Source organism: Micrasema longulum, unplaced genomic scaffold (assembly GCF_059751315.1).
Source record: "Micrasema longulum isolate JH-2025_06_02 unplaced genomic scaffold, ASM5975131v1 h1tg000097l, whole genome shotgun sequence".
Lineage (NCBI taxonomy): Eukaryota > Metazoa > Arthropoda > Insecta > Trichoptera > Brachycentridae > Micrasema > Micrasema longulum.
In genome coordinates, this window is record NW_028277303.1 from 333,331 (window position 1) to 405,419 (window position 72,089).

Consider the following 72,089-nt stretch of genomic DNA (forward strand, 5'->3'; position numbering starts at 1 on the left):
TATAGAGGCTTAGTGGGTTATTCCTTTAAAAAAAAATGTTTGATCCATTTAAGAGGAAGAATTCTAGGACAAGCGTTTTACAAAATTATAAGTACACCATAAATCCAAATCAATGACAAAAAATACAAAGAATGCTTGTTTTTTAAATGCATTTACAGATAATGTACACTATAATACATTGCCGGTTATTAAATTTAGTAAATCGGATACCACACGATTTTCATAATATTAACTTAATTACTGTTTTTAATCAGTAGTACCCTGTTTTAAAATAATTGATATATTCGATTCTCCCAACCGGTTCGGCAGTTCGCATAACTAAATCGTTTTAACGGTACCCTTGCTGACGACAGGTGCAGAAGTTGACAGCAGGAGAGAGCTGACGATAACTAGACACGACGATAGAGCCAAGTTCCCACACGAAGAAGTTGATTGGCGAATACCGTGGGAGAGAATCCAAAAACACACTAATACATAACCCATCCCGCCCCTGTAGATAGGTACCTACTCTAATCTAAAAGGTCCTATTTGATTTTAATGCACACCCTAATGTTTTAGCCACCCAAACATTCATTAGCTTTTTGCTGATAGTTAAATGGCTGTGGAAGATTTAGTGAGCAGCTACCCAAAATCAAATCTTAAAAAAAAAGATCCAGCTTGGAAATATAATGGCTTCTATTGATACTTATTAATCAAAGTTGTCATCGCTTCATTCTTAGCTTAATTTATTTTTATAGTAGAAAATTTTCTATACATAAGCTGCTTAAATATAATTACACGCATAGGCGTGAAATACCTACTCAAATTAATTTAGCTGTGATGACAGCTTGCCCAAATGCCCACTTGGTTTACAGATGGTCCCTTCTGCCATCTGACTACCGAAATGTTTCAGCTCTTTAACTTCACAAACATCAACAGATGAAAGAATTGAAGGAATATAGATGTTCAAATATGGGCAGAATGGTGAATGTTACACAGTGTGTAAAGTGGCTACTTAAACCAGCAAATGACAGATCATACGCCCTGTAGGTGCCTAGACTTATATATTACCTTCTCTAAAATGTTCTTCATCTCTGTTGTAATGTGTTAATGTTAACAGCTCCCCAGGGAGTTAAATCCAGTCCTTGTGTACAAAAATTTGGACAAACTCAAAGTGTTGTACATAAATATCAATTGGAGAAAAAATAAAAACTGACATCACAAATTAACAGGTTAATTTTGTTGCAAAAAAAAATGGATTGATACAGTTTTTCATCCATCTACTTGCCTATGTATTTGGAAGCTGATCGAGACCCTAGCAAAAACGAGGAGATAATTAATTTATGCAGTTTGCTAATGGATCGCCGTCAGTCAAGATGGCAACCACGTTCTAATTCCACTGCTGAAGTCAAGTCAATCTTGTTTGTTGTGGAAGTAGGGAACAATAAGTAGCTACTCGTACCGCCGTACCTCGCTTGGTGGGTACCAATCCCCCTTCGCCGAACTCACCTGCAACCATTTAGTGTAATAATTCGCTTTCCCCAAGGCTTAGCCTTATCATCCCTTGGTATCGATCATTCTTCCCCTAAATATCTTGCCCACCCTTCAGAGGGTTTACCTATTTCGCCACCGAAAACAAAGGTAAATGCGGTTTGCATTATTTTAATGAAAAGGTGCAGCAGAAATAGTGCAAGTCCGCTCGTCCACCATTACAAGCATCCCGGGGAGTGTGTCATTAATGGGTGTTGGCTTTTCACGTACCATTAATGGGATTATTGATTGCCGTGTCTGCTAAATATAATACATAATGCATGAACAAGGCGCCATTTGCATCTTAATTGATTGTCGTTAGTGTCAGATACATACTAATTATTCAGATCCCGTAAAGATAGTAGAACCTTATACCTACGTAAAATTTATATTAAGACCTATTTCAATGAATGTATTGTCTCACATGGCAGCAAAAACGTAATCGGTCCATATTTTAAATAAAAAACAGGTTAAAATATTTTATTGTAATGATTACTTAGATAAATTTAAGATTAAGGAAACTGCATTAGCTGGTTTTATTTTTCGTAAATCATTAATGACAAAATAAGCTATTTTAACATTTTGAAAATCTAAAGAAATAATTACCTGTTTTTTAACGAATGAAATAAAATGTAAAATTTGTAAATAATTATAAAAAGTTTGGTAAAAACACAATAAAAAATTTATTCGCTACAAATTTGTATTCAATATATTTACCAAGTATTTATTTAATTGAAATTGTAAATACAGTTTCTTATAATAAATACAGGTACTAATAAAATAAAATACAACTATATAAAATTAAAGATAGGACAAAAAAATATATACTACCTCAAGACAAGATCCGGTCTATCTTAGTGATTTTTTAAATCTATAAAGACTTACACCAAAAAAGTCCAGATCTTATCTCGAGTTTACAATACGACACAATCGGAACATTGGTGCATGCAATCCATAGTTTGTGCTGTGTTGATTAAGGAACAACCCATTATTATTTCGCAACCGGCGGATTGGAAGATTGAATGACACTTGTTCCAGTAATGATGGTACATCAATTAAGCCATTCAGTAAATTAAACATTAATATGGAGTCAATGTTATTTATACAATGGTATTATGTATATGAAAACTGGGTCTTCATTATAATTTATGCTCAATTTGTCTAATATATATTAGAATAAATATTCATCGTTTTCTCATTTTTTTGTCATACACACCAATATTACACCATTTTTAATATTATTGTAAATGTTTTAATTGTGTCTAGTGCATATTCTTTTATTTAAAAAAATCTGTCTAAATTATTATTTTAAAAACCCTAAATTATATTACCTCCGAATATTAAATTTTATCTAACAGGTCTGTATTATTTTGAATATTTAAGTGACTAACAATCACGAAAATTCTTAGCTTTATCGTAAAAATATCTTCGTAATCTAGTGTGAAATTCACGATCGGCCCAAAATTTCACCTGCAAGTCGCTCCCGCTACCCACTAACCCACGCCTCGAAAAGAAACCTCACAATTTATAATAATTGGACACCCTTATAAAAGAACTGACTGCATACCCCCGATAGCTCGACTTTAGTACCTACTTTTTACACAGCGCTGAAAGTTACAATACGCACGTAAGAAAAACATTGTGAAAGCGGGCTGAAAAAAGCTCGAGCTGTTTGTCAAAAGGCAAAAGGATCTCTTTGAAAAAACAAACCTGTCTTTTGTTAATATCCGACGTTTTAACTAACTTGCATCCAGTTTTCAAAAAAGGTTTCACACTGTGTTTGGTCTTATAAAAAAGGTTTGCGTGTGTTTGTGTATACGTTTTTGGTAGTTTCGTGCGACAGGGTTGGCGGTTAGGATGGATGGGGAAAAGGAAGGACAAAGAGAAGGGGGAGGAATAGTGCAGTAAGGTTGTTAACCCCCATAAATCTCCAAGGCCAATTGCAGCCGCAAGAAAAATCACCATTTTCGTCTGTAGGTGGCGGATTGCATTCTTAAAAACAATTATCATATTATTTTAAAACAAATACTGGTAGATACGTTAATACTGGGTACCTACTTGTATCGCTAAGTTTCATCAAAATTTGATCACTACATATTAAATAAAAGTTATAGCTTTTTACTGAAGATAATAAATAATACATAATGATAATAAATTTGTACTATTATTATTTCATTACTCGTAATTTGCCTTTTACGTTAAAATAATGCAGGTACCAATATTAAAAAAATAAAAAAATTTCAAACAAATATTGGAGCTATAAACACCCTGACACATTTATTAATTCAGTTATTTATTCATTTATGTAATCATAACATTATACTAAAATGACGCATGACACAATGCGGAAGTTCGGTTGCTTTTTTTATTTGTTTATTATCAAACTACTTTAATATTTTACTTATTATCAAACTAAGCTAAATTAAAAAATAAATACTTTATGTATTGATTATCATAGCTTTGATTTTTATAGTTTCGAAATTTTGAAATTACTCCGCGTGTGACGTCACAAGTTCTCTTTGATGACTTCTGCTAATCAGTAAATTGACTATCGCAACACTTTATCATCGATTGATTCGGGACGTCGCTCAAAGTAGTTCGTTTTTATTGAAATACATGTTTTTTTCATACATTTTAAAGAAATTTCGGCGTACAATTTACAATGTATGTAAGAAAACATTATTTATTTCAAATTTTCCGTAGCGCTGAACTTCCTCATCAAGCATTGCATCATGGAATAATAAATTTTAGAAATTAATGCAACGGAATGAGGAATTCCACTGTTTTCTAAATTTTTTTTTTTATTAGCTTACTATTTTACTAAGCAATAATATTTAATTTTTTTGTGCGTTATTTACAAAGATATGATTTTTAAAGTTACATTTATCAAATACCGCGCCAAATGACTGTAATCAGTATGTCACTTTTCAGTAGTGACGTCATGAAACGGTTGGCGTTTTTACTTTCACTGACCGCGGTAAGTTGTATTTCTCCAGCCAATAACTTCTAAGAATCTAAGGAATATTGCTTTGAATACTTCATTTAGTTGATCGATTTTTGCTCATTTCTATGTTATGGTTGTTTTTACGAACGTTTCGATTTGGAAAAACCTAAAAAGTTGACATAATCTCTGGTTGAAATGTCAAATTATACAAATTATACTATTTTTTCTATGGTGAAAACGTTCCTTACAAGGTGCGGGGGCTTTAAAGCGGAAACCGGAAATACTACACGTAGATATAAGGAGTGACGTCATTATTTACGATTTTAAAATGAATACCATTTTTAACATTTTTTATTTATTTTTGCGTGCGTTTTTGAGATATTTTATCCTACTCCAAAATTTTTAAATATTCACATGTACACGAAAACATTTTTAAAATTTAATTCCGGGTTGGGCTGGAATTCCTCATTACTTTATTTTTTATATTTTCTCCAAGTCTGATCAACTTAAGAAAGTAAATGCTACCTAATTGAACCTAGAACTTCTATTTCCAGGGAATTTGCCGCTTTAGACTTCAGACAGACAGACAGACAGACCAATTCCTGCTTTATATTTGAGACTCCTGTGGCATAAAAGCAAAAAATGTTGCTAGATCATCGTCCTAACTGGTTACAGTCGCGGTCGGCCGCTTGTGTGCGTATCATAATGCGATTTGTCAATACAAAAAACGGATAAAATGTTTGGATACACAATGGCAGGTAGAAACATTTTGATATGCAGAAGTCTACTCAAATATAACCTGCAACAGTGTGAGAATTACAAAATTAAGGAATTTGTCGATGAAATTCTATTTTAAACCAATTCTGCATCGAAATAAATAACCTGCAACCACAAAAAAAAAAAAAATGGGTTTTTTAAATTTAAAAAAAATATATTTACTAAAAAAAATTATTGACAAAATAAGTATAAAATTACTATATTGTTGGTACATACACAATGTTCATACTTCATAATGTACATACTTAATGTTCTTAAAATAAATATTTTAAAAATCTTTGATTATTGAGTACATGAAAATATCATTTTTATATGTATAAATTGTATGTATTTATTTGATATGTAATATATTTTCTTTACTAACTTTGCATACTATGTGGAAATTTGTTATTAGTTCTGAGTTTATACACTATATCTGTTTGTTTACTAAAAATATGTATGTAGAACTGTTGATTTCCCAAACAAAATAAAATAATTAATAATAACGTTTCCACCTATCAATTTATTTTTTTTAAGCCAATCAACAGGCTTAAGTAAGCCCTAATAGATTGGCATTAATAAGTAATACTTAATCTAAACATTCTTAAAATCTACTTAAATTAACAAAACAATGAATGTTCAAACATAGGCAAAATGGTGAATGTAACACAGTGTGTAAAGTGGCCATTTAAACCAGCTAATGACAGGTCATAAGCCCTGTAAATGCCTAGACTTCCATATTCCCTTATTGAAGGTATTCTCCATCCCTGTTGTAATTTGTTAATCTTAATGACTCCCGAGGGGGTGAAATCCAGTCTTTTGTCCACGAACATTTGGACAAACTCAAATATTGTAATGAAACCAACTGGTCCAAGAAGAAGTTTAAAAAATTAAAAATTGTTTTCAGGCGTTGCCTAGTATGTAAAATAATTCAGTCAGATGAATCTCTTTACAACAATAAAGGTTTCAGCTCTTTAACTTCACTAAAATTAACAAATGGAAGAATTGAAGAAACATGGATGTTCAAACATAGGCAAAATGGTAAATGTTACACAGTGTGTAAAGTGGCCACTTAAACCAGCTAATGACAGGTCATAAGCCCTGCAAATGCCTAGACTTCCATATTCCCTTATTTAAGGTATTCTCTATCCCTGTTGTAATTTGTTAATTTAAATTAACAAAGTGTATAATTAACAAAAGGTATGTATATAGCATAATCTAGGCGGAAATGGCAAGTGTGACATCGTGAGTCAGAAGAGACAACACTGCTTGCTTCTTAAATGCCTGCCCTTGCTGTAGGAACACATTGACAGTACCGTTTAGTGATATTTCGTTCACTGTTCTGAGGCTCCTTGGCAGATGGAAAAGAATCCGATGCACAGCAAAGACAGGATTTGTACACAAGTTACGGCGAGGTGCATTAAGTTTTATCTGAGCAAGGATATCATGGGCTACAGAAATTTATACAGTTAGATATTAATTTGTGCAAGAATATAAAACCAGCCAAAATCCTTAAGAATTCTTAACTGAAGATATGAAAGTACTCTAGACGATCATCATAGTTAATTATGAAAGTATTTGATCTGATTCTAAATATTAAAGATTTTTAAAATTTACGTTGCACCGATTCAATCTGCGTTTTATAAATATTATAATTAGACCATATTATAGAATTAAATTCAAGCAAACTACGAGCAAATTATTTATACTGTGTAATTGCAATTTTCGGGCTTTTGAATGGCTTAGATATTCGCAAAATAAATCCACAGATTTTAGACGCTTTCTTTGAAATGTGGTCAATGCGATGGTTGAACTTAAGTTTGTTATCAAAAAGTATCCCAAGATCTCCATATAAATTTCAATCCTAATAACTCTCTAGGGATTGAAATCCAGCCTTGTCTACAAACATTTGGACTAATTAAATAACATTTTGTTATCCTAAAAACTTACGGAGGCACTGCAACCCGAAAATGACAAATATCAGCCGAAATATTTCAATACATTTCATGGGTTTTTTATTGTTACAAACGTCAAATGGCCGAGGCGGGGTTGGACGAGGACCCTATAAAACTACCCCTAAAATATCCTTTGTAAAACAAAATTTTTACTTGGTCTCATAAATTCGCTGGACATTCTTTACCTTGCGACCTAACGAGTTTGATAGACATTAAAAATAATTGGCTTACACTTTGATAATAATAAACTAATTTTGACGGAAAAACTTGTGTTATATAAAAGTAAACTTGTGGACAAAGTAGTTATATAAAAGACCATATATAATTTATTGTATAAAATACATAAGTAGGTACTTTCCATCATTTTATTCTCATCCATAAATAGCCTCGTGGTGGAATGATCAGCGCGTTTGCCTACCATGCAAGAGGTCTCGGGTTCGATTCCCGATATGGTTAATATGGAAAAAAAAATGAAAGGGTGTTTTCACACCAGAATATTTCATAGTCCCTGGACTGGTATCAGAAGCGTAAAACTGATCATCTTACCTTCATGTAACAAAAATGATCACGATACGCTGCGATTGGTGTACCAATGCAACGCCCTATGTACCATCAGGTGCGGAAAGGGAATTGATGAGGAGTGAACGAGGTGTAAAGAATACCTCGTCCTAGGAGGAGGAAAATTTAAAGTGGACAGTATTTGTTAGGAAGGAAGGTTGCGCAAATCCACTAACCTGCTGATGGATGAAGCGTGACGAATGCTGGAACCCTGGTGAAGCTGGCGGTCGGAAGACGCTAGTACAGCTTGTCTGGATGGATCTAAAATGACGCAGGCACAGCTCGCTTGTGGAAATATTAGTAAATCACTTCACTCGTTAATGTTAGATTTTGTACTGATTTTTAATGTTGTTACCGGCACTCACACGTAGTATTATTGTTACACGGAGTGCGCTAGGAAATGGGAAGGACGGGTAGGTAGGTATAGATTTGATCCGAACAGGAATAATGATGATAAATAGAGCAGTCAATACTTATATAGATACCTACTGTTTTTTAGCAAGAGTTCTAAGATCTTGGGTTCAATTTCCAGTTTTTTATTTGTTTTTGATAAGAAAATTAGAGAAAGTTGCACCTATACAATTTCATCTGAATTTTTTTTTCTATGTTAAAATCCTAATACTTTTACGCATTTGTAACGCGATTTCTTCTTCTTCTTTAAGTGCTGTCTTTTCTGCGGGGTCGGCGATCATCATCGCTATCTCCACCTTGCTTACTGCAGCCCTAAACACTGGTGTGGTACTCTTTCCAAACCACTGCCTCAGATTCCGGAGCCAGGACACCCTTCGACAACCACTGCTTCTCTGCCTTGCATTCTTCCCTGTAAGGAGCTAGTATTTTTTTCTTCTCATTATATGGCCAAAGTACTGTAACTTTGTAACGCGGTTTGCAGATCGAAAATACTCGTATTTCAATAATTATCTGCTGAATGTTGTGAGTAATCTGTTGCGTTCTTGGCGAAATACAAAAATGTACGGATTGACTGTCAAAGCTTAACACGATAAACATGTTTAACTAAATACGATTTATACCATTTTGTTATTAAAATAAAAACTCTTCGGTTTCAGGAGACTCGTGAAAAGTGGTATAATGTGTCTGTAAATTCGAAATTAATCGTTTTTTGGTACCTACCTGCCTTAGAATTTAATGAGAAAGTTCAGTGGTTTAAAAAAATAATTTGTTAGTAATAGACTATCAAGTTTGATAGTTAAGCCAATTTTTTTTTTAAATATTTTTATGTATCGTATTTATTTATTTATATATTAACGGTTCAAAGAACCTTTTACAATAAAAAGTTTTACAGAAATAATCACAGCAGTGAACAATTTATTATGTAATATATAATGTGAAATAAAACTATATAACTCAACTAAATAATTAAAACTAAACAAATTAGTAAATTTTTTTTTTTTTAAACTGCAAAAAAGTTTTAAAAAAACATACAAAACATATAAGATGACAAATAAAAGATTGATAGATTGAACAAATTGAAGTGAGAAAACCTTATGTTCTAAATATAAATATAGCAAATTAAAATTGAGAATAATTTAACAAAGCATAAAGTGACTAGTATTTAGCTAGGTAATAATGAAAAAGAAAAATAATGCTACAATAAGATTTTATAATTAATACGTTTTTTGGATCAACGTGAAAGCTGAAATAATCTTAATAACACCTTTATTTTATCAGTTGGTTGGAAGAAATAGGAATTTAGCAATAAATCCGGAAATGTATAATTTATATTTAAGGAAATAAACAAAAATACGTATCCAAAAAAAACCCATTTAAATTTAATAATTTATTTTTTAATAAATTCATTCCTTTTCTAAAAAATAACGAGTGAGATTACATTTTAATGCATTTACAGGGTTTGTATTAAAAATATTTTTTTTCGTATTATCAGAGCTATGATTTTTTTTTAAGGTTTGTGATTCTTAAAATACTGTGTCACAAGTTCTGTGCGGTGAGTTGTGCTAATTTGTGGTTGACTTCCCGGTGACCGAAAATGTATCACAACACTCTGTCATTGGTTGATTTCAGAAAAATAGCGACGTCGTTCAAAGCAGTTCGTTTCTATCAAAATTATTTTTATTAATTTTTTCATAGATTTTCGAGAAAGTTCGCCGTACAATTAACTGATCTTATTTTTACCGCGCGTAAAAAAATATTTTTTATTTCCAATTTTCCGTAGCACTGAACTTCCTCATTTAACTAATAATTTAAATAACTTACCTATTTGATACGAGAAAATTACCTCAAAATTATTTAAATGATACTTACCTTAGTACCTACATACATATTATGTATGTTAAATAATTAGCATCTATGCCATCTATTACAATATTTTTAGTTTGTCTAATAGTTGGTAAACAAAAGTCTGGATTTAACCCCCTAGGGAGTCTTTAAAATTGACAAATTACAACAGAGAAAACTCGGATATTGAAAATGATCTAACTGGTCCAAAAAAAAAAATAGTTATCAGGCTTTGCCTAGTAGGTATGTGAAATAATTCAATCTGATAAATATCTTCTCAAAAATAAAATTTTCAGCTCTTTAACCTTACCAAAATCAACCGATGGAAGAATTAAAGAAATATGGATGTTCGAACATAGGCAAAATGGTGAATGTTATACAGTAGGTAAAGTGGCCACGTAAACCCTTATTAAACAGTTATTTATGTTTATGTTTATGTATTTTTATTTGTAGTATTTTTTAATAATATGCACGCTTCCATTTTCTATTACAAATGTTGTATCCCAACTCAACACAGTCATAGCTCTTGGCCTCATAGAGTTAGGGATACGTTATTATTTTTTTGTAATATGTGTATTATAGAATAAATAAAATTAAAAACCAGCCAATGACAGGTCACAAGTTTGTGTCTAGAGTAAATGTCTAGACTTCCATATTTTAGATTTATCAAGACTGAACTATTATCCATTTCCGATGTGATTTGTTAAAGCATCTATTATTTACATTTATTGAAAATAATATTTTATATATTTGTTAAATAAATTAAAAATTAAATATTTACTTACAAAACATTATTTGTATGACACAAACATTATTATGTCAAAACCGTTTGCATCTGATTGCATGTTTCTTTTATCAATTTACATATTATTAAAAGAAACTGAAATTCGTCCAGTGAAGGTGTGCACAAAGTTTTACTTTTCGTAGCTTTTGTCATGTAAATGTGAGGGTTGATTTCAACAAAAAATGGGGTTGGAGGGAAAGAATTAAGGGGTTCTAAACACCTTGGCCCGTTCATTATTTACTTTTTTTAAAATAGGTATTGTGAGTAAACTAAAGAAAGTAACTACTTAAGACAAGTATTTGCCATCAACTTAATATTTATAAAATTACTTAGACTTAGACTTATTCATGAGGAATTTTAATTAGGTTCCTCGGTGAATCCTGGAGCGTGGATTGGGTTTCAAACTACTTAAAACTATTAAGATTTACCAAAACAGCATCTCAAATATATTTTCCAACATACCTAGATGTTGTACTAGGTATATTTTAAACTATTAATAAATTTCAGTTGGTACTTTTCTCTTAATATAATAACATATTAAAAAATTACAACAGGGATGATAACATTTTAGAGTAGGGAATCTCAAACTCAAAATATTGTACTTGCATAAATCATTTATATAAAAATACGTAGATATTTATTTATTATGAAGGTGCCACATTTGTTGTCGTTTACCTACAGTCATTACACAACATATACTTATATATAACATTACTAAAATAAAATAATTGATTGTTACAATGTTACTGATGTAGGATCAACAGATTTTATTTGTTATTTTTATTTATTTATTCCACAGTTTCAAAATGTAAAGAGGTTCATTGTTTCAGGTCCCGACTAGCTTAGAAATTCCTGTGTTTAGGCAGGACCTTCTTTTGAACTTATATTTTCTTTCATTAAATGATACTTAAAAATTCAAATAATAACAATATCAAAAAATAAATATAAATTAGAACATATACCGATTTTTTTATATTATTTATCAAGGAAAAACAACAGTTGTTATATAAGAATACAAAATATAATAAATAGTACATACATCCAGTTAAAGTTTTTCACAAATATAATGAGAGCAGTAAAGAGAAAAATAATATATTATTTATTTATTTATACACGGCACTTTTGCCATTTATATATATGTGGTATAAAGAGTGCTTAAAAATAAAAATATTTTAAAAATCGAGTATGAAATATTAATATACTCGTACTGTACACATTATTAATTACTATTATGTAAGACATGAGAAAAAAAAGAGATCGTAAGAAGGTTAAGGAATGAGGAAATAGAGGGGAGGAGTCAAGGAGAGGGATTTTCATGATATAGTTGACCAATTCAAAGAACGCCGTCGATGACGATCTTTCGGCGGAACTAACGGACGCTCTTGGAGGCGTCTGATAATGTCCACGTCTGGAGAGGATGTGGAAAAGAAGAAGAAACGTGTCCAGCAAAGTCAATTGCTTTGACGTAGAAATGCGCAGGCCGCCAGCGCCCTTTTTTATTTGTTATTATTTATTTTACATAAACGGCATAAATTGCCTTTAACATATATTGAACATAAATATGAAAAAAAATACGTATATAAAAACATAACAAAAAATTATAAAATTGCATAACTATAACAATAGTAACAAGTAGGTAAATACACATAAGCAACCAAAAATATTAACGAAATAAATACATAAATATGAAAAAACAAAAATAGGAAAAACATTTTTAAATATAAAGAAAAGTTTAAGAATAATATTGCGAGAGAAAAAAAGAAATCTGACTCGTTTTATAACTATCAAGTCCAGAACCAAATATATCAGCCTTGTCCTCATACTGATTGCCATATCTATGGAGCCTAGGGATAGGCGATATTATAACGTATCTTTTAATTTTTATTTCCTGATAACGATCTGCATATTTGGCAATCCGACTGGTAGAAGTTCGGATACAAGGAGTTCTACTGTATTTCAAAATAATGTCTCAATTAACTGATAAAACTGTTTTTTTCCTCAATTTATAAAAGAATTCATTATAACCGAATAGGTACTTTGTAGATCTTTGTTTTAAAAAAACAAGTTTACAAGTTTACTTTATTGGGTTTTTTTCGAAATATCCCTATCTCCTAATACTAACCTCTCTTCCTATACGAAATTTGTAGATAGTACCTACTCGAAACGGTATATTCCAATGAATAATTAAATTATACTAGATTGAGTTTTTGTACTGACATTAATTTCTTGGTGGAACTACATTTTAATTATAATAATAAAAGTACGTATATAGTTTTATTCCACTTTTCAGATTGTCAGACTGTCGATGTCGGTCACGACGAAACCCGGTCACAGGTAAAAATTTCTCAATAAAAGTGGAATAAAACTATATACGTTTTTTATTATTGTAATAAATTATACACTAAGTTATATTACATGCATACCTAGAAAGTAAATAAAAATTAAGTATATTGATTATTTACATTAAAAATATAAAAGATTTGTTTATTTTTACGTAGAAAAGAAATTTCGGCGTTTAAGTTTCGTAAATATAACTACTAGCGACATCTTTCGCGTGTGCATCTAAGCTATCATAAAAATACATATTATTATAATATTATTTTGTCACGAAAGTCTACTTACATAAAATATTTATGCTGAAATATAATAAATACTACCTATCTAATTATATTTACCACGTAAATGAAATTAACTTATTTATATTACAATAATTCTAAGTGAGGAAAAATTAAATATCGGACTCCATAATGTACTTGCTTAAATGACCTTTAATTATTCATAATCTGGTCAATTTTGGCAACAAAAGCTTTTTAAAAAGCATGCATAAAATCAGTAATTGTTGAAATATTTTAATAATCGACATAGGCACTTAAAGGTTTGTACAACGCTTTCCCAAAATATTAATTAGGTATCTAATACCCAAAACCCGCTTGACTTTTGTTCAGAGGCACGGCACCTCTTCTTTATGTCACTGAGAGTGTTTAATATTTTTATGTCACTGAGAGTGTTTATTACTCAAGGACTAAATCTATTTATACGGGAGGTGTTTAGGACAGGATTTTCCTTGATGGTAGGGATTTGATAATTTTTCAATTATTAAATTTGGATGTTTCATGTAAATAAAATGTTAGTCTTCGTCTTTTTATTTTGACGTGATTCTTGTTTGTTATTATTATGTTATTGTTATGGCTACCGACTCTTATATTATTGTTGTATGTAGGCAGGTACTAGATGTACATTATTCGTCCCATACAGTTGAAACTTTTGTGTAAATTAATATAAATAAAATTTGTGAATGAATAAATGAAGTAATTATTTTATCCTAATGTGAAATTAAACTCGAGAGTTCAAATATTTCATTTAATGGGGAAATATCATATTCTACGAATACCGATAAAAATACATGAAATGGATTTAGAATAATTAATTGTATTTTCAAAATCAACACGTATTATGCGGAAAAATGTTTTCATACGTAACTTTAACAAATTTTTTTTAATATGTCCCTAGAAAAACCCAACATTTTTGGCATTGAGAATTGTGACGGCAAGATTCGTGACGGTGTTCTAAAAACAAATTTAAAAAATTCTAACAAAGTTTTAATAAAACTTGAATCGCGACGTATTAGGGGCGTGGCCAATGCAATGACCATTTTCGTGGTGATTTAATTTAAGGCCATAAATTTGAAAATATTTTTTATGCTAAGTAGAAATGCCAAAATCACTCGCAAACGAGTGGAGGCGTATAAAAAAAAAAAAAAAAAAAAAAGTAGAAAAAGTTTTTTTTCTCAATAGTATTTTATAAACCCTTATTACTTTAAACTTGTAAAAAAATGTGATATTTCGATATATTCGTTTTTTTCTGTATTGTATTTTCAAGTAATTTGAGTTCTGTCTATTTTTATTTCATTATTATTATTTTATTAACCTAGGTATATAGTAAAATTGATTAAATTAATGATTTTTTTCGTGGTTTAAGCTATCAATTTATTGGTAATAGGCCTTAAAATCTATTTTAAAATACCGCTATATGCTAGGTATATTGTGTTATAAGTTATAACCTTATTTTAATTGGAAGCAAAAAAAACCGTTTCCATTCCCCAAAAATAACAAATAATTTGTTCTTACTTTAAAATTATATACCTGAGAAAGGACTTCTTAATTACGTTTTATTGCACGCCAAAACAGATTATCTGAGAGATTATAATCTCTCTCTGTTTTGAAAATAATCAACCCAAAAAAGTTTTACTCACGAGTGTCTCGACTTTTGATCCTCCCACGTATTAAACATCTCTTCCTTCATCTAGTATCCTTTTTTTATACTACCTCAACTCCTAACGGTATCTGCGTGAATTATTGCAGTGCGATCACGTCAAAGTTTTGCCAGGTACCATTAATTTCCCTTTGTTGGTGCCCAAAAAGGTCTGTCCGTGAGCCCATTTAGACCAATGGAATCGTAAACAATTTGGCTATAAATATCGGCCATCCAAGCACAGGTGTTTAAGATATTATACTCTTTAATGCCCATTCTGGTAGGAGAAAGATATCCCACGAGTATAACGTAAGAACGAAAAGCCAATGACTGGACCAATTATAGAAAGATACATTGTCTCGTAGAGACGAAACGGAGCCATGTTTTTTTGTTGGGATCTTAATTTTTATGCTAATAAGAATATACGAGTTATTTTATATCCCTTTTTATTAATTAGTAGGTAATCTATTAAAATTATATTGACGATTGACGATTTATTCATTATAATTGACGATTCAGTCAGGGGTCTTCAGGCCACTGTAGATGGCCTAAATAGGTACTCCGCATGCATGGGTTTAAAAATTAATATTGCAAAACCCATGTACTGTGTAACACTTCCTGCCTTGATACCCAAAATCCCCCCACTCTGTCAAACCAAGTCGTCGAGAGTTTCAAATACCTGGAAGTATATGTTACGGAAAATGGCAGCTTTCAAAAAGAATTGTGAGTGCGGCTAGGAATAGCAGGCGCCACATTCAATATTATGAAGGCTGTCTGGAGATCGGATAAATACTCAGTGAAAACCAAATGCCGCCTATATAACGCCTGCATAACACCTATTCTCCTCTACGGATGCGAATCGTGGCACCTCACTTAGGGCTCAAAGCAGCAAAATTCTGAGTTTTGAGAATAGGTGTCTCAGAAGAATCTTGGGTGTGCGGTGGTTTGACTTTGTAAGGAATGAAGTAATAAGAGAACGGACGCAGCAAACTCCGGTGACAACTGTCATCAAGCGGAGGCGATACGGTTGGCTTGGCCATATGCTGCGGATGCCTCCTTAAAGCGTTAACCGCGCTTGCCTACTTTACAAGGCATCAGGTTTTCGACGTCTTGGACGTCCACTGCTGACTGTTCGTCGACAGTTCGCGTCAGACCTACGGGACGCGAACCTGACTTGGGGGGATGCACAGGAGCTGGCAGCCGACAGAGATGCTTGGAGGATCTTTGTGGACACCATATGCTCCAACTAGAGAGCGGACATGGAATAATGTAATTCATAAAAAATAATTGATAATATATACGAGGTGATATACGTGGGCTGCGAATTTCATTTATCTTTCTGATCGTGGTCTTTCGCTTCGATCTTCTCTTCTGAGAACACTTTTCATTTCTTAACATAGCTCATCATTTTTTAGCAATTCCTTTTTCTGTTTAAGATGCTAGACTTTAGAATGAGCTACCTCTTCATATTAAAATGTACTTTATCTGTCCACTTTCAAGAAACACCTGAAACATTATTATATAACCCTAACCTGCCCATCATTTCAATGTTCTTTTTTTTTAAATATTTTTTATTCCTTTTCTTTCCTGGTTCCTCTTCCTATCTTCTTCCAAACTCATTACATGATTCCACATTCTTCGTCGTTTAATACTATGTGTACAACTTAATGTACTTTTTTTTAACCATATATTTAAGCATATAGCAAGCCCTGTCTCCCCATTAAAAAACCGCTGTTATTTTTAAATTAATTAGGTTTTTTCATGTATGTATCTTTTGATTCATGTTTTGTTTTTTAACGAGTTTTTGGCCAACTCTTCTTTTGACCAGTCTGTTTTTTGGTTTGGCTGGAAGATATTGCTTTTAGCAATAAATCCGTCAAAGTACTTATTCTTTGTACTTGAAGATTTAAATATATAAATAAATATCTGATATATGAATTATGAAAAGATTCAAATAGGTACTCATTCAAAAATCGTTGTATGGATCAGCTATAAAAGGAGTAATATTTCTATGAAAAAAAATTTACTTCAAAACGCTATTTTTTTTCCTTTATTTTTGCCTTCAACCAAAACATAATAACATCGGCCAAAAACAAGCTACATGGATTTACTAATTATAATAAACATTAAAACAACACAAACAGAAAGGAATAACAAAATAGACACAAATGATAGACAACAAAAATAAATGTACAAGAATAACATAAAATTATAATTTTAATAATAATCATAATATAACTTGCTAAACTAACAAAATTTCGACATATTTGAGTTGTAAATAATTCATTAATTTAAATGTTTCCCGGTTTAAACGTTTTGTCGATATTATCGCAGACTGTAAAATTCTATTGAGATTCTTATTTGATTGGTGTTACACCTAATACGTGATTGGTCGATTTTTTTACAACAGCGGAACTGGCGCATGCGTACGTGTAGATAATATTAAAATATGCCGAAAACTGTCAAAAGTCGAAACTATCTGTCAAGTCTCAAAAAATTGATCAATGTGTCATAAAAATTCAAAGTAGCTGAAGTAACCTTTCATTGTCATCTTACCTTCGTAATGTCGACGAATAACAAGGTAAAATGTTGTTTGCATATTAGTATATTTCTACGCTGTTTAATTATTTGGTCAAGACTATTTTAACCTATAATTTTGTTTTAGGCATTCCCTGATTTGAAAAATGATCGACTTTTACGAGCTGCTAAGGGCGAAGAAGTAGATAAAGTACCAGTTTGGGTAATGCGGCAAGCTGGAAGATATTTGCCGGAATTTCAAGCTGTTAGAGCTAAACATGACTTCTTTGAAGTTTGTAGAACACCGGAGTTAGCATGTGAAGTAACTTTGCAACCGCTAAGGCGTTTTGAACATTTAGATGCATCCATTATATTCAGCGATATACTGGTCATCCCACAAGCCTTAGGAATGACTGTAGAAATGCATCCTGGAAAAGTAAGCAAGATTTTAAATCTTCCTATTTCCTCTACTATATCATAAAGAGGTATTTTCACAAAAAAAACTGCTTTCATCTGTTCCAAAATATTATGCAATGTTTCCAGCAAATATTTAACGATCTTTTTTTGATAACCGTAATTAACTTAGATTTATGTAATTATTTTTATCACCATATTTTGACCTATCAAGACAGGTCAACTATTATCATCACCATTTATTGATAGAATTCATACACATTGTTATTTAATACTTTTGTAACAACTGCTTATTATTTTTAGCGCTAAGGTTTTCTAATATTGATAGACAGATACTGTCTTATTGTTTTTTTCTTAAACTTGGTATACAGTAAAACCTCTGTCGTTTTTAAAGGGACCAATTGAAATTAACACTTGAATACTCACGTGGACTACTACAGTAATCCAGGGTGACACTTTTATTGATATTTTTTTGCCTGTAGGCATTTGGGAGTTAAGAGTCCCTGTATTCTTCGAAGAAAAATATACCTTGAGACCCAGTGCCATGCAGAAGCTAAGTGTGAGCGTACTACTATGAAATTTGGCGTTAAATCGTAAGGACTACCATAGTAGTCCACATTGGAGCGGATTTGTAAATGAAGAAGAAGAAACTGCTCGAATAAAAAGTTCATTTTTCAGTTTCCAAAAGAAGAGGTTACAATCTAAATTGCACAGATCATCCATATTAGATGGGGTTGCATAATAGGGAATAAAAAAGAGCATCTTTACTCATAAGATACCTTTTTACTCTTTTACGTCACAAAAGTCAACAGATGGAAGAGTTGAGGAAATGTAGATGTTTGATTCACCCAAACCAATATTGAATCAACTGATCCGCAAATGTATAGTTTATGATATGTTTTTGTTCTTTTGTTGTTCATTTTTTAATATAAATAATACAGGTATTTATAAATAAAATATAAACATAAATACGTAGTGTATAAATCTATCTGAACGTTTTGTTAATTATCTCTGTATATTAAGTATTCTTTTTATATTCTCACATGCAAAAATATTTTTCCACGGCACAAGCAGTGAAGTCACATTATTTTTGTTATTAATCTCTGTTTATTATGTGGAAAAAAATGAATAAATAAAATATAAGGTCCATACAGTGTATAGATAGAGTCGCCACTTAAATTAGCCAGTGACATGTCATAAACCCTGTAGATGCCTAGACTTCCATTTTCCCTTCTCAGAAATATTTTCCTTTGTTGCAATACATTTCATAAGATACCTTCCTAAAAATAATTTTGAAAAATTCTTCAGTCTATACATATTATTATGTCCGTATATTTTGAGGAAACTTTGCAGTAAAAATACTACTGAAATTCTGCAACCGTCATCCAAAAATCAACAAATCGAAAATATTCGATCATTTATTCCATATGTGTACACCTTGATCAATAAAATAATTGTTTTCAAAATACACTGTCAAAAATAGTCTTTTTTTTTAAGGGTCCAGTGTTTCCAGATCCATTGAATATTCCGGAAGATCTTAAAAAACTTACTATTGAAGGTGCAGTCTCTCGACTGACATATGTTGGAGATGCCATCACTCTCACTAGGCACAAAATAGAAGGAAAAGTTCCCCTCATTGGATTTACTGGAGCACCGGTAATGATATTTTGATTATTTTTTAAAAGTCGGAATAATCGGCGCACATGCATGATAAGATGTATGAATGTAGAGGAAGCGAGATCTGTGTGCAAAGATATAGTGTTGTGGCGTTCTATCCTCTCTACCTACCCTTACGGGGAAACGGCGTGATGGTTTGTCGTTATTGTTTTTTAGAACCATTTTTTAACCAATCACTAACTTAAATTTGAGAATTCTACTATTATAGTCTTTGGTCATGGCATTTTCATATTGCTATCTACTGAACCACATTCTCTGCCTAAAATACAACTCATTCTCATTTCCCCATCCGGACACAGTGGTGCAACTGCAGCAAATCTGAATCATTTTTGTTACTCGGAAGGTAAGCTGATCAGTCTTACGTTTCAGGAGCCAATCCAAGAGCTCCGTAATATTGTGGTGGAGGCCACCTTTAAAACCTATATATTTCACATCCACTCTGCTAGGAATCAAACCTTAAGAATTAGGTTGCGGTAGATAGTGTCGCAGACTCACGGGTCAGAGGTCCGAGGTTCGAACCCCACTCTACCACAACTTGATTCCCATTTTCTAATATTGAGTTATTTACAACACATTGAGAATGCCCCCCAAAATTGAAATATTGTAAATTATAAAACTCAAATAATTATTTTTAATTTTAAAAAGTATGGTATGCGAACGCCCCAACCACTACACTGCAAGGCAGACTTGTATTTGTGCAATTTCTTTTTTCAAGATTTTTACCTGAGAGTAGCCGTTGAATCAAAAAACATTCTTCCATGGTTCTGGCTCTTTTTTACACACACAATTCTATTCTTCTTTCGTCTAAACACAGAATAAAACTAAACTGCTACTTATTTACTACTAATAAAACTAGAAATGTTTTACAAAGATTTGTAGTATTGATTACTTAACCAAATAATAAAAGTTTTTCTTAAGTTTAAATAATACAAAGATGCTTTATTTATAAATTACTGCATATTAATAAAAACAGTTATGTTTAATCAAACACAGTTGCAACATTAATATGCTGACATTATTATTTTTCTCTTCTTATCAGAATTACGTAACATTATCTAGCATTTAGCGTAATTTGTTTGCTTTTCCATATTATAATATTATGATTAGTATTTGAAAGCACTTAAACTATGCAACAAAGATTGTGAAACAGATTTTATTAAAGAAATGCTCTTGTAAATCAATAAATTCACGCAATACATATTAAATTTTTCAGTGGACACTAATGGGATACATGATAGAAGGAGGTGGTAGCAAAGATATGGAAAAATCAAAAGGATGGCTCAAAAATCATCTTCCTGAATCTCACAAACTTCTGAAAATTCTTACAACTGTGATTATAGATTATTTACTTATGCAGGTAATGTATAAAATATAATTTATTGTAAACTGTATGTTGGTATAACAAAAGAATATTTTTTACGCAATGTAATTTTTTTGTTGTTTTAGGCTGAAGCAGGAGCTCAACTTTTGCAAGTTTTTGAATCTAGTGCTGAACATTTATCCGTCGAACAATTTGCTTCGATAGCTGCCCCATATTTAAAAGAAATATCCGCTGGTGTTAAAAATGGTTTAAAAAGCAGACGACTTCCTGAGTTGCCAATGGTCTGTTTTGTTAAATTTTTCAATTCTTAAATATTTGGTTTCTTGTTACCTTTGAGATTGAAATACAGAGGAATAATGCTTAAACATTATTAATCTTTAATCTGAATATGCCCAATATGGCATAAACTAAATAACTTTCATGTATTTGATTTTAATATTATATTTAAAAAATGTTTTCTTACATGCGGTAAAAATTAGAGCATTTAATTGCTAGGTGAAATTTCTCAAAAATGTATGAAAAAATTAATATTTATTAATTTAGAATCAAGAAAATAAATTGTGTGTCATTTTCCAAATCAAGACCATAAATTTTTATTGGATTTCTTCGAAGATTGGTGTCAAAAAACTTCCAATGAAATAAAAGAGGCAAAACAAAATTACAGCAAAGAAAAAACATGTATATCAAAAAGAAAATTGTAATATTGAAACATCTATATGTGAAGTAAATAATAGAGAAAATCGTTTTGTGATGAAAGTAATAGACAATGGCAAGCCTACTAAAAAATATATATTTAAGAAAACTAACAAATAATGGTATACACAACCCTTGTGTGAACTTCAGAAACAGAGAGATGACTCTCACAAAGTTGCTCAAATAATTCAATCAGATGAAGAATGGAAAATACAAAAAAATTAGGAAACATAATGCGTCTGATTTTAATTACTTATAATAAAGTAACTGAAATTATTTTTGTTTATGCATATTGTAAGTTATAACTAGTTGTTTAATTTTTTTTATAACTATTTAAATACATTACATAAAATAACCACTGAACTTCCTCATTAATTGAGTTCTGACAAATTGAAAAAATAATATTTTCAGGCGTTGCCTAGTATGTAGGTGAAATAATTCAACTAGATGAATCTCCCCCGCATAAATAAAGGTTTCAGCTCTTTAACTTCACAAACATCATCAGATGAAAGAATTGAAGGAATATAGATGTTCAAATATAGGCAGAATGGTGAATGTTACACAGTGTGTAAAGTGGCCACTTAAACCAGCCATTTACAGGTCATAAGCCCTGTAGATGCCTGGACTTCTATATTACCTTCTCTTAAATGTTCTTCATCTCTGTTGTAATATGTTAATAATTCATATGTATTTAAAATATTAATAAAATAATATAACTACAAAATATATTAATATCCATACTATCATTGCAGTTTTACATAATATCAGATATTCACTACATCTTTGCCATACTGATAAAACCCTCTAAATGCATTATTGCCTATTTTAAGGAAAATCTATCTAAATGTTTGACTCAACATAAGCCTTTTTATGCTTATTATAATTCGTGTTCGTAGAATAATGACGCATATGATTTTCTTCAACTTTACATGAGTGTGATTTAAACATTTTTTGACACTGTATGCCTCAACTTGATAAGTACAAAAGCATATAATTTGATACTTAGATTAGCTATACATGTTTTTTTCTGTATAAAATGTTTTTAGAACATTCCTCGTGGTAAATTATAAAAAAAAATCTTAATAATTTTTTTTCAGAAACTCATTTTTTAATTAATAAAATTAATTTGAAAATCGAGACAATCCTTTATATCTCAGACTAGGTATCCCTTGAACATACCTCTACCCCTCCCTTACCCAGCCGCTTCCCTAATCTGCGTCCGGTATGCATTGCTTTGTTGGTCAAATAGGTTTTTAATCTCATTTTTTTTATTTTTGTATTTGAAAATTGCGATTTTCCAAAAAATTCATAAGGATGTTTTTTAATGTTCCTCTTAAGTTTCGCGGTATGGCCCTTAAAAACCGTGTATATATATTTTTTTTAAACCTGGAATATAAAGCCTTTATTTAACCCTCTAACGATTAAATATAAAAGAAAGTCAATGTTGCCTTTTTCGCACATCAGTCGTTTGTTTTCAGCCGATGTTATCATGTTTTTGTAAAAGGCCCCAATAAAGAGCATAAAAATAGTATTTTGTTTCAATAGTTGAGATCTTAGAAAAAAATATCTGATTTATGGAATTAATAGTTTACACCTGAATACATTTTTTAAAAGATACTTGTAGTTAGTTTTTATATTTGATAATTTTGAAACTAAACTTCAGAGAATTTAGTGGGTTTTATCAGTTGACAAAGGGTTTTATAAGTACCTGTACCAACAACATATTATTATATGTTTAGACAATTTTCGCCAAAGGAGCCGGACATTCTCTGAAATTGCAATCAGACTTTGGATATGATGTCATTGGAATTGACTGGACTGTTGATCCTGAGAAAGCTAGATCAGAAGTTGGACAAAATATTACACTTCAAGGAAATTTGGATCCACAAGATTTATATAAACCCCAAGTAAGTAAAGATGCCTGTGTCCAGGCAGATAAAGAATACAGTTCTGTGTGTGAAATAGTACCAGAACCCTGGATGAGAGATTTGATGATTGAAAAAAAGTATTGATTTGGTGTTTAAATACAGTGCCCTATACAACATCGGATGCAGATTATGATCAAGGGTCTGGCCTAAGCTCATTAAATTTTATCATCATCATCATTAACTTTTCTGCACCCAGTGCTGAGTAGGGCACTGCATTGGTAAACCAAATGCAGCATATTTCATCACCTGTTCCATAAAAGTTAAGTGATTAGTCTTGCGCTTCAGGTCAGTCCAGGGCCCGTATTACAATGGGAAGTTAACAGTTATCTTTAATTTTATCTATAAAGTCAAATTAAGTTTTTTATATGAAAAATAGAATATGCATACAATTTTATTTTTTAAACATTTTTAATTACTTTTACCACGAAGATGCTTTAAATTTTCATACAAATTTTCGTGCATAAATTTTGAATTTACTTTATAAACGGTTGAAGATAAATCTGTTAATTTTCTAATATAATTGGGGCCAAGTGACAATAAAATATTGCAGTTTTGACAACTTTTAAAATCAGTATTTCATTGTCAGGAATAAATATAATAATAATAAATCATGTTTTATTAACAAAAATTACAATTTCTGTATAGGTAAATAGTATAAATACTACATACATATTTAGGTAAATAGATTTCTCTGTATTATGTCTAGTCTGCCTAACTAGGTACAACCTGTTTTAAGGCAGACATTTTTATGCAAAAATAAACAATAACATGACTACCTACTAGTTTTCCGATCTGTTTGTCACAAGAGGCAAAATTAGCAGTTCACAACGGAGTCCTGGTGTGTGGACCTGGAAAAAAAAGGGATTAAAATAGGCTAAACATTATGTAAGGCTGAGACAAGCATTATCGACAAAATCAAGAAAGGAGCTCTGCGCTGGTTTAGACATGTAGAACGAATGAACAGCGAAAGAACGCCTAAGAATATTTACAATGCAAATGTTGATGGATGCAGAAATAGAGGAAGACCGAGAAAGACATGGCATGACCAAATCTAACAAATACTTGAAGATGGACATGTCAAAGTCGGATTAATCGGCGCGCGTGCATGAGAAGATGTATGAATGTAAAGGAAGCGAGATCGGTATGCAAAGATAGAGTGTTGTGGCATTCTATCCTCTCTGCCTACCCTTTTGGGGAAACGGCGTGATGGTTTGTTGTTGTTGTAGAATGTTTTTTAGTAAGTTTTCCGATCTTTCTCTAAATCCGAATTTCTCCGAATAAAACCCAGGACCTCAAAAATGGTTGGGGAATGCACCAACCAATTCACAACGAGATGGATCTTTCTCATTCGGTTTCCTTATTCAGGATTTTTACATGGAAGCAATTTCTTTGGTTTTTTTTCACATTTTTATGATGGCAAATTGCCTTATAACTTTTTGCTTTATTTTTAGGATGAAATACGAGAACTTACAACTACAATGGTAAAGAAATTTGGAAAGCATCGTTACATAGCCAATCTTGGTCATGGGATAACTCCTGCCACTCCTATTGAGAGCATGCACACCTTTACCAAAACTATTCATGATGCTATTTGAATGATTCAATCAAAATCCTTTTTTTAAAGCGGTGACTGGAATTAATAAATATAAACATGTAATTTTTATAATATGTTTATATTTGTATGCTTGCAAATGTTACTCAAACTTATTTCTAAATAACTCATCTTTTCAAAGGTTATTTTTATGTTGTTCTTTTATAAATAAATAAACATGTTTTTATGTATGGCAAATAAATGTTTTATCATTTTTAAACTATCGTTGTTTATTTTATTTACCTTTCACTGATGATTCTTCTGTGTATCTTCTGGAACTCAAAAAGTTTTTTTTTAAATTTTTTTAGCCTTTACCATATTGTGTCTTTTTTTATTTTATTTAGTCTTAAAATAGTACTTTCATTATAATATATGAATGGCTCAATATTAACTTACATCTTATTTTAATTGAACTATATACATACTAATTATTAACATTTCTAAAGTATATATGTACACTTGAAACTTACATTTCATTACAACACTAAGGTTATAGCAAAAAAAAATTACAGAAAACAAAACATTTTCAATTTTGGGAAGAACCAGAAGATTTGTTGATAAGGGTTCATGCAAAATCACCTACATCACAATCAGTAAACCACACACCGACCACTGCAGCAGCACATTATCCTATCAAACTATGACAAATTTGAAACAAATTCAACATATTACAAAACAAAGCTCCGAGAAATAAAACAGGTTCACAAGGGTAAAGTCGATGTTGAACAGTACTTACTCATTGTAAATAAAGAAAACCCTTCAATTCAATGATATGCGTTCACAAAACCATTAACTCTAACAAAAACACATAATTTTTGGGAAACAACATCAGTCAGAAACGAAGCTAATAATGTTTACAAATATGAAATAATGTTACAGAAAACAAAACAAATAATATAGAGAAATCCGATATGACCTCATACAAAATTTAAATACACCATCAAACCTTAGTCCACTCCTGGTGGTGCACGAACCAAGCGTTGTAGGCGAACACGCCACTACTTTTGAATGAACCACTTTCCTATGAGGGAAACTTTTCTCCATATTTTCTTTTCAGGATTTTTACCTGAGAGTAGTCATCAAGTCGAAAACACTCCTGTGGCTCATAATATATATATATTTTTTTTAAAGTAACGTAATTTAGAAATAAATAAAAAATCACCTGAATATGTAGAGTTAAAAATTAAAGTAGCTTCAAAATGAAAAGGTCACAATTTTAAATATTATATACTATTGAATCATTTTTTTTTAATGTTTATGGTAGATACATTCCTACTTATTGGATTACATGACAATAAATTAACATTCTTACTATTAAAGCAATCAAGAACTGTACCAAATAATTATTTTCAATTTATATATACTTTATGAAAATTATTTGGATAATTCACAACTAATTATAGGATTTATGAAAACAATAGATAAGCAAAAAAATATAGATTATAATATGTACCCATATTAAATGTGTTTTATTTTATAATAAAAAAACAACTTTCTTTTGGATCATCTCCATCTTAGAACAGGCTGAGCCATGTTAGATGGAGACTATCATAAACAGAGAACACTCCATTTTCATTTTATATTTTTTTGGTTTTATATAGATTTCCTGTTATTAAATATGTGTACTAATTTTATGCAATAAATTTACAAAATAAAAAAATAAAATAAAAAAACTTTTTTGTGTCAAATAGGAATTTTAATAAATCGTGAAAACATAATTTAATAAATTGTAACCATATGAGATTTTTTTAATAATACACAATCTATTTCTCCCTATATTCCCTACACTCCCTACATTCTACTTCGGAATCCATCACACTGTGAATCAGAGGATTATGTAGAACAAGTTAAATGTGAATGTGAAGACCTTACTAGTTTTTAATCTATTTAATATTTGCGCTTTAAAATATAACATTTGTTTTTCTGAATAATTTTTCAAATAGTTACCAAACCCCGCATGTAGAAAATATTTTGGGTTTTATATTTATGTAGGTGCCCATATATTGGAAATAATTTGAACTCTGAAAATAATTTCAAAAAAAAATTCATAATATTGCTTATTGAATTAGGTATAGTTTCAAATTCAAACAAACAAAAACCACCGGTACGTTTCCCTGTAAAAGTGGGCGGAGGATAAAACTTTGTATTTGCATTCAGACCTTGCTTCATGTGCATTCGTGCATATTCTCATGCTAGCACGATGATTATTATGACTTTTGACATGTCCATCTTTAAGTTAAAAAAAATATTAGTCAGGCAACGTCTCTTAGTCTTTCTGATTATCTGAATCCATCAACATTTGCATCATAAACTTTTTTATGTACCTATTTACTTTTGTTTATTATTTTGATATTATTTGGGTTATTTTTCCTTTTTACTTTTTATTGTCAATGAGGAAGTTCAGTGTTTTTATTTTATTTTTTGTTTGTTAAACTAAATATAAAGTATTATCAGCGCTGCGATTTTGTAAAGTATTGTATATCTGAAAGAACTCCGCGTTTGACGTCAAATGTTCTTCTCTGTCAGTTCTCCCGATTGGTTTGTTTACGGTAAGAAAATCAGATATCTTTCACAGCTCTCATCATATCAGTGCGTTTTTATTATCTTTTTCGTACATTTTCAAGAAACCTTGCTGTAATGCTCTAATTTTTACCGCGCACAAGAAAACATTTTTTGTATCCAATTTCCCGTAGGGTTAAGTTCCTCATTTTAGGCAAGTAGGACCTAAAATCGATCAAATCGTTTTCCATCGATCAATCGATTACTATTTAGTAATGTGGACAGCCCTATAGGGCTGTATTTATATTATATTTATATTTCGCAATTAGCCGCTAGATGGCAGTATTGTAACGAAATGTCATGTTGAGACTTGTGACCGTTATCAGCTGTTTACTTTTTGTCACTCGCGATTGATAGTGGGCCGTAGCGTATTTATAATAATTCGTCGACGTTTACTCGAATATAGTTATCAAAATACATCGGTTCAGTGCGGAGTGATTGTGTTTTTGTTACAAATAAGAGAATATTATGAATCTATCATTCGCAGGATGTGGTTTTCTAGGAATTTATCATGTCGGGGTGGCTGTATGTTTCAGAAAATATGCGCCGCATTTGTTATTAGATAAAATATCGGGAGCTTCAGCTGGAGCCATATCAGCATGTTGCTTGCTTTGTGATCTTCCTTTAGGTAAGATTTTGATTCATTCTGTGACTATCAATAACGTCACGCTACGAAATCCGCTTTGTTTTGTAACCTTCACAAGCGCGTAAACAAGAGTCATGTCATTTCTTATCAGTGACGTAAACTTAGTTTTACGATTATCTGATTTATAATTTTAATTTCATCTCTTTCGATGTATCTTCTCGTTGTCCCGAGTAATTTTTATTGCCACCGTACCTTTCTCCGCGCATTTCATTAACTTTTACTTTCACATTTAATAGATTCAACTTTCTATACAATATTGATAGTACCTGTTTAAACCTGCATGAAACTCGCCTTTAATTCGATTAATGCTAATTTTTTCTCAATTACTTTCACCTGCGTGAACTTTTTTTAGAAAATTATCACCAATAAATAAATCCAAAATATATCGATGGTACTTACTTACTGTTTTTTTCCATTATTTTATGCTTAATATTGCTCCGGAGTTGTACTTGATTGATTATGTTACCTTACTTTGTTAATTACGTATTTTGCAAAACCTGAAAAACGTATACTAGCTTTGTTTTTGTTCTCCTGTAAACCTCGCAAAACGCAGATTCCGTAGTATATGTAATGTACGGACCGTGGATATTTCATGTCAAACTTATCGGTAATCGAATACAGAACTCCAGGCATAGTTGTTAAATGCGCTAACTACTAGACAATGTAATAGACCTCGGAACATAATGTACCTGCAAGTATTTACAACTCTACTTTTCATTAGTTCAATAATTCCTAATTCATTAGTAGATATTTGATGTACCTACTCGTGATATGATAAAATCGTCCTATTTTCTTACCTTTCTGTGCGTTTTACTAGACTACAGCCTTAATTTACAGTTTTGTCAATTTATTTATTTAATATTAATATTCAATATTTATTTTTGCACCACAACAGGCCAGGACGCCCAATTACAGTGGTGAATTACATCACAGAATACCCAGGCTTGAGAAAAATCACATTCAATTTTTGTGTTCTCACCGGGAATCGAACCCGGAACCTTCCGTTTGTGAGTCAAGCGTCTTGACCACTACACCACGGAGGCCGCCAAATTTAGCTATAAATTATATTGATTTAATAATTTAAAAAAATATTATACTGTCTCTTAGGCAACTCACTATTTCCAATATGATGCAACTTTTACAAGCTACAATAAATAAACATTTTTACCCAACACTTTGAAATATGTTACAACATGTATCGCATGTTTACCTATTTATTTTGCAAGTTATCATTTTATAGGAATTTTAGTTCACATTCTTAATTAATCCATTTTTAAGAAAAAATAAATTGTCGTCTCCCCGGAAATCGATCTTGAAACCCCAGGCAAACATCTAAGCCATTACACCACGGAAGTCATTATAAGGTCTTAAAACTGTTTGTGAAAATCTTTAACTGAATGCATGCATATTATACAATATTTTATACATCTTTATTTATGTCATTTATGCTGTTTTTCCTGATGAAATTCAACATAATATAAATGATCCTGTCAGGCGTCGTGGCTTAGTTGGTTATACGGCCAACTGTGAAACTGGCATCGCGGGTTCGATTCCCGCCAGTTGCAAGAAAAAAATCAAACAAAAATTTTATCTCAATTGGTCAGGGTGTTGTGGTGTATAATTCATAACTTCCTTCCGTATCTTTTCTTCCCTACCTGCTGACAAGTCTCTAAAATAGAGACTTTGCGGGTTATTCCTTTAAATAAAATGCTGTCCACAAGCCAATAAATAAATACAAATATTATACTAAAAACATATAAATTTTCATGTCTCAAATAATTACCTCATGGTGAGATTTCTTTATTTGATAAACCCATTCTCTTTGTCTCTAATTTTAAAAATATGTATGTATTTAACCCTCCCTCCCCGGTGATGTGTAGCTAGTAAACATTGCGTCTAATAAGTTTAATATCTTTATAAATCTAATAAATATTGGGTTTAGATTTTCAGTATTCCTCCATTACACATTTACGTATCGACTGAAATAATTTGTTATTAAATAATAAGTACTTATTACTTATTAGGCACAAAAAAGCATTTTATCGGAAATCGGGGATAAATTACAAATATCATCAAAAGTATACTCACAGTATATCAATAACACTTGGCATTACATGTCCACTACATGTCCAGTCACGTAATCCAGTACTAGCTACTTAGTAGCTTTCGGGAAGTTGGCGCGGGTGCACGTTTCGCCCGAGTCGTTAGCAATACCCAATGGTTTTTTCATGTTTTCAACACTTCGATTTAAAATATTATCATCTTTGAATTAAATTATGCTTAATTAAAGCCATTTTCTATGAATATTCCATTTTTCCCTTTTTAAATCTCTTATTTTTTAATGTGTAGTTACTACACAGCACCGTAATGCGCGAGTGTTTTTAGGACAGTAAGGGAAAGGTTAAAAAAGAAATAAAATACTATTTGTGTAATATTAATTATATTTTCTGATTCACAAACATGTAGTACTTAATTAATACATTAGACTATTGTGCATAATGCCCCGGGTTTGATTCCAACAAAATTGAATTGAAATATTTTTAAGGGTGCTTTTTTACTGCCATATTTCATTATTTCCTTGGACTGGTGAAGAACAAGACTGTTTTTCTTATTATGTAACAAATAATTTAGATACTTGGCAATCGATGTACCAATGCTGTATGAAGCTATCCCTATAAATGAATTATGGATTAGGCATTATTGATGTGTACAAACATGGACACTGGGAAAAAAATTAAAGACATAAGCTCGGTGTCTAAAATTTGGTGCTAGATGCTATGCCATATGTGAAATGCAAGAAGCACAAACGTCTCTCCTCCAGAAACCACTAATAAACTAATGACTCCACAACATGCAAAAATAGGATAAAATCTTATTTCAGTCATAATATAGCGATAAAGAATAAAAGTATCAGAAAGCTGGTAGTAACAGAGAGTTTTTATTATTCATTTAACGTTTTGTACATACATATTAGTAATAATACGAGAAAAAATTAAATAAAATAAGTACAAAAATAGGACTAGATTATTAGAGATTAAGAAAACAATGTACCCTGTAATGTTTTTTTTTCATATTTTTTTATTGACAACAAAACGAGGAAAATAGGTATGTCATTTTGTTTTGAAAAAATATTTATGTATGTTTTATTGTAACAAAGTTGTATAATCTGAGATTCAATCAAGAGAAATAAAAAATACTTTTGAAAAAGAAAAATCATTTCACAGATATTGCCGGCGTACTGACGATGTGTTAATAAATAAATATTGATCCTAGTCTTTAATGCGAAAAGGGAATAAAGAGATAAGAAAAAAGGAAAGATTAAAGAAGAAAAAGAAGATGTTTTTTCAGGCGTGATTTAAAGAGCACAGAGTTTGAGAGTAGATTTAAAGAGTAGAGGGTAAGCAAGCAAAAGGATCTGATTCCTCGTTAATCCCTGCTGTCAGCTTAGTTTATGAGCAGGAGAAATGGAGACGTACCATATATATGTCTAGTGCTTGATGTCCCCGGAGACCGTGACGCTCATAATTTAAAACAATGAAGAAGAAGGTTTTGTTTTTCAAATCAGCCAAAAATACTGCTTTATATTCTTATTCATAATCTCATTCAAATTATATAAATGCTCTCTGTATTGTGAATACCTGCATATTAATCAGTCAACATTGTAAAGGTGATTGATCTAAACGGGGTTGAAGTTTGAATACCAAAATACTTACTTCGCATTATCTGACGATAAACGTCACAAAGTGAGATAAAATTGATTACAATGATTATTGCTTATTTTTAATTAAACAAATGTTATCTTCTCATAAAGCTTATTGGGTTGATATCAGTGACCTTTAAACAAACTTGATAAAAAGTTTTTCGCACACTTTTATTATTACATCATATCAAATTTTGATGAGCCACTATCATTCAATTTCACCTATTTCTTAATCTAGGCTTATTCTAATTTTTAAGCTTCTGCGCCTTTCTCTTTGACCGATTAACATTATTTTATAACTTGTACCTAAACATGTAATTTTTACTATGACATTTTAAACCAATTACATGGGAATCTTAAGTAACGAAAAAGCTGATGAATTGGCAAGGCTGGGAGCTGAGACAGCCCAAATAGGCCCTGAGCCCTACTGTGCGTTGCCCAAATGTGCTCCTCGTAACGAGCTTAGTTCATGGGCCAGGAAGCAGAGCGTAATGCTTTGGCAAAAGTACCTGGTCAGCACCATGCGAAGGAACTGATAAAAGGGTACTCGCAAAGGTTTGCCTTCGACCTAATAAAGCTCAACTGAAATCAAGTGAGGGTTATCACTAGAACCCTTACAAGGCAATGCAGATTGAACAAACACCTTGCCACCTGGGCTTGGAGGGGGATATTTAGCAAAATGAGAACCCTCGCCTTCCACACAGCAGCCAGGCTCTTTATAGACCTGGGATTGGAGGGCGAGAACTATTCACGGGGGCCCTTTACAATAGAACTTCACAGGTCGCTGTGACATCAGAATCTTAAAGCATAGCACTGAACCCCACCTCTAAGAATAAGAATAATAAGGATCTTAAGACTAATTATCTTAGTTTTTGTAATGAACAATAATAATTTATTAACACTACAATCGAAAACTCAATAATTATTGGGTAGTAAAGATGAGTAATGAAATGAATATGTAATATTTACTTAGTATAGTTTTTGTTAGAAAATCACAGTATGTCAATTGTTTCTAAGCATAAAACCTGTTTGTGTCATATCTACACTGTGTTTTTGCATCTCTAGATACTGTGCTTAAAAAAACATTGTATTGTTTTTCGTACTGAAATATTTTTTTTACTGCTTGTTGCTTTATTTATTTATTTATATATACGCCCAATGGCATATTTATGCATAGAAAATTATTATAAAGAAAAGTAGAAAGACACAATGGTATATGGTAGACTTTGTGGGAGTGGAAGCGGAAGCGGGAGAGAGGTGTTTATAATTGAATTTGATTCAGTGATCGTTTGAAAGAAGACAACTTGTTATCAAAGAAATCAAAACTGGTATGTTTGTTGGCAGACCTAAGAATTCTAGGCATATTTATTTATTTAATGCACAAAATACACAATTTTATCATAGAGCACAATTATATTTTTTATGTCCCGACTTGTTAGAAAATTCCGTGTTAAGTCGGGACTCTTCTATATATAAATCAAAAACATTTATTAACATATTAAACAACATACAAAATAATCAAAACAATATACAAAATAATAATCGAAAAATATAAATAATAAAAATTTATTCATGTCGTAAAATGGAATGTAGAAAAGTTATATAATAATACATGGCAATATGTTATTAATAATTTATAGTAATTTTATAATTCAATTCGGTAATTAATTGATAGTAAAAATAAATACAAAATAATACAATAAAGTAATAATAGTAACACATCTGCATATATGGTAGAATATGTAATTTAATAAACATAATAATAAAGTTAAAATATATGTTTACAAATAATAATGAAGACAGCATCGATATTATATATTTATTCCCGAAGCAATCTTATACAGTGGTCTCTACCCCTCGATAAAATCCAATTGTGGATCTTCATCTTAAATATAGACGTGTTTTTGGAGAACTTAATATGTTCATCCAAGACGTTGAACACTCTTGGAGCTATATATGGAAAGTTTTTCCGAGAAAACATCGTACTTGTTCTCGGTATTAAGTAGTTTAGGTGACGCGAAAACCTCGTACAGGCATTCCGTTGGGACCTCCTTCCGTAGTCGCCTGGCCAAAAAATTGTCAATACTTTCTTAATATAAATTTTTCGGATATCAAGTACCTTTAACAATTGAAATAATGGTTCAGATGGATAAGTCGGAGGACACCGAAGCATAACTCTAAGGATTAGTTTTTGCGTGTTGATTAGGGAGGGGGTCCATGACAATTGTCGAGCGACCTCCCCAGCCAATTATGCCATAGGCAGCCACCAATTGGAAAAGCGAAAAGTAGACATTTTTGAGATTGCTATCATGACATGACACGAGGGTAATGAAAACCATAGTTAGTTCTATGGTTATTGGTATGAAAGAGTAAGTTTTGTCTGAGGTTTCTAGTAGGGATATTTAACTTTATTGAGCTCAGTAGTTCAGGTTATATACATTATACCAAATGGTTCGAAATTTCTTATGGAAAATTACCTCATATTTATTTATTTATGTCAAAAACATACTAAACCAAAAAGCTTATGAGAGCAGTATACAGTAAACACTATAAGGCAGACTTATCTCCACTCGATTTCTTTTTACAGGATTTTTACCTGAAAACAGCTATTGAGTCAAAAACACCTGTCCAAAATTCATTCACAGAACTGAATTCTTTTCCGCCTGAACATGGAGAAATAAATCAATATTTTTTTATTTTGTTGTTATTTTGAACTAAATGATGTACACTCATAAGCTAATAATTAATCATTATTACAAATAAACAAAATTAATATATATATTGTAATAATATTAGTATGTATACTTGCAGTCATTAAATATTATTTTATCTTTTCAACTCTCACATCCACTCCTCAAAATTGTTCTTTATATCTATTTTAATTTTATATTATATATAAGTGTTATATTTTTGTTCTTTAAAGGGGAGATTACGAGCGATATGCTGCGTGTTATTAGCGAGGCACGGTCAGGTTCCCTGGGTCCTTTTAGTCCCTCCTTCAACGTGCAGAGTGTCCTTCTGGAAGGTTTGGCTAAGTTCTTGCCTAATGATGCTCACATCAAAGTTAGCGGTAAACTACACATCTCCCTGACCAGAGTTTATGATGGAAAAAACGTCATTGTCTCACAATTCAACAGCAAACAAGATCTTCTACAGGTTACATATTAAATTTATTATCTTAGTTTTTTTTTTTTTTTCAAAGTTAAAAGTTAATTATTTTTGTTTTTAAATGTTTTTCATTCCTTCCTCCATACAATCTTACCTAATGAGACAGATAATTACAAAACCAATCAACTGTCAAAAATATGTATAATATAAATAAGAAATGAGGGATTTCAGTGGATTTTTTACATTTTATTATTTGTTTATAGACTATCAAACTAAACCAATAAAAACTTGAAATATTTTTGTGTATCGTATTATCAGCACTATGATTTTTAAAATTTAAAAATTACTCCGTATGTGACGTCACAAGTTCTCTTTGGTATGTTCTGCTGATTAGTAAATTTACTTCCCGTAAACCGGAAATCTATCACAACACTCGATCATTGGTTGATTCGGAAAAACTAGTAACGTCGTTCAAAGTATTTTGTTTTTATTATTTTTTTCATACATTTCAAGCTTCGCCGTATAATTGAATGCTCTAATTTTTAACGTGCGTAAAAAAGCATTTTTTATATCCAATTTCTCGTAGCAATGAACTTCCTCATTGTAGTGATTTCGCATTTATATATTACGCAGACATGGTATAGTCTAAGATTATAACCAAGTTGCACAGCATCCCGCACTGTGCCAACAGGTGTCCTGCAAGACATCTGACCCTCTGATATTTAGTATTTTGAAAAATGTTCTGACAAAATATTGTAAACAAAAAACAACATTTTAATCCGATTTGTATATAACTAGCAAACATTTTAATGGAATAAATATTTAAAATATTCCTCTTTTTTATTATATTACAATTTTCTTATTGTATAAATGTAGATACCATTCAAAACATCAATCAATGTATACAAAAGCATCAGTATCCATTATCATACAATACATGCCTAGTCAGATTAAAATGTATTTGGATCAATAAATTATTAACTCTTAATCCGAATTATATCATAATAACCCTTTAATCCCAGCCTTAATTGCATAAATAATCTCTAGCAATTTTTTAACAAGAATCGGTAGTTTGTATTTAATTTTTTTATCTCTGTTAATAGCTATTGAGTTATATCAGCAAGTTTATAAAATATCACTGAAGATTATTTATAAATAGTTGGAAATAGTCTTTCTAGCTTTGTTTAGAAATATGCATATCCGCATTTCAAGTAAGGTAAATCGATTTATCAAAACAAAAATACATGAAATTATTTTTTATTTATTTTTTAAAAATATGTTTAAAAATTACGTTCTTTTTATTTACCCAATCAATTTTGGATCTGTTTTCAACAAGTTGTAAATAACTCACTATTATAAAATGGAAATCATGTTGGGGTAGAGTGGGGTTCGAACCTCAGACCTCTGATCCTTGAGTTTGCAACCCGATTCATTCAGCTCAGTAAAATGTACATTAAAAATATACAGGTTCTATGTAAAACATTAACAGTGACCTTTTAGGTAAAAAGAAGTGTAAAAATTATATGAATTGAAAATTTATGATATTACAAATTATAAATATTTTATTTATTTATTTGATTTATATATATTGATCTCTTTCAATGCTAAAGCGACTGACGGGATTTATTAAACTATCAATTCTTAAAGTTACAAAAATATATTACATTTTACATAAAAACTTATATGATCGGCCCTGTGGAATTAAAAGTGATAAGATTTAAAACTGTTGTGCATTATTATTTATCATTTAAATTATTTTTTGTTATTACATTTTCTCAATGTATTACTTTTATTTTAGGCTTTACTGGCATCATGCTTTATCCCAGTTTTCTCAGGCTTACTTCCACCCAGATTCCACGGCATTCGATATATGGATGGTGGCTTCAGTGACAACTTACCTATTCTCGATGAGAACACCATCACCGTGAGTCCTTTCTGCGGAGAAAGTGACATATGTCCAAGGGATCTGAGCTCTCAACTTTTTCACGTGAGATTATTTTTACAATATAAATAATACAATCTGTTATCTTTGTTTTATTAGAATTATCTCAAAACTCCAAAACATATTTTTTCATGCATTACAAGGTGAAGGACATTATTAAACGTTTGCGTCATATTTTACGACTTACGTCTTGAGTTATGTAATTATTCATAAACGTGCTGTGCCATTTTCCTCTATTATCCAATAATATTTGCATTTTTTTATGTTAATGTTAACTGACTGACATTGGGGACATATTAAAGATTCACTTCACCGGCACTTGCATACAAAATGCAATGTTTTGAGAAATTCAATTTAACTGTGTATGCTGAAAAATAGCAGTTTTAACATTTATTCAAGCATTTCACCATCGCTCAAATAATTTCATTTGAGTTGCTCTACTTTTTACTAATTAGTAATAATTACTACATCTGGGTCACCAGCACCTTGAAATCTTTCATTACTCATTATTCAACTAAAATTGATGCCAATTAAACAAAGAAATTTAGTTTGCATTTTCACTTAATATAGCTCGTCCATGAAAATGCTGGTATTATTTTGATTTGATTTGTTGAGGTTTTTTTTTGCTCCCATGTATGTTCTATTTCCACTTAACCCTTAATTGCACGGTGTATCTAATTTGCTACATACCACAAAAATGACCATAAAATTACCTAATGCAAATGATTTTGTGATGTTGTCAATTACATACTGAGCCGAGGCTCAGGTTCTTCCATCTGAACTTCGCAAAGATAAAACAAATCATTGGATGGTACATGAATCAAGACAACGCTGTAAATCGCCTAAATTAAAATGTCAATGTGCTGTACAATTATGTATTACAAAATATAAAAATTGATATCTCTCTTCCATCAATAAATACATATATTTAAGATTAACACATTTTTTCATACCTAATGTTTCCAAGTATAACCATAGCATAGTGTAGCAAATTTGACACGTACCTGTTTTTCCTAATATTTTCTTTCAAGGATTTTTAAAACTATTTTTCCATCCATTTTTAACATATTTTTTTTATTTTTAAGTCAAAAATATTTTTTTAAAAAACACAATGAAGGGTTCCAATAAAAATAAATTGCTAAAACTATTGTTAATATGAACTCAATAAAATATTATTTTAGGTAAATGTGGCAAATACAAGTATCGAACTCTCAAAGCAGAACATTAACAGATTCACTCGAATTCTGTTCCCCCCGAAACCAGAAGTATTAAGCAACATGTGTAAGCAAGGATTTGATGATGCACTCCGATTCTTGCATAGAAACAATCTTATCTCATGCACACGCTGTCTCGCTGTTCAGTCGACCTTCCAAATTCAGGAATCTCTCGATGACTCAGTAGACTATGATCCCGAGTGCCTTGAGTGCAAACATCACAGACAGGTATGTTTCTTAACGTTTTGTCTTATTTTTAAGAAATATTGATTCCATCGTACTATTTAACGTATTTTGTCAGTGTCAAGTTGTTAAAATAGTGTGTTTTCTCTAAAAAGCGGGAAAGAGGACGTACATGAATTTGGTAGATAATGAAAACATATTAAACGTTTGAAGATCGCAAGTTTAGGAGAATATGGTATTTTCTTGTTTTTTATAATTTTTGTTTTTAAATAAGATAAAAATTACTATGAAAACGGTATTAATATTTTAATATGCAAATTTTGAAATACCTGAAAACGAGACGTTTCACACCCTGTAGGACAAACGGCACATATGACGTTTTGGCGTCAAAACGTTTATTAGAAGCGCAGTTGGTATTCATAACGCGTGATGTCAAATGACGTGATGCCAACTGCCGGCCATTTTATATGTGCTCATTTTTAAACCAGAAAATTATAAATGAAAACTTATTTTGATGACATTGATAATTATATCATTAGAATCGTAAAAATCCATTCTAAATATATATTATATCTTTAACATTATTTCCGACTTGTGAAATTACCCTATTGAGAAGGATTAGCTTTCATATTAGTAGGTTAAGGGTGTGTTAAAAAAAAAAGTCAGGAAGAAAATAATCTATATTGATAAGGTGATAGAATATTACGTAGTTTTTGTTTTGTCATGATACATTAAGCTTCTGTATTTTTCATTATTTATAATTATGCTCTTCCTCTTACGTCGGTACACCGATTGAACTGGAGGCTGAATAATCAGTTTTACACTTCAGGCGTCAGTTTAGAGACTATTGCAGAGAGAAAACATCTTTCAAAATAAATATTTAATATTGACCACATCGGGAATGAAACCCGAAATCACATGCATAGTAACAAAAGGTGGTAACCATTACACCAGGAGGCAGAAAAATGTATATATACTACCTATTTGTTATTTTAGTTCGCACATTTATAATAAATATAATTAATAAATTGTATTATCTGCTTCTTGTTTTGTAATGTTTTTAACTTAGTGTTTGTAGCTGACTCAGTGTCAGTGCGCAGTGTCATAAAAAGTAGATTTGATTTCCGTTTCGCAATCAACTGAATGTTTTCTGGGATGATACATCTAAAAATAAATTTCTCGCCATTAATATAAACACTACTATTTGCTGTAAGTAAAATATAATTAATAAATAATTTTATTAATTAATGATATCAAAATGGTACAAACAAATAGAATTGTATAGAAAATAATAAACTAGAAAATGTTTAAAAATGTGAAATTTTTATTTCAACATTTTTCGTGTCATAATAAAATTTGACTATCAACAGTCTTCCTGAGGCAGTGATAAAAAATAAATCATCTTGTCCATATCCACATCTGACGGTGAATAGGGCACTGCATTGGTAAAAAGATAAAATCACACATGCCCCTTTATAGTCGAAGGAAAAACACTTAGAATGTTTATAACCTTCAAAGGATGTTTTTATTATAAGATTTTCACTATAATACTATACATAAGGACCGTATTATATTGTTATAATCCTGAGAATGCATTTAGTTCAAGAACGTTTAAAAATTATATCTCATTTTCAATAAGATTGTGTATTTGTTTATTGATATGCCTCTTTTCCAAACAAGCCTTGTGTATTGTTTCATTTGGAATATTATCAGAATAAATATTTACTTAGCCACATTCCCTGTTTACTAATTTCAACACAACAGATCAGATAGGCTACATTCAAAAATACTGATACTTTTTAATGAATAAACTATGCATGTACATACATATATTAAATTACCCCTAGTTGATATTATGCGAGTTTAAGTAATTAGTATCATGAAATACTTATTTAATAATAAAAAAATCATTGCAATATTTTACTATTTACCAATACTCGCATATCACAGGTAAGAAATATCATCTTATCTTCAGGCAATCAATTATCAAGATAACACTGCACTTTATACACATGCAGTACCCTATCCAATACTAGATGCAAATAAATTAAGAATAGCAAATATTTTGGATTTCTACATGAGTAGTTAATTTTTTCAATCTTTTTCGTAGGAAGCCTTAGTTGCGAATTTACCTGATACCGTAGTTACTGTGTTCCAAAATGCCATAGACTCGGCAAATCAAGGCTTGATGAATTGGGTGTTTAAGCATCGCAGCATGAAACTTCTCTCCCTCCTTACGCTCCCCTGTACACTGCCCGTGGATATAGTTTACGCCACATTCACTAAGTAAGTAACTCCATCGCTCCCGTATCCTCACTCGAGGTCGCTGAACCAATTAACATACACTCATTGTTCTAGTTTGAGCACAATGTATTGTCCCAAATACCTGACTCACTGAATAATTCTTATCATTTGTAAATATTTGAATAAATATTAACCAATATTGTGAAATTATCTCAATTGACTTAATATTTTTCTCTTGTTCGTTGGTCAACACATTCTTAATTTTGCGAAAATTTCTTTTGCTAAGCATATCAAGTGTATTAAGACATTTTGATAAAAAATAAAAAAAATTAAACAAAAAATTACCAACAAAATTTAAAAATACAGATTTAAAAAAAAACAACAGCTGTATCAATAATTATAAAAAATTGTACTTTTGATACCTTTTCTCCAAGAATGAATTTACTTAATTATAAACTGATTGAACACAAGAAATATTTTTGTCTCTTTTACGAAAAAATGTATGGAATCAACCAGTCTTTCTATTTTTAAAATAAAAAACAGTTTTGAATTAGTGGGTACTTAAGTATCTTTTTTTTAGCATTGCACATTTTAATTAAACCGTAAATAAATGTGTTGATTTTCAGCAAACTTGTTATGAAGTAAAATCCTCGACTTGTAATAGGTTTTCTAAATGAGAGTTCATAATATGATTGTATGTTTAGTTTTATTGGTGGTTCTATTGAGACTCATACTCTTCAATACAGGGTCATAGGCAACGTTGTGATCACACGTCGCGGATGTGGAAAGCACTTGAGTATTAAAAAGAGGTAAAATATCACATTACGGTGGTAATGTCGCTGTTGCTTAGGCTTTATCACTCTTATTGTGTACCGATTAAGGTAAATTGGAAAATGTATTATTTATTGTGTCTAACGTTGGAAGGGTTTTTGGAAATACGTGTTTTATTTACTGCTTGTTTATTTACTTGTTCATACAAATTCCATGCAATGTAAACCTACTTATGTATCAAAGCTTTATAAAATGCCTTCAGAAATCTTTTTTTTATCTCCGTGTGATTAGTTTATATTTGGATTTTTTAAATCAAATAGAAACTAAACAATCTGGAAAAGTAGTTTAATCATAGATTCATTTTTCCTTTTATTTAAAGTCTAAAACTCTCTTTAAAAAAAACTATTATAAGTTATTTTGTTTATCTATTCGTTTTGTGTTCATTGAGTGTATGTTTTATATAAATTTATGTATATTATTGTAAATTATCGTTGTATTTCATCTGTGCTAGAAAGCGTTATTTATTTTCACTGTGATTATATTTTAAGGACTTTAGGAACAACATCTTTTGGTCAAATTGAACCCGAAATCAGATTTTGTTTGTGACTTGTGTCTGACTAAATATTTCATTCATTTGTCAACCTTACCAAATAAGACTGTCCATAAACCTCTTATTCAGCAATAATGTCTGGCTGAATTTTACTATTGAAAAATAAAATAAATACAAATTTACAGCTGCAAAAGCAACCACTTCAGGCCTTAAAACTCATACATATGAGATCATATTTCAAACCTCACGTTAGTTGCTTATTGCAATCAGTCTTGGTTTTCTTATGTTTTTTAGATTCTAGACTTAAAACCTCAGTCAACTTATGCATATCATAATATTTTTCCTGCAGCTTACAGGTATCAGTAACATTTTGCTTTGCTGTGACTCTTTTTATTATTTATGGTATTTGAATATAGAAAGGAATCTGTGTCCATATTATTTTTCCCTCTGAATATACTAGTTTGTATGAATACATATCTTTGTTTTATATTTCAAGTAGAAGATAAGCATATCACCATTTGACGTATTTATCTTTATCCTACTAGTAAATGTTTGTGATTAACACATTATAAATGTTTTTATTTTAAAAATTAGAAAATTATTTAACATTATTTTATTAAAAATATATTATTTTAACTTATAAGTATATAATATAAAGATATATACTTTTTATTTTGAATTTCTTACCATTTGATGGTTATTCAATATAAACAAATTTATTTCATTCATCTTCATAGATTATTCCACATGACCAGATTAATTTATTCTATATTTTTATCGTAGGTACTTTATTATATATGTATATTTTTTTATACATAAATATGAGCTACACACATTGTATATTTCTGTGGTGCTTTATAATACAAGTTTTTCTGCAGATTTAATGCTGTGGAACAAATGAGATAAGGCCATTTTTAATTTCTCTGTGATAAATATAAATACTGCACTGATTGCATAATATTGTCACTCAGTAAAGGAAAAGCTGGTATCTTTTTCAGTTGGAAATTCTTAATGTGGTGTGTGAACAAACTGGCATTTATGGGAATAATTAGGAATTTAAAAACATTGACTTATTTGCTCTTTTAGTTATGCACAAACATCACAGAAATATACCTGTCATCCATATTTCATTTACTTGTAAAAGATATACATAATTACATATGTTTAATATTAATTTGTAATCGTAGGATATTAGCTTGCAAACCCAAGATGAACTTATCATTCTGGGCCGTCTGTAGAGTATTGGTACGCCAAGCCCAAGAAATGATATACAAAAGAGAGTTATCCAGTCCACATGGTTATCATAAAACTACAGAACCACATCATGTTACCAAGTAAGTGTAGATTTATAAGTAGGCAAGTATAAAAATACTGTACAACATAATTTAGAATCAAAATATAAGAATTATACTCGATGAACATGTTTTGTTATATTTAGTATACATATGTATGCGAAAGAAAGGGAATGTTGAATCAAAATATTTTGTGGGAAAAGAACATGTCAAATGAATGCAAACATTTGCAAAAAAGAGGAAATATTATATCTTTTTTTTATATTGTTACATTATAAGTCATGATTCTAACTATAAAAAACAATTTTGAATATACATACAAATTTAATTTAATTTAATAGAAATTTACTTTGAAACTTATGTTTTATATTATCACCATATAAATACATAAATATGTATTTTATACATTGTCTACGTGTTTTGCACAGCAATGTTGTTTGATCATTTTTAAAACACAATTTCAAATTTGCATTATATGAAGTGTCATCTCTATTTAATTTTCTATGTATAACATACTCATCAATGTAATAAATTTTGTGGTTTAAGATCACATTCAACGGTTTCAAGACTGGGTGAAGTGGAAAGAAGTACTTCTAGTTTTGGAATCAATGAGAACTTGCCTCTCGATGATGACACTTTTGAACAAATTCTTCATGTAACATCCCAACATGACGCTCTCATGGCATTTTATTATACTGACAGCAACAATAAGGTATCTTTAATACTGATTTCATTACTATTTATTGTACATACTCATCATAAATAATAATAGTATTTTTCATTGAAACGTGTCATTTAATTACTGTGCCTAATTGTGCATTTGCACATCTGGTGTATATCTATAATGTTGAATATTATATTTCATTGGTAGCTGCAAGATATAAATGATAAATAGCACATAATTATATTGATAGCATTAGCGAGTATCTATTACGATGACACATTAAATACGATTGAATATAATGAACGGGTCAAATTCCAAATACTTTTTAAGACTGGTTTGACTTTATAATTTTTTGAAGCTCGGGATTACAATAAATGCTGAATGCACCATAAATTATCTAATCTTTATCATTCTAAAAAGTTAGTCATATAATTGATATAAAATGTTAGTAACAACTGTGATATTCATAACTATGTAATATTATTCACATTTATAACTGGCTTCTTTTAAATTGTAGGTGAAAATAACAGAAATATATGATGTTACCGACGTCGAAGCTGAAACTCTACAGTCTCCTACAGAAAGAGAAGTCAACAAGCAGTTGGAATTTGACAATGACTGGCCCGACGATGAAATCAACTTCTTTGACAATGGTAAAACAAATATTCAAATAAACCACACATAAATTATTACTAGTGTTTAGTAAAATTGCATATTCACCATATCTTAGTATTTATCTTAAAATATGAAATGACAATCTTTTTATGATTTTTAGAATTAGAAGGGATGTCAGAGATGTCATTGGAAGACTATATTAATGACAAAAGTATATTCTCCGATCCGGAAAGTGAGTGGGGAAGACCCAAATCTCCAGTGTACATTCAAGAAATGGACGAAGATTCCGATAGACCAGAATCTGATCAACCACTTTCAAAATTTCTTACATGCCCTGACCCAAATATGTACCGCCTCTCTCAGTAACCCGACTGTTCTACTGACATATGTTTCTCTTTATTTTTAAAAATACATGTATAGAAAGCAGGCAAGCCCACAAGTTACTCACACATAAGACATATATATAATGTTTACTATTTATGTTTGTTATTTTGTGACTAACACTAACACTTAACCAAATTTCCATCCCAAAACCCTGTGAATTTATACTGTTTCCAAATAAAGAGTAATAAATAAACTGATGTGCACATTGAAATTGATGCCACTGTACATTATCTGTATACATCGGGCCTTTAAATCGACCTTAAATGGGATTGTGATATGTTGCTTGTAAGATCCTAGTTAATTAAGTAATTCTTATGAAGTTGTATTGATTTATCTCATTTATTATGTAATCACCTGATCCTACGAGGAGGGAGTGAAGAAATAAAGGTACATTCTTCTCAATTCACAATGACCGAGTGAGGTATTATAGTGACATTATCATTGATATTAGAATAAATTTAGCTATTATGTACAATATGTACTTTAAGCACTGATCAGTGCAAAAGAAGGGTTTTAACTATTATGGCATAATTTTCTCTACCTCATCATTATTTTTTTTAAACATTTTATGGGTGTGTGCTTGTTAGACCGAAGTAAAGTTTGTGTGTATTTATTTTATCATTGCTACCCTGAAAATGTTGATGGAGCAATTTTTTTTAAATAGGAAGAATGCGTCTTTATGTTATAACTTATATTAGATGATTGTTGAGTATTCATAGGTTTTATTTATCATTTATTGTTATTATTATTGACTTAATACAATAAGGAATTTAAAATATAAATGTATAAGACATCACTGTTCTCTCAATTTAAGTTATTCCATATGACAAACGTCTTGCAAGACGTTGTTCTGATTTCAAATAATGACAATTTCTTTCAATTGCTCTAAGCATTATGAAACAGAAATATTTTAAAAAATAAATTTAAAAAACAATTATAAAGTACATGCATTGTTAAGCTAGTGTAGCAATCGTATCAAAGTGTATTATTAGACAGTGGTTCTTTTAGTAACAAGCATACATTTTGTTTGTATTTAAATTGTCTTGTATGCGGCATCTCTAATACTATTAGGTTTTTATAAAAATATATCACAGATTATTTATGAATTAAGAATAATTATCAATTATTTCTAACATTAAATGAAAAAAATAATATCGTCACAAATTATAGTACATACTTATTTATTTTTTACAGTAATCATACTTTCAAAATAGGAGTACAGTTCTTATTTTATTATATTGGAAAATGTTCATTACCATCACTGAGTTTAGGTGTGTTAGGTAGATTATTTTTTTTCCTGATGTAAAATAAACGATTTGTGGCCAAAATAAATTAATCTTACCACACATGACAATGTTATATGGTCAAGATACAATAACTACAATATTGTAACTGTTTAAACAATAACAAATAAAATATATAAAAAATTGTTCTAATTCTAAGAGCCGTATTGTGAAATTTATATGATCTAACGTTTATTTATTGTATCATTGCTGTGTGACAAAGATACGATACTGTTTGCTGTCTTTATCTGGCTTTAATGACGAACATGTTAACTCCATATCAAATTTTGCAACACTTATGCTAAATTACTAGAATGTCTCACTGTAGTAGAAACCATAAATATTTTTTATTAGAAAAAAATGTGTATTCGCTATCTCATAATTTGATACCATGATCAACTAGGGCAGGGTTTAAACCTCGGACCTCTTACAATAAATTAAGTATGGTAGGTTTGAATTATCTATACTTAAGAATACCTGCATGCATACACTATGATCAAAAAGTTCCAGTAAATAAAACAGTTTTTTTGTTAACTTTCGGGTAAATTTATTTTATTGCCTTCAAAATAGCATCCATCGGAAGCGATGCACATATGCCAATGCTTAGCCCATTCATCCATACACTTTGCATAGTCCTATGAAGGAATGGCTGGCTTTCAATTCTTTTGTCGCATTTCCTTTTGACAGGAAAAAGTCACAGAAGAAAACTGTGAGCACAACCTTGATTTTTTTTATCAACTTTGACGCGCTTTCTTTGGTTTTGGTACATTTTTATAGCGCCACTCAGATGATTGTTAGCTAGTTTCGACATCATATTCGTAAACCCATGTTTCGTCACCAGTAATTATGCGTTTCATCATGTTAGGATCGTTTGTTACCTCATTTCCTTGGCCACTGTCTTTCGGAACTGTTTTTGAACAAAATTCAGGTCTTTTAGCATAAGTCGGCAACGCATTTCATACACAAAATATCCACCTCAAGTGCTGTGCCAATCCATACGCGATGTTGAGCTCACCAACTATCTCCTGAGGCTTGCATGACGATTTTCGAGCACGATTTCCTTAACTTTTTTTTATGTTATCATCGGTTATTGATGTCGAAGGGCATCCACTACGAAGTGCATCTTCAACTTGGCACAAGAAATTTTGTTGAAAACACAAAACTTCAAACAAACTCACGTTCAATATTTTTGCCATTTTAAAATGCGACAAAGTGCAAAAACTGGACTGATGTAAAATACCAAACAACTACTAATGATACAGATGGCACTGACGTCTGACAGAAGTTTCGGGGAAAGATTTACCAATGTAAGAAAAAAAAAAATTTTTGAATTGGTAAACCACGTATCATTTAAAATACAAATTCCCGGAAGTTTTTGATCATAGTGTATTCTAAACTAAATAAGTTTTTTTTATTTTCTATTGCATGTACCTCATAAAATTTCTAAAGCTTTATGCAATCACTTTTACATATAAAAAAAAGTTACTCTTAAAATATTAACACCGGCAGGTGTAAAAAATATTAATGTTAATTATGTATTGATAGAATTTAATATAGAAACACAATATGTATGATAAACTAATGTGCATATTTTTAATAAAAAGTAACTAGTTTCATTGATTTTATGACATTTTCAAGATAAATCTTAAAAACATATTTTTTGTAATAAAAATACCAGTATTGAAAAAGTTACGAAAGCTTTGAAACCACACACAATTCTTTATTATAATCTAATTATCGAATTCTTCGATTTATTTAACTCGATAAAAAAAGATAATGTGAAATGTTTTCTTGACACGGGACATCCCAGTGATGACATATTTGCAGATGTAATTTATATATGTTTTAAGAAATATTTATGTATGCAATCTTAGTTATTTATTTGCTTTTTTTATCACTGACATCAAATATTATTTGTGATATTCTAAGCTCTTACATATGTTTTTTTAATTTTTTAAAAATTAATTTATAGTTAGATTTTTTTATCTTTCACAAATGGATATACATAATTCAGGGTGAGCAATTACTGTGTTTATGCTAATTGTATATACAAAGAAAAACAATAACAATTTCTAGTTTGATGAATCATGGATCAATCTACTTATTTTTATTCCAAAAATATCTATCAGATCTACCATTTTCTCATTTATTATAACCTAAACACTTTAATAAAATATATGAGATGGACACCATTTAAGTTGAAAAGTAAACAAAGTTTTAGTTACAATAATCAAAATAAAAAAATAGTACTTGAACATAAACTATAGACTCATTTAGTTTATTAGAATAAATAATTTTAATATTGCAATTTTTTTTGCAATGTTATTTTTTCAAAAATGAAATATGAATTACTCAGTGAAACAATAGTTTTCAACTCTTTTTTCACAGAAATATAAACCATTTCATCTCATTAGCAATTTTATTGTCTCTTTATTTGTTGTAACGGGGTGATCTTTTGTTCTTCCTTGTTAAGTCCATTCAGAATTTAGACCTGAATTTAAATAAAAAAATAATCATTATTTCCAATAGTATAATGATCACTAGTGAAAATAAGCAAGAAGGAGAATATTTTATGCAGTACATAATTTTTTTTCTAAAAGAAAACGCTTTTGTGATACATAACCTGAGTGATATGCACAAATATAATATTTATTCATTTGTATCATATTATATTATTATCTGAAATATATTTTTGTAATATTCTTCTCTCGTTTTTCTCCCTTATACCTCAAGACTCATCATCAGTCTCTTATCCAAACCTAATTATTGTACATAATGCACTGCATTGGGACATCGATTGTAGCATATCTGGATCACTTGTTATATACATAAAAATAAGATAATGTTATATGGTCAATCTTACATCTTTCATAGTGGCAGTAAAAATATTTCAAAAATGTGTAAGTATTCCAACCTTACAGGAAAATATCTAAAAATGATTGCTAAAAAACATTGCTTCAACATCAATATATCATCGTCGCGCTGGCAATATCTGTCAAGTATCATTTTTAAATTGTTAAAGAGATTAATTAAACAATGTGCCTTTTGATGATGGATTTTTTAACATATTTTTTTATTGTTAACAAAAAGGAAATTCGGGTAATTTTATTTTGAAAAAATAATAAAGCAAATTGTATAATCTCAATGAGAAATTAAAAATACTTTTAAAAAAGAAAGTTCATTTCACAGATATTCCGGGGCAGCGACGATATCTAAATGACAATGTTCTTTTTTTAAATTCATTTTCTAAAATTATCATTGTTTTTCATTCCATATAGGTATTGAATTTTGTGAAAACGATCAAAGTAAAGGTCATTCATTGGAAAATGAAGCATTATAAAGATATTTTAATTAGTTTGTTGTACATAATGTTATACATAATATTAAAAAACAAATCAATGAGAAAATTTTATTTTCTTAAAACAAAACTTAAAATAAATATTCAGTACTAACAAAAAACAAATCAGAAGATATCCCTACATACTTAATACACTGGTGAATGATTAAGAAGACGTAATTTCTGCATTCTTCTGTTGCATAATTGCTAATAATTTAGCTTCCCTCGCTATTTTCTTGGCTTGCTTTTCTGCTTTCTTTTGTTGGGTTTCTTTTTCTGCTAACATTTCCTGGAAACGTTCATCCTTTGGATCCACTTTAAACCCAAAGTGTCTTCGAACTTCTTCAATTAGTCTCTCTTTCTTTTCCTGTGCAACAAATTCATTTTGAAGTTAGAAAAAAACCCATTTGCAATTTCATTTTTGTGCATTTAATTATATTCCCTAACATAAACAACTAGTAGCTTTGAATGTAAAGTATTACTCTCCACTTAATTTTTTGAAATCTCTAAATTTATATTAGTAATGTTGACTTATCATTTTATTTATTTAATTTGCGGCCTAAGCCAATTACATTTCCTTGAAGAAAAATACAAACAAGAAACTGCACAAACAGACACAAATACATTTAGCAAAGACAAACAAGAACAATAGAATAATAGTATAAGAAGACTTGAGCATATAAGTCTTGGAGCTAAGCATGCTAATCCTTGTAAATCCCACAATGTATTAGCAAATAACGATCTATGAAAACTGGGAAGATATATCCCAAAGAATTCAAAGTTGTGCGAAGAATTGACACAGAACTCTGGACATTGGGGCATAAAAACCAAAGAAAAAAAACTTGTTAATGTCTTATGCATAGAATTAAAAATAGCCGTCTTATGTATTAACCACTTTACTATATTTTTGAATGCAGGTATGGATATTTTTTCTTGAAATGTGTTATTTGTGATATATTTACATGAAAGTCCAATAAGCGTAAATGAATAAACCAATTTTTTTTTATCAGTACAAAAATGCTAACAAAATCTAAAGTTCAAGAAGTTTTACACATTACGTAAACAAGTTGAATTATTATCTTTTACAAAAATATTAAATCTGTTATAATTTCAAACCTCTTAAAAAAACAGAAGTGAAATAGCAATGAGAACACATTTTGTGTCTTATATTTTTACATGCATTACATAGTACCTAACGATGAGATCTTTGTTATCTTGTTACTTTGAAGTTCGCCTATCTTTGGCATAAATATTGAAAATGCTTCCGAATGGCTAATATCTCAGGAAAGTAAACAAATAGATTATCTTGTCAAATGAAACTAATTTAAGTAATGTATGATGTTAATGAAATGAAACTAATTTTTCTAGCATATTGTAATTCTTTTAATTTCTAAACATAATTATTTTGATACATATAGTTCTAGTATGAGATTATGAGTTCACAGAATATGTTACGTTACTATCCACTACTATCAGCAACCACAATATTTAATTAACTAGAATTATTCATAAGAGAGTATTTAAACTACAATACTGTCGGCTATGAAATGTACATAATTTACATACCTTAGCTGCATTAGCTATAGCCAAACTCTTTTCTGTCCTCTTTTCCAGATTTTCTTTCCAACTAGAAATTTTGGCCACTTTGCTATCAAGCTCGGCTTCTCTCTGTGCTATTTTTCTTTTTTCTTCCTCTCGTTTGTTACGCGCCATCTCCATCATTTCTGGAATGGTCTTATCTTCAAGAATGCTCTCATATTCCACCGCATTCTTAAATTCACGCTTTTCCATCCAGCAGAGTCCTAATAAACAAATAAGCTAAATTAATAATAATACAGAGAAGAAAGAAATCATCATCATTAAACCCTTATCCACACTCTGTGGTGCGTAGGGCACTGCATTGCTAAGCCTCTATTTTAGAGGCTCGTCAACAAGGGGATATGGAAGGAGGTTATGAAAATATGCCACAACACCCAGACCAACTGAGAAAATAACCTTTCTTGGAGTTTTCTCTTGCAACTGAGAGGAATCGAACATGCGACACCAGTTTCACAGTTAGCCATCTTTAAAAACAAATATTTCAAGTCAACCTTCCAGGTACCTCAAGCATGGTAGGCGAGGCGAACACACCAACCACTACACTCACAGATATATACTACACTACAAGGTGGACGTTTCTCCACCTGATTTTCTTTTACAGGATTTTTACCTGAGTAGTCATCGAGTCAAAAACACTTGTCCAGAATTCTGGTTCTATTTTATTTTATTTTTTAAAGATGGCATATAAAGTTGTCATAACTATTTGAATAATGAAGAATTTATTTTAAAACCTATCAATACTTTGTCTTTTTCGGGTCTAAATATAGAGACGGTAACATATCAATTTAGCTAACTGTTTAAACAAGAAATTAACATTTGCATGGAACAGGCGATAGCTCAAAATTCATACAATCGAGTACTCCAATTTATTAGCGTGAACATTAAATATTAATACATTTTTAACAAGAGCGAATTATAACCTTTCGAAAAACAAATCTTGTTCATTTAAAAACTTATAGACTACACGTTGAGACCAACACTTGTGGTAGCTAATTACAACCATCAACAACCCTATGTTTCCGTGGATTTAGATTGAATCTGGTTTTCTCCAGCTTGACATTGTGGCCTCGAAGTCGGGCATCTTGTTTGATCTTGAACATGTTGAATATCTGTTTAAAATAAAACCATTACTTTTTTATAAAGTCCATGGTGACTCAACTATTAGAGGCATGGGTACATTATGATTTGTAACTTTAAATACGAGAATAAACTAAAAAGTCAAACCTACTTGGATCGACATTACTAGCAGATCCAAATCTTGCGTACATTTTTCTTTGATATTTTAGCCGAAGGTGGATTTTATGCATCGGTTCTGGATATGGTATATGTCCGTGCATAATATTAAAATGAGCCTTTGAAAGGCGGGATTTGTTTCTTTTTTTTTCTATTTCCAATTCTTTTTCCACATTATCTTCTTGGATGACGGTGTCCTCCAAATCAATAGCCGCAAGATCTGTTGTAATTGTTCTGACATAATTGACAAATCTTGACCCGAATGAAGAAATACGTAAAGCCGGGACTTTGAACATACTGAATAATAATAGTAACAAAACTTAAACTTCTTGAGAATAGGTCCAAATTTCAACCCAGAGATATTACGCCGACACAAACAGCGAACTGCGCTAACCCTCACACATAACCTGATATAACCTTAAAAATGCTTAAAAATACAAATAATTCTGGGTTTTTGACAGTTTCAAAGATAAAAAAAAAATGCTATAGATATAGAGCACTTAGAGCACTACATACCAAAGACTTATTATTCTTATTTATTTTAACCCTTAGGGTGCGAGTTCCGAACAGGGATGATTTTCGTTGCCATGCAATATACCAATGTGGGTCCTAGCTATAGCATATTTTAATATTTACTCTCTCGTTGTAACCTCCGTATGCATTTTCAATATACATTTCACAGATCCTTTTTCTCTACAGAGAATAAATTTTTCTTTTAAATTTTACCATTGTAAACTTTTCATTTGATCGTTTATTCAAGATAACCTGATGTCAGTAGGAGATTCCCGCTGTACGCGCTTGGCAAGCCAAAATAAAATATACTTTTATCAAACACAAATAATTAGTTTTGCCACATTGAAATTATTTCGTTAAATAGATTATATTTTTGTATAAAGTCTACTACTAGCAGTTCGTCTGCAGTTCATGTCAAAACTTCGAGATGCGAACCTGACCCTAACATGGGATGATGTACAGAAGTTGGCAGCTGGCAGAGAAGCTTGTGGACACTTCATCTTCATGGTCCAACTAGAGAGTGGACAAGGAAAGATGATGATAAAAGTTGTGCACTTTATAATTATGTACATATTTTTTTATTATCAATCTTGAAATCGCGGACACATAAACATATTCTTATGTGTGCTCTAATAATTCCGATGCACATGAATTTCATTTATAAATTATTTAAGACATATTTTTTAACCTTCTGTTTTTTTAACATATATGTTTTTCCTCGTTTTATATTTTTTTTACTGCCTAATATAAAATTCATGGGTCACCAACCTTTTTTCAGAGGGCAATATTTTTTACATAGGGATTGCTGCGAGCCACACTAAAGCCATATATATATTTGTCATTACAATATTCCACCATTTGTCTACAAATATTTTTGTTTTAAAAATAAAACGCTTATCATCCATTTACGAGTTATTGTTTTAGTAAAATCAATAAGATTTTTGTGGCTGCGTTTAAGTTGCAAGTTTTTTTTGCTTGTATTTTTTAAGAAGGGGCGCGTAAAATTGCGTCTAAATGTGAGTCTAATAACCGAGAGCAGTGTTAGTTTTTTCGGTAACTCAAAATTGATGTTTGCCCACAAGTGCACGTACTATCAAACACGGTAATTACTTTCTGAGCAAATCTTTTAAACTTCTTGTTGTTTTCAAAAAGCAATCTCTAATTCACCAAGTTAGTTTTTTCCTTAAAAGAGCATTTTAAGAGTGGTATCACTTAACACTTATCCTTTGTCGGCCTCGTGGTGCAGTGGTTAGTGCGTTTGTCTACCATGCAAGAGGTCTCAGGTTCGATTCCTGGCATATTTGAGATGTAATATTTATTTTAAAAACGTTTTCACACAAGAATATTTCATAGTCCCTGAACTGGCACCTGAAGGGTAAGACTAATCATCTTTTCATGTAACAAAAACGATCAAGATACGCTGCGATTGGTGTACCAATGCAGAGTTCTATGGGCCATATAGTGTGGAAAGGGAATGATGATCACTTAACAAACTTATTCCGTTGATTTGCAAATCGAGACCGATTTGCCGAGACCCCTTGCGGGACACATGCGGGACACATGTGGCCCGTGGGCCGTTGGTTGCCAACCGCTGCATTATAAGGTAAGCATTTTTGGGCAAAAATTGAATTTCCAAAACTAATTCAGTACTGGCAGAAATAACATGCAATTCATTCAGCACAGACAGAGTTTAAACAATGTGTTTTTTTTTGTACCACAACAGGCCAGGAGGCCCAATTACAGTGGTGAATCACATCATAGAACACCCAGGCTTGAGAAAAATCACATTTTAATTTTTGTGTTCTCACCGGGAATCGAACCTGGAACCTTCCGTGCGTGAGTCAAGCGTCTTGACTGCTACACCACGGAGGCCGCCTTTATGTTAAATTTCAATTTTAATTTTATTCATTCATGTATATCTACATTACAAAATGGAATATCTAAATTCATTCCTATAGAAACAACGAAAATAAAAATGTAAAATTAGGTATATCTAAAAATAACACGTAGTATACACATGATATCCAGAAAATAATATGCTAAAATAGTTAAAGAATCTCTTATCGAAAAACTCTTTCAGAGACGGGAGAAATGTCAATGTCCAAAGGAATATTGTTCATCATAGAGATAGCCCTACTAGCAGGCATAACATTATGCCAGATTGGTCCTCAATCTCCTCCTCAATAAATCAACGACTGGGTTTTAATTCTAACATTTTATAATTCGACTTATTGAGCAATTTCATAATTACAAGAAATGTACAGTTTTAAAAACTAACACTGCTTTTTACTTCTTTAAACTTTCATGGCTTAAAGCTAAGTTAATAAATGCTGCAACGCAAGAGTCTTCTACGACACGGTACAAGATTTAAAAAAAAAACAATATTTCATTTTCCACTCGGAACTAGAGATGCAAGGCGGTAAAATTACCGCTGTATTTTACCGGAATTTTACCAGATTTTGGTAAAATACGATATTTTTCGGTAAGTGACGAATTTGACTTACTAATTTTTATTTTTCAAAGATATTACAAATACGAATACCTTTGTTTTAGGACACTTTACATGACTGGGAAACCCAGATTTAGATCCATCGGGTGGTTGTCGAGATTTATTATAAGTATGGGACGTTCAAGGTCATTCGATATGTACTTTTTTCACTTTTTTAAAATAAAAAAGGTTATTATGTTTTGAAACTTAGCAGGATCGGTGAACATAGGGTTTTTAGTAAAACCTTAAGTTTGTGACCTTGAACGACCACCGCTCATGCCACGATTTTGAAAAAATAGTGTTTAAAATCTGTTTTTTGTGTATAATTACGTCCCTGAAGGTTTTGTAAAAAAAATGTACAATGGTCCGAGGAAATAAAGTTTACTTTAAAATCTTAGTATTTTTTTTTCTTTGGACCAATATTTTCCAAGATACACGTTTGAACATCAAATACATTTTATCAAAATAGCGGAAAAGCGGTATTTGCACTAACTTTTTACTAATTATTTGATAGTTGACCTATGAAAAGTCATCATCATCATCATCATCATTCCATGTCCGCTGCCTAGTTGGAGCATATGGTGTTCACAAAGATCGTAGTATCCAAGATTCGCTGCTAAGTTTCAAAACATAATAACTTTTTTTATAAAAAAGTACATACTGAATGACCTTGAACGTCCCATACTTCTAATAAATCTCGACAACCACTCGATGGATCTAAACCTGGTTTTTCCAGTCATGTAAAGTGTCCTAAAACAAAGCTACTCGTATTTGTAATATCTTTGAAAAATTAAAATTCGTTTCTTACCGGAAATTACCGGAAATTACGGTCTTTTACCTAGACTTTTGGTAAAATTACGTAATTTTACATCCATACTCGGGACGTCACGTGAGGAATTAAATTAAAGACCTCGTCTACAGTAAATATGTTAACAAGTAGTGTACCATGAGATAGAGAGTTAAAAATTACCTTATAAAATCAAATTCTTTTTAAGAATTGTAAAAAATAAGTATCAAGTTTTTAATTCAAACAATTGTGACTTGTGAGATTATTTTTCAATTTATCGGAACAACGCGGGAGGGGGTTAAATCAATCTTCCCTATGTCTATGGTACAATCTAACAGAAAACAAAAACCATCTATGAAATCTATGGTTTAAAAAATGGGAATGGTTGGCGTATCGAAATAACAGTAAACATTATTTCAATAAATTTATTTTGTTATCAAATGTTATCGTTTTAAGTGTGTATTAGTTATATTTGGTTTCTTTATAATTCCTCATTGAAGATATGAAATGTTTTGAAGTTTGTGAGTTCTATGGCCATTGGACATATAAATCCTCGAAAGACATTTGCAAGCTAATGTTCGGAAATGTAAATAAATATAAATAATACAAATGATACTGATGAAATAGTACTTTGGGCCTGAGAAATGAATATTAGTCGTCGTATATGGACGGTTATTTATATTTGCATCAAAGTAAATTTCCTTCTTTCCTTGTCATTACTATGTATGACATTTGGAAATGCTGACGGTAAGAAACACATATCGTTATTACTGCGAATAAGTGTATTATTTGTTGTTTTCTTTATGTAATATCAACATTTTATGCTTTCATTACAATGCCTCTACGAACCTAAATACCATTCGTTTGTTGTTTCTTTTTTTATCAGGTTATTCATCGTCATCCAACGGCCCGGTACTTCTATACACGACAGCTCACGATATACGCATTAAAAACACAACTCCAGCAGGAAAAGTAGTCACTATAGTCTTAAATTTAGAGGAGGGCTATGCAGTAGACTTCTACAACGAAGGCCAGTTAGTCTGTTGGACAGATCATGAACTAGAAACAATACAATGCGTAACATACAATGGCACTTACACAGGAGAAAAGGTAACGCAATAACCAAATATCTTATTGAATACATTGCATGGGATTAATAAAAAAATACATTTGCGCAATTTTCTTAATCTTTTTCAATTTTAAATCAAGTATTTTTATTCAACAATGTTTGAGTATGTCCAAATGCTTGCATACTGGCTGGATTTTCTCCCTAGGGAGTTGCTCATATTTAAATTTATTGCAACAGAGAGGGAAAACATTATTGAGAAGGGAATATGGAAGTCTAGGCATTTACAGGGCTTATGACCTGTCATTAGCTGGTTTAAGTGGCCACTTTACACACTGTGTAACATTCACCATTCTGCCCATGTTTAAATATCCACATTTCCTCAACTCTTCCATCTGTTGACTTTTTTGATAGACTTCCATATTCCCTTCTCAATAATGTTTTATATAATAAGTATTTTTATCTTTGCTGCAGACATTATTTTCTGGTTAATTTTAGGTGGGGGTTGTTACCAGCGGTCTTAATACTCCGAATGGTTTGGCTATTGACTGGTATACGCAAAAACTTTATTGGACCGATGGAGAAACTATGCGAATCGAAGTTGCCTCCATTAACGGAACATACCGGAAGGTTCTCTTTTGGTCAGAAATCGACCAGCCGAGGGCTATAGCAGTCGCTCCCATGAAAGGATTGCTCTTTTGGACTGATTGGGGTGAAGTCCCGAAAATCGAAAGGGCAGGAATGAACGGAGATCCCCAAACTAGAAAAGTTATCGTTACTGAAAATATTTTTTGGCCAAACGGCCTCACAGTAGATTATGACACTGAAAAAATTTATTGGCTCGATGCAAAGTTAAAGTTTATCGACGTGATGGATTTTGATGGGAAAAATAGAAAAAACATAGTTAAAGAAGGATTACTTTATGCTTTTGCATTAACTTTATTCAATAATAAACTCTACTGGACAGATTGGCAAAGTTGGTTAGTATCAATATATTTTATTTTTAATATACTTGCGCCCAAAAGATGTTTACATTAGATGAGGGTTGATTCGACATTTTTATTAATACATTACTAATTTACAAGTAAAAGGGTGAGTAAAAGAAAAATATAAAAGTAACATAATCGCTTAAACCTTACGATGTCAGATTTTCAGCCTAAACTGAAACCGATATTTCGGGTTCTATTCTAGCTTCGGCCAAAACCGAAACTTATTTAAATAAGTTAAAAGTCACTTCAAAACTCCCAAAATTAGGCATTTTTATTGTTAAACCTAACAAGTCAATTAAAATAAGTGTCAAATAAAATATACAACGAAATAAAAGACATAAAGTTAATGAGTAAATTTGATTTATTTATACATATAACTTATATGTAACAGTTCTTCAATGTACGCTATTGGAACATTAACTTGTTACGATAAAGGAACGAAAAATATAAATATCAATGATCTTAGAACTACTTACTATAGTCAAAAAATCACGGGTCATGTGGCCGTTTCACACCCTGAAGACGCACACGAGTACTGCCGAATATAATCTGACACCTCGACTGCGGGTTTCCGCTGAGCCAAAGTATCGGCCGATTTTTGGCCTAAAAACCGCGACCGAAATTAGCTTTATTGTCCGAAACTTTGGTAGGTCACTACAGATTATACATCATGTAAATTCCAGTGTTTTCATATTACTATCTATTCTGTGTAATATGAAAACACTGGAATTAAAAAGAACCAGAACTCTGGACGAGCATTTTTGACTCGTTGGCTACGTCATGCGGCCGTTTCACACAGTGGTTCTACACTGCAATATTTCATTGTTGGCACCTGAAGTGTAAGACACCTTCTATGTAACAAAAATAATCGGGATGCTACAATTATATGCAGTGCCCTATGGACGACTTGGTGTGGCTAGGAAAATTATTATATCCGTTAAGACATCATATAAACACAGTGGGTGTATAATATTATATATTGTTTTTTTGCACCACAACAGGCCATGAGGCCCCATTACAGTGGTGAATTACATCACAGAACACCCAGGCTTGAGAAAAATCACATTGATTTTTTTTTTGTGTTCTCACCGGGAATTGAATCCGGAACCTACCGTGCGTGAGTCAAGCGTCTTGACCACTACACCATGGAGGCCGCCAATATATATTGATTGTCCATTTCATTAGACAGACATCTCCAAATGACAAGTTTAGAGATAAATTAACGTAGTTATGCAGAAAGCAGCCAGTCCACAATTAAAAAAAAAAAAAAAAAAAAGATATTGGTGTTATCGGATGCAGTAAGGTCAATTCTATGTTCTGCTAAAAACAGCCAGGCCGCTTTCATACAAAAAATTGTAATAATCACCTTCCAAAAATAGTGTTGATCTTTAAAGCGGCATTTCTCAATTTGCAGAAAACACCCACAACTTTAGAAAAATCTTACGGTACTTTAAAACTACTACTAAATCTGGTCAAATACGTTATTATATACTTGTTTGAAATATAAAAAAACAAATGTATTCATAGTTTATCATTTTTCAAAGTCAAAAACATTCCAACTGTTGTGTAGATTTGATTATTCACCGTTTTCACCAACATGCTATTATCTCAGTTTCACTTTTCTATGGCTGGCTGCTTTCTGCATAACTATGTTAAAATATTTCAATGATCCCCCAAAATCTAATATTTAAATTTAAGATACGCCCAATATTGTTTATTTGTACCGGAATTTAATATACATATTTTGTCAATAGATGTTGGGCAATTGAATATATTTGTAAAATGTCTTATTAGTATAATATTTAAATATCTTTTTTAAATGACCTGAGCAATTACATTATATAATTCAGTACAAGTTTTTTGGCATCTAAATTTTGATGATAGAAAGATATATCTGACGTAAAACTGCTTACTTAAATTTTTTATTTATTTAACTTATCTTACTAATAAACAAGACAATCAGTGTTCAAATTTTGTTTAGGTCTATTCATTCATGGGACATAGACACAGAGGGTCCCATTAAGAACCTCACCCTGTCCAAGTTGGTTCCCGTCGATATCATAGTTTGGGACCCCCGAAGGCAGCCGCCCCCTCCCACACCGCACCCATGCTACTACAACAACGGCAACTGTTCGCATCTCTGTCTTCTAGCTCCTGAACCTCCAGGTAACAAAACTAAAATTATTACTTTAATTAATGTAATTTATAAAAAATATATAAGAAACTATCAGTAATACGCAGTGCAGGAAGATGACATATCTTCTAGCTCAACCTTTTGATCCCTGACAGTATAAATTTGTCATGGTGTAAAATAACTCATACATCTCTTAAATGAGAATTAGAAGTGTGTAGTTCGCGAAAGACTCAGTCGTACTGATAAGATCGGAATAATTGAACTAGGGATATGTTTCTCACATCTCGATCATCTAGTTCACGAAGGAGAAGAGAGTCGAACCTATATATATTTTTTTTCATTAATGCAGATAAAAAAAAAAAAACAGGAATGATACGTTGTTCTGAAGCCATAAATAAAAATTCAAAACCACCACCAACAGGCCACACAAAGTGGCTTGGTGGGATTTTACTTAATCGTAAAAAAAAGCAATTCAAATAAATTTTCATGGATCAAAGGGTTTAAAACTTAAGAGAGTGGTTCCACTGTAGCTCCAAATCCTTATTCAGAGCGGCTGCGGATGGCACCATAAGGAGATTAGTGATATGTGAAATTTTAACATATCAGCTTTAAGCTGCTCGCTTAGTACCTTGTGGCTTTAAACTTCCGGCATAATTTTTTTTCATGATGTTTGAAGTATGGTAATGACAAATATTTATGTTTCTTCTAGGATTCACATGTGCATGTCCGACGGGGGTGAAGTTGCTCACAAAATGGCTGTGTGCCGATGGTCCCCAGTCACAGTTGGTCCTGGTACAGCGCCGCGCCATCTGCCGCATCTCCCTGGACTCTCCAGACTTCACCTGCTTCCCCCTTCCCCTTACCGGTATCAAGCACGCCATGTGTGTGGCTTATGACTCCATCCAGGGATACATATACTGGACAGATGAAGATGTCAGTATTTGCTCAATCTATTATGTATTTCTAGAAAATATTTTTTGTAATAATTACATAAATTAACATTTGCTATAAGCGTCCTCAATAAAAACCAAATGTCACACATTTGTTTCCATAAATACATCGAAACTCATTTAAAGAATGGGAAACGATATACATTTAACTCCCTTTTCGGTGTATTTTCATATGATTGTGGAAATTAAACCACTTTTCTTTTCACATCTCAAAAACTGTATTGCAGCATCCATTATAATATACCTTTTTCTAAATGGTGGTTTAGGCCTTCCAGCATTTGAATATTATTGTTGACGTTGCAATGTAGTTGTTAACTTCTCAATTTAAAGTGTATTTTGTTAATTATTTTATTTGATGGAGAATAAATATGGAACTTGTATTTATCAGGCAAAAACAATATCCCGATCCCATATTGACGGCAGCAATCAGACAGTTGTAATATCAGGAGAGCTCGGCAGCCCGGATGGAGTGGCAGTTGATAGCGTAGCTGGGAATCTGTACTGGACCGACCCCGAGGCAGATACCATCTCCACAGCACGCCTCAATGGCTCCAGCAGAAAGGTTAGTCTAATAACTACATTCAAATTATTGGAGAAAAAAAATTGACAGTAAACTGTATGATTTCTACAATAAATGCTGGCCACAATTATTATTGTGACATAAATGAATACAATTATTTCACCTTGATGTATGTACACTTTTTTAAAAAGATTGTTTATATTTTGGATATAGGTATTTACATAGTTCTAGCTTTAAACACTTTTAAAAACATGGATTTTATTACAGTTTAGGTATAATGACGTTTTTAGCCATGAAGAATTTTTAATAAACTCTAATTCATATTATAGAAATATTATAATGCAGATGGTTAGTATATTACTTTATTTAATAGTTATAATTTTGCATATCACTATTGTTTGCATCATATGGATTGTGCGTAAGTACCCCGCATTTCCAATGTATGGTACTTAAAATATACTAATTGTAACGTACGCGTTACCACGTGTTTGTGCGCTGGTTCGTCACCCGCGTCTGCCGCAGTCAAGCTTCCCGGCATAAGTGGGAAGCCGCCCTCCCAGACAGAGTCAAAGACAAAGTCGGAAGGTAGGGGCACAGCTGCGCCGACCGCAAGTCAACCTCAATAGCCCTGAAAAGGACTTTCCACCTGGTCCAAGTGGTGTAGAGAGGCGAACGCAGTCAGCAGGCAGAGCGGAGCGAAGAGCGAAGTGCAGGAGGGCGAACAGGGCGGAGAATGGAATAAAACACGTCTGAACTGTTCAGAGTTAGGAACTCAACTAAATTTACACATAATCGAGTATCGCACGCAACTACACTGGCTCAGTATCAGGCATAGAAGAAACATTCACATTCTATCACTTCTTCACAATATTTTAAATAATCCAACTTCGCCTGTTTATCTGAGAGAGCTCATCCAACCTCTTTCACAACACGGACTATCTCTTCGTTCTAGTAACGAGAGAACCCTTTTAATACCCTGTCATCGCTCTAATTTTTTTGCCTCCTCTTTCACAGTAGTAGCCGCTCGATTGTGGAATAATCTACCCACTAATGTTAGAGACGCCCCTTCTTTATTTACATTTAAGTCAAGATTGAAATGTCACTATCTAAATATTTAAATTGTTCCTTTATCCTTCTTCTTTCCTTCCCATCCCCTCTCCTCTCTTCATAGTATAGTGTTTTTTTTTTTTTTTTTTTTATATTTATATTTATTTTTGTTAATCTTTGTTTTTAATTTTTGTATAAAATTGTAAGATTCAATATGTCCATGTATTTATAATTTTCTCAAACTGAACGGTTTGGGTAGGTAGGAAGAAATTGCCTTAAGGCAATATGCCCGCCCTTATATGTATATTTATTGTATATGTATATAAAGTGTCAAATAATAAATAAATTTATTAGGCGTGTAACCGACCGAGTCAGCCGTCCCACCCACGCCGGCTGCCTGGGAGTGGTGGGGGTAGCTCTCCCCCGCCACTCGCTACATGCCGCCGGCCGCAGGTGGCGTAAATACGGGCGTTTAACGCTCGTACGGGCTTTTCCTCGGCAGACGCGACGCGCACAACATGATGATCATAATTTTTATTTTACATTACATTTTATATGTTTCTAGCTATATTTTACCCCGGTAATACTGAGGCCAGGCTCGAAAGTGAATACTTTATCTTTATTGAGAGCCTAGCACTCAGTTCTGTACATATACCGGAGGTTCTACCTAATTATTTGATTATATATTTGCATTTTTATTATTCTCTATTACGCGTCCAGAACACTAATAATGTTCTGGTAATATGGATTTTCCGCTTATTTTTAGGATCTCAGTGTAAAAAAGTACTTTATTTATTCACTTTACCCATAATGTCACATTTTAATATTTTGCAGGTGTTAATAAATGAGGATTTACATGATCCAAGAGCTATAGCTGTTGCACCTTCTCTGGGGTGGATATTCTGGTCCGACTGGTTTGAGAAGAGACCTAAAATAGAGCGATCTTCTCTGGATGGCAGCGACCGCACTCTGCTAGTGTCAGATCACCTCGGATGGCCCAATGGCATCGCCCTTGATATTAAAACAAAGAAACTGTATTGGGGAGATGCACAAACACATAAGATTGAGGTAGTTATCAATAGCTTCAGAAATATTCATGTTGCTATTAACAACAATGGACAAAATGGAATGAATTGTTTTATTTATTTTATTAAAAACTTTTATGTTTATGAGGGCATTTTGGTCAATTTATATATGCAAATTTTTGTAAAACCTTCTCAGTATATTATGTTTCTCTAATTATAATATTTTTTAAGGTGATTAATATGGATGGAACTGATCGCAGAGAAATATTAAGTGATAATCTTCCGCATATTTTTGGGCTAACTTTGCTGGGGGATTATCTTTACTGGACTGACTGGCAAAGGAGGAGCTTAAATCGAGTCCATAAAGTTACTGGTGAGTTGCCATTTGAAATTACCTCAAAATTGTTAGTATTGTACACCTAAAGTTCTCTTCATCTCGAGAGCCAAATTAAACTTTTTGTTAATTTCTGTTAAAGGTGATGAAAGAGAATATATCGTTGAACAATTGCCTGATGTTATGGGTCTTACTGCCTTTAAATTAGGTGAACCGATTGGGAGTAATCCCTGCTCCACTAACAATGGAAACTGTTCACATTTATGTTTTAATCGACCCAAAGATTATGTATGCGACTGTCCTATAGGTAAGAATTGAGAATGTTTTTTTTTTTTTAATTAAAAATTGTTTATTATTATGTTAATGTTACTTCTGATTATGGCTGAATAATGTTCTGATCTTTTTCCTTTTTTAGGCTTAGAACTAGGCAAAGATAACAAAACATGTGTTAAACCATCAGCCTTTCTATTATACGCTAAAAAAGATAAAATCGGTCGCCTGAGTATTGAAAATTCAAACAACGATGCTTTTCTTCCCATCAAAGATATTAAAGAAGCGAGGTGAGTACTCATAATTTTAATTCAAACTAGAAACACAAAAAAAGACTAATGAATCTCGAAGAGAAATAATATGTAAAACTACTGTGAATCGGGTTGTGGTCCCGTGGCTAATGTTGCGGACTCACGGATCAGAGGTCTGAGGTTCGAACCCCACTCTACTAATAGTGAGGTATTTACAACTCGTTAAAAATGCCCCCAAAATCTCAATATTTGGGTAAATCATGAGAACGCAAATATTTTCATTTTTTTAATAAAAAAAAAAAAAAATTATGTGTCTTCTATTACAGTGCCCTGGCAGTACACATTGCAGATGGATGCCTGTATTGGGCGGATCCAAAGTCACACAGTATTGGGAGATGCGCTATTAACGGCTCAAATGCTGAAAAGATTGTTGAGTGGACTAGTGACGTAGAAGGTAATACATAAAAAGATTATATAAAACATTCCAGAAATACTGTTATACCTAGTTACGTTTTTCTGATATTAGAATTTGGAAAAGTTACCATGGCATTTAATTAAAAATTATTTGCATTGTTCCTTACAAATTTAACGTAATTCATGCAATCCAATTTAGCCTGTTAACATGCGAGCCCATACCAAGGCTCAAACTGTCATGCCATTTGATTATATAAATATATATAAAAAAAAAATTCATGTGAGAGTTGCATTTATTATTTACCTTGCTTATGTGCAAGGTTTATAATTCATTCATTAAATTCATAAAAGTGGATTTTTCTGCTTTTAATAAGCTTCTATTTTATAAGTGTTGGGATCAGGAGGGATATTCTATAGTGGCCCAATCAAGAACTTCTCTAGAAGTGTATTGGGGAAACTTGTGGAGAGGAAACCACTTCAAGCTCTTCAGAAGAGGCCGGCCTGTTGACGGTCATTGACAGGCCTTCCGTTCCACTAGAAGAGTGTTCGGCTTTTTGAATCCTGCTTTGGTTTATTTTACCAATGTCCTGCACTAAACTTGACCATGTAAGATACTACCTCTCGTGTGAGTTCTTTATGAAGTATCACAGATAATAATATAACTTTACATTGTAATAATTACACAGAACATAATTGATTTTAATTTAAATATTTATTGTAACAAGTGTGATCCTTAAATATTTATAATTAATTTGGGATAAAAAGTTTTGTGTTTTACTGACATGTAAAAAGAGATATCTTCAAATGAAAAAAAAATACCAGCTACTTGGCTTATAGATGTCACCTGTGCTGGAAATGTCTGGAGTCCATAAAGTTCAATCTAAATTGTGTAGTTGTGTTAATAGTTGAAGGTGTTTTTCTAAATACATATGTGTTTAGGGAATGATTATTTTTTAGTATTAAATACTTTGATTTTTGTCAGTAAATTTTATTCAATGTTAATTTAATATTTCCATCAAGAAATTTCACTAATTTCAATGTTTTTAAGCATAAGTGTAGGTAGATTAAAAGTAAAATGTTTGTATCATTCAAGGTTTGGCTATTGACTGGTCTGGTAATAATATCTACTGGACTGACATGGTCGCACATCGTATTGAAGTTTCTCGCCTGAATGGAACCAGTAGACGAACACTGATATGGCAAGGCTTGAGGAAACCCAAGAGTATTCAGTTGGATCCTAGTGAAGGGTAATTATTATTTTCTTACTAACTCTCATTTCTTGTTTAATATGTAGTTAATGAGGAAGTTCAGTGGTATGGGAAATTGGAAAAAAAATGTTTCCTTACACGCGGTAAAAATTAGCCCATTTAATTCCATGGCAAAGTTTCTCGAAAGTGTATGAAAAATGAATAAAAATTAACTACATCACAACTTCTTCCAAACAACTGCAGTGTTGTAATAGGTTTCCGGGAAGCTGACTCACCAGTCAGGACAACTCACCGACGACAACTAGTAACGTCACGGGCGGAGTAATTTCAAAATTACAAAACATAGCGATGATAATACGATACATAAAAAAATATGGCTTAGTTTGATAGTCTTTTAACAAATATTATTTTTTTAAAAACCACTTAACTTCCTCATTTAACATATTTCCTGTGTCTGGGTAGAACGAAGGATGCTGTTCTGTGTGTGAAAAAAAAACAGAACCCTGAATGAGTATTTTTGACTCGATGGCTATTCAGGTAAAATCCTGAAAAATAAAACAGTAGAGATTAGCCCCGCCTCACTGTTTATTGTCTTGGCTAACCATGCCTAATTCAATTCCTGCAAGGTCAACATAATATATGTGTTGAAACAGAAGGTTTTCACTGTAATATCTCATAGGCCCTGGACTGGATCTGATGCAGAAAGCTGGTTAACTTTTCGTAAGGAAATGATGATGAATGTAACTTATAAATTATTTATTTCAGATATATGTATTGGTCAGAATGGGCTTCTAAGAGCATTAAACGTGCCGGAATGGATGGATCGCAACCAACCGTTCTCCTGGACCAAATAGGGCGTGCCAGTGCGCTCGTCCTGGACTTAGAGAAACGGAAAATTATTTGGATCACTTTAGATCCTTCCGCCATAGAAATGGCCGACATGGATGGAACCAATAGAAAAACCTTGATCTCTGATAATATTAAAATGGCGTATGCTTTAACCCTGTATGAGAACTACATCTACTGGTCTGACTGGGACACGGGTAATACATATTATTTACTTTATGTATATTAATACTGACTTTAGTTCAGACTTTTATTATATACATATGTTTTTTATATATTATATTGTATATATTTTATTATATATAGTCTATGCAATATGTCAAATCACAAATTACAAATTTTACAGTAGAGTGAAAAAACAACTTTTCTTCATAAATAATAATATTTTTTACCAGTTTCAGTTTTTTTTTTAACAATTCCCCATAATCTCGAATATAATGAAACATCGTATGTATTTCATTTTATACATGCATTAAATGATTTTGTGACTTATGACATTCCGTTTCATTAAAATCTAAGACATAGAAGTTAATAAAAAAAAAACATTCAAACAATTTTTCTGGGTTATAGCATTTTGCAAAACAGTGGGTAATCACTAATATACCGAAAAAATTAAAAAAGTATTTATTTTGTAAATGACATATAGTCATAACTTGTAAAACTCGTAAATCCACAAATGTTAAAAGCTGGTATTATGACGTTTTCCATTAGGGCTTCAAATAACAAAAAGAAAAAAGTGAGTTTGGGGTTTACGAGTTTTCCAAGTAAGACTGACGGTATAACAGTTGCATGGACGATATAATATTATTTATTACATGTTTTAATACTGACTTTAGTCCACTTAGTGGAAATCTTATTTTATTTTTAAAATTTTTTACTCAATAAGTTTCTTAATAGGAAATATTGCTATGTATTACTCTTTCAGGACACATCGAAAGAGCATCAAAGTTAACGGGTGGCAATAGAAGTACCATTTACTCCAAGATAGAACAAATATCCGATATGGTTGTGTATCATCACACCCAGCAAGAGAGGAGCTATCCCTGCTTGGTTAACAATGGAGGTTGCTCACACCTGTGCTTGGCTGTCCCCGCTGGCTACAGATGTGCCTGTCCCACCCATTATACTCTCAACAAGGACAACACCACTTGTTCAGGTAAACACTGACTTTTACAGTATGACAAATGTACATATCATCGTTACACCGGATATCTGTTGAGGAACATTTTTAAAATTTTTCAGGAGTACAATAAAACAAAGTACTTTTTGAAGATAGATTTTTTTTTACATCATGTTTTATTTATAACAAAAAGGAAAATTACTTCATTTTATTCTGAAAAAATATTTAAGTATATTTTGTTGAACAATTAACGAAATTGAACAAAATTATTGTGTTATCTTAATGAGAAATTAAAAATACTTTTGAAAATGCGAGTTCACTTAACAGATATTGTTGGCTGATACGGCTGATACGGATTGCTGGCTGATACGGATGATACATTCAAATACTAAATGTTTATGGTTTTTTTTTTCATTTTAGAATTTTTGTCAATTTAATATATGCATTCTTTACCTAAAGAGAGGCAGTAGGTTAGTGAGCGCGTATGACTGATATTTCATATGATGCACAAAAACACATTTTTCATAGGTAGATGTATAAACAATACCTCGAGCGATGTGATGTCCATTGACTCCGATGTACATCTCAGATTCAGTTTTTAATGACAAGGTTTGCATTCAACAGAAAAAAGTATTTATCCGGTTTACTCCATACAAATTTATATAAAAATCGCATATGGCAAAATAAATGAACGGACGGAACAAATAATACATATATTTTTTTATTGTCTTACTTTTTCATATTAGTAGCTTTAGTGTAAAGAAAAATTAACATGCTTCTTAGACACTTCTTAGCATTTTTGCCCATATTTAGGTATGATTATCTGTGTTCACGTATTAAATATACAGGGTGTCCCAGAAATCAATGTCAACCCGGGAACGGATGATAGGTCAAGTCGTGACAGTTATCATAACTGTCACGACTTGCGTGACAGTTATCAGAAAAATATATTTAAATTAAAATTATTATTAATTCAATGTTGGGCAAAAATCTAACATTTTATTAAAAACTGAGGCAGTAATGTTATAATTTTAAACTGAAATTTACAGAAGGGCTATTCGTGGTTACATTACAGAAAAAAAATCTTTGATAAGTTAATATTTGTAGTCACAGGAATTGAAAAATCATCACAGGGTGTCAGTTTTACCGATTTTTTTTTCGATACTTATAATTTGAAAAGTACTTTACTAAATTATTTTTTTATATTTTTCTGATAACTGTCACGACTTGGCCTATCACCAGTTTCCGGGTTGACGTTGATTTCTGGGACACCCTGTATAAATAATAGTGGGTTAATAATAAACATTACTTCGTTTTTTTAGTGTAAATATTGAAAAATATTTTTATACTTTGGTATATGCCAGTAGTTACGCTCACAGTATACCTTATTTACCTGTTTTGAGTCCTTAATTTATGTAATTTAACTAGCCTTTTTATGTTTAAAAATCTGTATATTAAGGATGAATGACTCTATTTTTTTGTAAATAAAATAAATAAATAATGTAGGTTGATATCTCAATAAACTGATCTTTTTTAAGAGGTTTAAAAAGGGTTATAAAGGGTTTATGGCCACAGTGTCATCTGAGTTTGGCCAAAAAAAAATGTTATAAAAAATATTAAAATGTTATTGATTTTTTTACATGGATAGATATTTGGGTTCTTATTATTTACCCAAATATTTCAATTTTGAAACCATAAAAGTCGTAAATAACTGTGCTAGAGATGGGAATCAAATTGTAGAGCGGGATTAAAACATTGGACCTCTGATCTGTGAGCCTCTGATAGCCTTCTTCAATTTATGAAACAAGGAGTCCAATTTTGTTAGTTTCTAAAACAAAACATTCTATAATACTTCAATTCAGGAGAAAAATAAGCATCATTAATATCTCAAAAATTGAAAAGATGCAATTGGCCTGTTTTTGCCGTGTTCCCCTATACATAACCAAATTGTGGAGTTATTGACCCTGGTAATTTCTTCCAGTTGTTCCTAATTAATTTCTAATACGTATTAAAACAGAAATGTATCTACTGGATGACATAAAAGATTACAAAATAAGAAATGTGTAATTTATTGCAACAGAGAGGGAAAACTTTTTTTAGAAGGGAATATGGAAGTCTAGGCATTTACATGGCTTATGATCTGGCATCAGATGATTTAAGTGTCTACTTTACACACTGTCTATATTTCACCATTCTGCCTATGTTTAAACATTCAAATTTCCTCAACTCTTCTATCTGTTGACTTTTGTGAAGTAAAAGAGCTAAAATCCAAATGCCTAGACTTCCATATTTTTTTCTCAAAAATGTTCGCCTTTCTACAAGCATTTTCCCTGTCTGCAAACATTTGGACATATTCAAAACGTTATTGAAATGATGTAAATAGTAATGACCGAATGTAATTTCTAGCGCCGACGGAGTTCATAATGTTCAGCCACCGCAACGGCGTGGGGCGAGTGATGCTCGGCACGGCCGAGTGCCCCGACGCGGCTCTGGGCGCGGGCGGGCCGCGCGGCGCCCGCGCGCTGGAGTGGGATCCGCGCGCGCGCCGCCTTTACTGGCTGGACGCGCGCGGGGCTCTGCGGCGCGCGCCGGAGGGCGGCGGCGCCACCACCACGCTCCTGATGGCCGGGCCGCGCGCGCCCGGCGACCTGGCGTTAGACGCGGTGGGCCGCGCGCTGTACGTCTCCTGTGCGGACTCCATCAACGTGACGCGGCTGGACAATGTCTCTACGCCGGGCATCGTGGTGCAGGGGGAAGGACTGATGCCCCGCTACTTGGCGCTGCACCAGACCAAGAGGTAGGTGTTTGTTTGAAATGGGGGTAATGTTGGACTGTCAGATAAATGTTACCAGACCAGTCTGATACTAAATAGATATAGGCACAATAAAAAAATTAATAATAACAATAAAAGAAAAATAATAATAAAATAAATAGAACAACTTTGTTTTTAACCACTAATTTTTATTTTTCACCGACCGGTTTCAAAGCAAACAAGCTTCTTTGGTTACGTAAACCTTGACAAAGAAGCTTGTTTGCTTTGAAACCGGTTGGTGAAAAATAAAAATTAGTGGTTTCAAATAAAGTTGTTCTATTTATTTTATTATAATGAATAACCACAAAGTTAGTGCTTCAAATATAAGCTTTATATTGAAAAATAATAAGTTTAAATGTATATTTCATGTAAATCAAATACAGGGTGCGGCAGCATAATTTGCTGAACTGTCTGATTTGCTGAAGGGTCAATAAAATAAACGATAATATAGTTATTATTTTTTCTCGTTGGAAATTGGAAATTTAAAATTACACTTTTTAAAATTTTTTATCTAGCAAGTGGTGCCCTCATTAGATATACACTGATTTACCTGAGTTCTGAAGTGTTGATCAACTCTTTCCAGCATAGTGTAAAAATTAGAGCCTTTGTATAGCAAAGTTTCTCAAAAATGTATGAAAAAAATAATAAAAATGGTTTTAATAAAAATTAAGTACTTTGCTACGTCACAGGTTTATGTGATCGCGTGTTTGTAATAGCCAATAAATTATGGCGTTGTTATGTTGTTGCGGCAACCATAGGCGAACATGATCGCAACCGTCAACAGGTATCTGGGGTAGCCATGTTTAGCTGGTACAAATTATAATTGTATGGGGTTCAACT

The 72,089-nt window shown here is 31.6% G+C and overlaps 4 protein-coding genes across 6 annotated transcripts in view; 3 read left to right on the top strand and 1 right to left on the bottom strand.

Annotated features, from left to right (window-relative positions):
• Positions 1-17,334: 17,334 nt before the first annotated feature.
• On the top strand, positions 17,335-25,371 carry Urod (uroporphyrinogen decarboxylase). The gene is made up of 7 exons (XM_088235969.1): positions 17,335-17,591; positions 17,676-17,963; positions 19,439-19,597; positions 20,832-20,975; positions 21,065-21,220; positions 23,372-23,539; positions 25,012-25,371. The coding sequence occupies exons 1-7, from the start codon at positions 17,574-17,576 to the stop codon at positions 25,153-25,155; spliced, it is 1,077 nt and encodes a 358-aa protein (XP_088092095.1). The 5' UTR covers positions 17,335-17,573; the 3' UTR covers positions 25,156-25,371.
• Positions 25,372-27,978: 2,607 nt separating this feature from the next.
• LOC148284662 (1-acylglycerol-3-phosphate O-acyltransferase Pnpla3-like) lies at positions 27,979-48,425 on the top strand. Of its 2 annotated transcripts, XM_088235993.1 has the most exons (10): positions 28,029-28,338; positions 34,980-35,212; positions 36,963-37,151; positions 38,288-38,548; positions 40,614-40,789; positions 41,494-41,556; positions 43,256-43,402; positions 43,907-44,072; positions 44,542-44,677; positions 44,800-48,425. In XM_088235993.1, the coding sequence occupies exons 1-10, from the start codon at positions 28,179-28,181 to the stop codon at positions 45,003-45,005; spliced, it is 1,737 nt and encodes a 578-aa protein (XP_088092119.1). In that variant the 5' UTR covers positions 28,029-28,178; the 3' UTR covers positions 45,006-48,425. The 2 variants fall into 2 exon arrangements, with proteins under 2 accessions (XP_088092127.1, XP_088092119.1); XM_088236001.1 differs by lacking the exon at positions 41,494-41,556 and having other exon boundaries at positions 27,979-28,338.
• A 1,276-nt stretch (positions 48,426-49,701) lies between these two features.
• CRIF (growth arrest and DNA damage-inducible proteins-interacting protein CRIF) lies at positions 49,702-53,221 on the bottom strand. 2 transcript variants are annotated; one of them, XM_088236046.1, is made up of 3 exons: positions 52,471-53,221; positions 51,210-51,445; positions 49,702-50,010 (listed from the first exon to the last, which is right to left on the bottom strand). In XM_088236046.1, exons 1-3 carry the CDS (start codon positions 52,769-52,771, stop codon positions 49,810-49,812), a joined length of 738 nt encoding a protein of 245 aa, XP_088092172.1. In that variant the 5' UTR covers positions 52,772-53,221; the 3' UTR covers positions 49,702-49,809. The 2 variants fall into 2 exon arrangements, with proteins under 2 accessions (XP_088092172.1, XP_088092180.1); XM_088236054.1 differs by having other exon boundaries at positions 52,992-53,103.
• A 3,396-nt stretch (positions 53,222-56,617) lies between these two features.
• arr (low-density lipoprotein receptor-related protein 6) overlaps positions 56,618-72,089 on the top strand; it is a 24,999-nt gene continuing 9,527 nt past the window's right edge. Inside the window, exons 1-15 of the mRNA XM_088235982.1 lie at positions 56,618-57,010; positions 57,150-57,373; positions 57,828-58,309; positions 60,300-60,484; positions 61,162-61,385; positions 61,791-61,964; positions 63,804-64,037; positions 64,226-64,367; positions 64,471-64,635; positions 64,744-64,888; positions 65,176-65,303; positions 66,357-66,510; positions 67,237-67,514; positions 68,243-68,473; positions 70,844-71,234. Coding sequence (XP_088092108.1) covers positions 56,908-57,010; positions 57,150-57,373; positions 57,828-58,309; positions 60,300-60,484; positions 61,162-61,385; positions 61,791-61,964; positions 63,804-64,037; positions 64,226-64,367; positions 64,471-64,635; positions 64,744-64,888; positions 65,176-65,303; positions 66,357-66,510; positions 67,237-67,514; positions 68,243-68,473; positions 70,844-71,234 — 3,260 coding nt within the window. The 5' untranslated portion in view covers positions 56,618-56,907. The remainder of the gene's footprint in view (positions 57,011-57,149; positions 57,374-57,827; positions 58,310-60,299; positions 60,485-61,161; positions 61,386-61,790; positions 61,965-63,803; positions 64,038-64,225; positions 64,368-64,470; positions 64,636-64,743; positions 64,889-65,175; positions 65,304-66,356; positions 66,511-67,236; positions 67,515-68,242; positions 68,474-70,843; positions 71,235-72,089) is intronic.

Coding starts and splice junctions, on each gene's coding strand:
- Urod (XM_088235969.1), top strand. Junction 20,976..21,064: donor TAGATTATTTACTTATGCAG/GTAATGTATAAA, acceptor TTGTTGTTTTAG/GCTGAAGCAGGAGCTCAACT. Junction 23,540..25,011: donor AAGATTTATATAAACCCCAA/GTAAGTAAAGAT, acceptor CTTTATTTTTAG/GATGAAATACGAGAACTTAC.
- LOC148284662 (XM_088235993.1), top strand. CDS start 28,179: ATGAATCTATCATTCGCAGGATGTGGTTTTCTAGGAATTTATCATGTC. Junction 38,549..40,613: donor AGTGCAAACATCACAGACAG/GTATGTTTCTTA, acceptor TCTTTTTCGTAG/GAAGCCTTAGTTGCGAATTT. Junction 43,403..43,906: donor GAACCACATCATGTTACCAA/GTAAGTGTAGAT, acceptor TTGTGGTTTAAG/ATCACATTCAACGGTTTCAA.
- CRIF (XM_088236046.1), bottom strand. CDS start 52,771: ATGTTCAAAGTCCCGGCTTTACGTATTTCTTCATTCGGGTCAAGATTT. Junction 51,446..52,470: donor TGCTAGTAATGTCGATCCAA/GTAGGTTTGACT, acceptor TTTGTTTATTAG/GACTCTGCTGGATGGAAAAG. Junction 50,011..51,209: donor CTATAGCTAATGCAGCTAAG/GTATGTAAATTA, acceptor TTTGTTGCACAG/GAAAAGAAAGAGAGACTAAT.